This window comes from Lynx rufus, unplaced genomic scaffold (genome assembly GCF_022079265.1).
Source record: "Lynx rufus isolate CCGP_SWC_20201006 ecotype Redwood Valley unplaced genomic scaffold, mLynRuf1.p SCAF_5, whole genome shotgun sequence".
NCBI classification, from domain to species: domain Eukaryota; kingdom Metazoa; phylum Chordata; class Mammalia; order Carnivora; family Felidae; genus Lynx; species Lynx rufus.
This window is the reverse complement of record NW_025814867.1, coordinates 100294334-100350362: the sequence shown is the minus strand read 5'-3', so window position 1 is coordinate 100350362 and position 56029 is coordinate 100294334. Positions and strand designations below refer to the sequence as shown.

At 45.7% G+C, this 56029-nt stretch overlaps 2 protein-coding genes across 5 annotated transcripts; one reads left to right on the top strand and one right to left on the bottom strand.

The window, feature by feature from the left end:
• The first annotated feature begins 4418 nt into the window (after window positions 1–4418).
• Window positions 4419–36747, top strand: CUNH3orf52 (chromosome unknown C3orf52 homolog). Of its 3 annotated transcripts, none has more exons than XM_047099992.1 (6): window positions 4419–4599; window positions 10873–11002; window positions 21886–22013; window positions 28460–28530; window positions 31821–31890; window positions 36515–36747. In XM_047099992.1, the coding sequence occupies exons 1-6, from the start codon at window positions 4462–4464 to the stop codon at window positions 36560–36562; spliced, it is 585 nt and encodes a 194-aa protein (XP_046955948.1). In that variant the 5' UTR covers window positions 4419–4461; the 3' UTR covers window positions 36563–36747. The 3 variants fall into 3 exon arrangements, with proteins under 3 accessions (XP_046955948.1, XP_046955947.1, XP_046955946.1); XM_047099991.1 differs by having other exon boundaries at window positions 31712–31890; XM_047099990.1 differs by having other exon boundaries at window positions 31709–31890.
• A 6127-nt stretch (window positions 36748–42874) lies between these two features.
• Window positions 42875–55146, bottom strand: GCSAM (germinal center associated signaling and motility). Of its 2 annotated transcripts, none has more exons than XM_047100322.1 (5): window positions 55028–55146; window positions 47653–47697; window positions 46614–46660; window positions 44378–44406; window positions 42875–43243 (listed from the first exon to the last, which is right to left on the bottom strand). In XM_047100322.1, the coding sequence occupies exons 1-5, from the start codon at window positions 55054–55056 to the stop codon at window positions 42926–42928; spliced, it is 468 nt and encodes a 155-aa protein (XP_046956278.1). In that variant the 5' UTR covers window positions 55057–55146; the 3' UTR covers window positions 42875–42925. The 2 variants fall into 2 exon arrangements, with proteins under 2 accessions (XP_046956278.1, XP_046956279.1); XM_047100323.1 differs by having other exon boundaries at window positions 42875–43240.
• Window positions 55147–56029: the final 883 nt, after the last annotated feature.

Genomic DNA, 56029 nt, shown 5'->3' with positions numbered 1-56029 from the left:
TAAATAAACGTTGAAAAAAAAAATTAAAAAAAAAAAAAAAGAAGAGTATACTTGAAAAAAACACGTTGGCATAACTTTACGAAAGAACAATACCCTTTAAAAATCTACCTGTATAGAAGGGGATTTTGAAGAAATGGGAAAAACAAATCCATGTAGAATTTGGGTTCTCATTCACAAATACCTAACTTCTGTCAAGAATTGTTTGATCTAGGGGCGCCTGGGTGGCTCAGTCAGTTGAACGCCCGACTTCAGCTCAGGTCATGATCTCACAGTCTGTGAGTTCCAGCCCCACGTCAGGCTCTATGCTGACAGCTCAGAGCCTGGAGCCTGCTTCGGATTCTGTGTCTCCCTCTCTCTCTGCCCCTCCCTCACTCACACTGTCTCTCTCTATCTCTCAAAAATGAATAAATGTTAAAAAAAAAAAAAAAAGAATTGTTTAATCTAAATTTGGTTGTACCTCAAGGGAGAAACATTTCTTTCTAACTCACTCTGAATCCTTAGTTTCGAGTCAGACTGACTGACAGGATGAAAAAGTCCTCAAGAAGAGATTGGGACCCTTCTCTTCATTCTAGGTCAGCTCTCTGGAGAGTAAGAAATTTGCAGTTACCAGAAATCAGGAGTAAGTTTCAAGTAAGAATTTAAGTAGTTCAGGTAATATTGGGAGGTGCCAACAAGTGTCGGTGGTCGAGAAAATGTGACAGGATGGGGGTACCTGGGTGGCTCAGTCGGTTAAGTGTCTGACCCTTCATCTTGGCTCAGGTCATGATCCCAAGAATGTGGGATCAAGCCCCATGTTGGGCTCTGTGCTGAGCGTAGAGTCTGCTTAAGATTCTCTCTCTTTCTGGGGGCCTGGGTGACTCAGTAGGTTGGGCTCTTAATTTCAACTCAGGTCATGATCTCATGGTTTGTGAGTTTGAGTCCCACATCAGGCTCTGCACTGACAGCGTGGAACCAGCTTGGCACTCTCTTTCTCTCTCTCTCTCTGCCACTCCCCCCCCCAAATAAATAAATAAATATTTTTTAAAAAAATTCTCTCTCTTTCCCCTGTCCCTGTCCTCTGCTCATGCTCTCTTTCTCTCTAAAATAAGAAAGGAAGAAAGGAAAAAGGAAGAAAGGAAGGAAGAAAGAAAATGTGACAGGACAGGAACACAAATCAATGTCAAAAGAAAATATATTGAATCAAGAATTATTCCTGGCTGCTAAGGGTTGGAGGTGGGTGCATATTAATTATAAAGATAATTACAGAAAGTAAGGGATATTTACTGAGACCCTGCTATTTGTCAGGCCTAGGAATAAAGGCTTTATTCTAATCACTTCATTTAATCGTCTTTACTTGGTAGAAACCGTTTTATAATGAGGAAAGAAGCTCATATTAAACAACTTGCCAAAGTACACACAGTAGTGAGAGCGCGAAATCTGTTTGTCTTCAAAGCTTATATTTCCATAGGGATGCCAACTATATGCAAGAGTTAGGTTAGTGGAATTCTAGAAATGCACCCTAGTCTAGATTAGAGAATACAGAAACCCTGCTTTGCAGAACTCAGAAGGCACTAGGAGATCTGACTTAGAGTGTGTTTGTGACGGTAAACAGTAGCTTTTTGATCCTCTGGTGCGTAAAGGAGCTTATAAATATCTATTCATGGAGAAACTGGGTTTGGGAGACAGCTACAACTCATCTGACAGGGGGAGAGGGTCTTCCAGTGAAACTGATCTTCTGTAAACTACAGGGCCGTGGGGAAGGTTGTCTGGGCCCCCCCGTAAGGATGAGAGCTGGGATTTGAGACGTCTTGCTGATCCTATTTGGGGTCTCAGAGCCTGGGCCTAGCAAACCAGCACTGCTGAGAATATCAAACTAATCAACATTTATAGAGGGCACTGTGCTAAATCCAGAGCTAAGTACTGGGGATACATCGATACCTCAAGGAGCTTAAACAACAGAGGAGGGTACACAAGAGAAAAAAATGACTCATGCTTCATGGTAGCCATTCTGGCCGCTTTACTGATTCTCAGACAGGAAAAGTCCAACAGGCTTCAGTTTCAGGTCCCTGTCTTGAATGTCCCTCTTCTTTCAGCACAGCACAGCTACTGTCCTTACCACCTTTAACTCTTTGTTCAAGTTTCACTTTCTAAAAAATGAAGGACTAATTTAGTTACAGGTGTACAACATAATGATTTGATATTTGTGTAAACAATCACAATAAGTCTATAATGTCCATCCTCACACAAAGTTATCGTTCTTTGTCTCCTGATGAGAACTTTTAAGATCTACTCTCTTAGCAACTTTCTTTTTTTTTTTAATTTTTATTTCTCTTATTTATTAAAAAAAATTTTTTTTTAACATTTATTTATTTTTGAGACACACAGAGAGAGAGAGCATGAGCAGGGAAGGGGTAGAGAGAGGGGGGGACACAGAATCTGAAGTAGGCTCCAGACTCTGAGCTGTTAGCACAGAGCCCGACGCGGGGCTGGAACTCACCAACCGTGAGATCATGACCTGAGCTGAAGTCCGATGCTTAACCGACTGAGCCACCCAGGCGCCCCTCTTAGCAACTTTCATGTACGCAATACACATGCTACACTGCAGTCACCGTGCTGGACGCTGTACCCCCAGGTCCTACGTATCCCACCTTCTGGCTGGGGCCTGAGTTGATGGCCCTATTTACAATTGCACCTCCTCTTTCCCCTTCACCACTTGACACTCCAGCTCCCTTAATCTGCCTTATTTTTCTCCATAGCACACATTTCTAATATTCTAGAAATGTTGTTTAAGTTTGTTTCCCTCATTAAATAGAAGTGATCGCCATGGCAGTGATCTTGTTTTATTTAGCTGCTTCTTCAGACATACCTCAAGCATCCAGAAGAATATCTGACATATAGCAAGCACTCAGTGATGTTTGTTGAATTAAAGTGGACTGAATCTGTGCCCATTCAGCACGGTATACCACGTACTGGTAACAGAGAAGAGCGTGGAAAACTTCTGGGGGAGCACGCAAGTCAGGGAAGGTTTAGTGCTAAAAGTATGTATTAGCTAGAATTTAGAGATGGATGGGAATTGTCCATGCAGAAAGTGGGTAGGAAAAACACTGCAAGCCAAGGGAACATCATATACAAAGACGTGGGGGTGGCAATAGAATGGGATATGTGAGGGCCAGCCCGGAAGAGGAATGTGACCAGACCAGACTATCGAATGTCTGAGAAGGAAGACAAGATGTCAGTTACCGTAGGGAAAGATAGGGTGCAGGCTCCCTTTCTCTTGGCACCCCAGATTCATTTTCTTCTCTGAGCTTTAGGAGGCTGACCCCTGACTTCTGTCACCAGTTTCTGGTGGGAGTCACGGAAAGGAGAGTGGCAGGTAGGGAGAAAGGTCACAGTATTTATTCCCGTCTGTCTCCTCCTTGCTGGGCTACAGTCCTGGAAGTGGCTGCAACTTTTTTGTGACCATAGAGCCCATCGGGAGGGCCCTCCTTCAAGGCTCCAGTCCCTTTTAGGCCCATGGGTAATGATGGCTTTCTACTCTCGCTTGTCCTTGGGTGCCCTAGCACCCCTTCTTGGTTCTCTTAACCCTTGATCCTTTGTTGAAAAGCTTTTTCGAAAAATCCCAGCTGTGTGAATGCAGCCTGATTCCTGCAGAATGTGCCAGCTAGAGCGAAGAAAGCAGAAGTCAGTGCAAACCGGCAGCTGAGCAGCTGCAGTCAGCATGACCCCCTCCATCAGGCAGATGGAGTCCAGACGATCTGGTACCAGGCAACTGACAACTAGAGATCCAATACTGAGGAAGTGTCTGAACAGTAGGCAGGCTTTTGGACACAGGTCGACCTCTTCTGAAGTGAAGCTTATTTACATGCATCCTGTCCACAACTCAAACTGGTCTTAATACGTGTGCTGAGGGCAAGCCCGCTCTGAACAGAAGCTCAAGATGATCAACACACACCTTGCTTAGCAAACAAAATCCCAGGCTCCCCGAACTAGACGTTCTGCGCGAGTGCGTACAGCCTTCCCAGTTGCTTGTTGATTCGATAAATGAACTTGGGCTAGGCAGAGAACGCTGGGGCAAGCCCCGGCAGCAGACAGCTCCTGGAGGTGGAATGCTACCTTTCCTCCGTGGCACGGCGGTCCGGACCCATCCGGGCCGCAGCTGCCACCCAACGGGCCCTGGGCTCAGCTTCTGCTTCGGATCTGCGCGAACAGGGAAAGGCAGAGCCGGCAGCGCCCTGAACAAACCAGAAAAACAGCCCTCTTCTGCTCTGCTCGCGAGCCCACGTAGGCGCGGCGGCTCTACCCCGGCGGGGACCAGGGGCGCCTCCCCTTCGCCAGTGCCGCCCCGCCCCGCCCACCGCCCGAGGTCTGCCCCGCCGCGCCCGCGGGGGGCGGAGTGTGAGCTCGCCCGGAGGCCACTCTGGACTGTGCTCCCCTACGTGTGTGCGCCCTACTTCCCGCGTGTCAGCCGTCCTCTGCCTGCCCATGGAAGGGGCCGGATCCCCATCGACGGGGGAAGAGCTGGAGCTCTCGGTGCTCGGGGGGCAGCCCGACGAGCAGAAGCCTCTCAACGGAACCGTCCAGGTCATCCCTCTCTCGGTCGAGGAGCCCCGCGCAGCCCAGGTAAGGCCTGCTGGGCTCCCGGGGCGGTGTCAGAGCGCGCTCTGAGCCCGGCTGTGGGCCCGGACTCAGGCTGGCACCCTCCCAGTTGCGCGTTTCCAGCCACCTCTCCCCGCATCGCGGACGCGGAGCGCTGGTGGTGCGCGCTGCGATCTTCTGAATGGAGCGGATTCCGGAGTGCGCTCTAGCCGGAGCCGGCCGGGGTCCCTGCGACCCCTCTGGCCCCTCCGACCGCCATGGAACTTGAGGAATCCTACCCCGGAGGTATGTGGCTCCTGTCTTCAGAGAGAGAATCCCCAAGGATAGAGGTGGTTTAAAAAGGTTCGGTAACTTTAAATTCAGTGTGTGTGTGTGTGTGTGTGTGTGTGTGTGTGTGTGTGTGTGTTGTGTTTTCCAAGTAAGGAGAACTCGAGCGATAGATGGAGTCTTCTCCCTTTCTTTCATGGGCATCTCCTGGCCTTAACCTTTACTGCCTTGCCACTTCCACCCACCCTCCACCCTCCCCCTCTGCGTATCATCCCCTAGCCAGCTCACATCCCTCAGACACACACTTTTTCTTTTCCCAGACTTTGATTTCTCCTGAAGACAGGGGACAGGGGAGTGAACTTGCCCTGCTCAGTTGATGGGAAGTGGTTTCAAAGTTCTTGTCCCGAAGAACTAGACTAATGGCTCATTTGCTTGGGCCTCCTTTCAATCTCTAAAGGACCTCTTTTCTGCTCCAGCCCTAGCAGTGACAGGAACATGATTCATTCTCATCAAATACTCGTAAAATAGCAGAGGCTTTGAATTCACAGCCATCTGCCGTCTGATGAACCCTAAGACTGGCTTGAGGTTTACAGAGCGCTTGGAACTCCCCATGTATATGGCTCCAACTTGATCTTTTTTAGATCTCACTTCTCCACTCCCACGCCTCGCCTTTGACTACTCTCAGCTGTTGATTTCAGGGATAAGCAAGGAAATCAAACGGTGAAAGCATTGCTTTTGCATGGGTTCCTGGAAACACTGTCCACTCTGCTTTTAGAAGGACCTATCGATACCCCGGAGAGTGATTTGGGGGATTTTATGAATGAGAGATGAACACCACAGAAGAATGAGGGTGAAAGAAAGATGGTCTGATATCTGTGCAAGTGGCTGCCACCATGGGCTTCTGCCTCAGACCTCCATGGCAGGGTCTAGGAATGGATTTGGGAATACTTGCCACATGTTAGATAGTTCCAGGACTCCCCAGTGACTCCAGGGACTGAATCCAGAGATAGGAGTTTTGGTGACAACTTCACCACTAAAAGGTGTGCCCTGAGGCAAGGTGCAAAGGTCTGTGTTCCCAAGGGTCAAATGGTAATGTAATGTGGTTAACTGGGCTTCTCTGGGAGGCCTGGGAATGCCTTGCTGAAAACAGATGAGTAGAAGCCACACTCACGTAGGGCATCCGTATTCTATAATTGTTTATTTAGTACTTACCCAGGAGAGATTGCTCTTTCATGTTCTAATTACTTCCTCATCAGCCGGGTATACACGGAGAGCCTAGACTTCCTTGTGAATTAGCTTTGTAGGTCACCAAATAGTAAGAGCTATGGTGGTTGACAGAATGGTGTGGAGGTGAAGGGTTACCTGAGCACTCGGAGGGCATTCAAATATTTGAACAGGAAACATCAAAAAATGAGAAAATCCTCCTGTAATGTGTTAATCATTCTCTTTGGTTCTGTAGAATAAGTTAAAGTGTATTTTATTTTATTAAAAGTTTATTTATTTTGAGAGAGAGAGTGAGAGAGAGCGCATGGGGGAGGGGTGGAGAGAGAGAGGGAGAGAGAGAGAGAGAGAGGGAGAAAGAGAATCCCAAGCAGGCTCCATGCAGTCAGCACAGAGCCGACGCGGGGCTCGAACTCATGAACCATGAGAGCGTGACCTGAGCTGAAGTCGGACGCTCAACCGACTGAGCCACCCAGGCGCCCCTGAAGTGTATTTTAAATTGAAAAGTCAACTACTGTACAATCCTGTAAAGTGCTTGGGTGTGCCAGGCATCTGAGAATTTTGTGTGTAGGGTCTCCTTCAACTGTATGCTAAGATTTCCAATTTTGAAATGCAGCTTAAGCCCATGTATTTTTATTTGTTATTCTATTTTATTATTTTTTAAGCCCACGTATTTTTAGTAACCATATGCTTTGTACGTATCATGTGCCACATACTTCCCATACATAAATGCTTCTAATTACCCCCAACAAACTTAAGAGGAAGGTGTCAGTGTTCTGATTTGACAGATGAAGAAACTGGAAGACTGAGGCTCAGAGAAGTTACCACAATACTCAGGTTCACTCAGTGGTGGCTCTGAGATTTGAACTCAGGCTTTTTAGGTCTCAAACAACGCTGTTTTTATGGGTTTATTTTATTGATAATTAGGGAGAGAAAATATATATGTAATTTATACTCACTTATGTATAATTGCCTAAATTATATGTTCCTAATTTCGGTAAGTTTGGGCACTTAAGTGAAATATGAGTATTTGCGTAGCATATCTGGAATGAGGAGGGAGTTGCAGGTGGATGGGTGAAGAGGAGGGGACAGTTTTGGGACAGTTGGGAAGAAGACACCCCGTGTCTAGGGTATCTTCCTATTGGAAGGTCTGATCTGGGAGGGGATACAGAGGCAGTGGAAAGAACTTCTTTCCCCTTCTTGGAGCTTGAGGGAAAGGAATGTAAGCCGCTGAGTTTACTTTGCCTGTTGTCACTGTAAACATGGTAATATAGTTGGGTCAGAAATGAAAATGAAGTTATGGGTAATAGATGGAGATTGGTTTTCTTTTATGGCTCATCACATGGGCTCTGACCTCGGTTCCCAAATAGAAGTCCCGGAGACATTTTAAGGGACATCATCATTAATAATGCAATAAGTTGGTAGTTTTGAAGTAGGCAAGACTTCTGTGGACCGGCTAGCTAAAAATCAGCCCCATTGCTATGCATTGTTCAGAATTTAGGACAAGAATCAGCTAGATTTTTTATGTGTGGACAAGTGAATTAAATCCCACAATGAGATTACAAAGCACAGATTTTCCTACGCGCTAAGAAAAAATTTTCAGATATGTACATTATCTGCTCCTAATTGCGCCAAAGAGAAGAGAGAGGGCATGGGGGAGGGGCAGAGATAGTCTTGCCATTGTGGCAGGGCCTTATGTCATGTGTTTGGATGTGACTATCTGGGGGAATATTTAGAGGGAAGCTACAAAAATTCTTGAGCCATAAAATGCAGATCATAGAATGTAAGATGCAGTTTGCAAAAGTCTCTGGAAAGCACCCTGCAGAAAAACCTGCCTGTGGCTTCTCCTCCTGGCCTAGAATTTGGGCGTGAGAGAATGAAGATGCCAGTGAAGGAGGCAGTATGTCTTTGTGACCTGGTTTTTAGGGGAGTCTCAGCTCAGGGAGCACTCACCTGCTGTATCAGAGTCTCTTCACCCTCAGGGCACCGTGGAATCTTGGGGGTGGGAGCGGGGGTGAGGGGGAACTTCTAAAGGATACACAAGTCTTGGTTGATGCTAATGTGCAGAGAGCTGAGAAGCACTGTCATTTATTTTTGGGTTGGGAGTAGCTGACCGACTACTTTATAATGGCTTAGAGTCTGTGAAGGTTAATTTTGCAAAGGATGGTATCTCTCCCCGAGGGCTGACGGCAGGACAGTGAACTGGCTGTGTGTTGACAGCTTTGGGCTGGACACGAAGAGGCATTTTGTACCAGTGAGGGCTGTGTAATTCTGAGCTGACTTCCCCTCTGAAGTCAGAGTAGTGGGCCCTTCATACCACCAGGGTCCTAGTTTATTATCTGTAAGGGAAAACATCAGTGAAGGCAACAAGAGGCCAGAGAGATGCATTGACCCTCATTCTGTGGTTCATTTGAGACTTCAGCCCATTTCATTTTGTACTAATCTTAGGGTCCTGGCTGCTTCTTGTAGAAGGACTGAAAATGGCAGGGCATATGGGTGGCTCAGTTGGCTAAGCATCTGACTCTTGGTTTCGGCTCAGGTCACGATCTCTCATTTCATGGGTTCGATCCCCATGGCAGGCTTCGTGCTTGCAGTGCAGGGCCTGCTTGGTATTCTCTTTTCCTCTCTCTTTTCCCCTCCCCCACTGTCTCTCTGTCTTTCTCTCAAAATAAATAAACTTAGAAGAAAAAAAAAAAGGACTGAAAATGGCATGGGGTCATTCATTTTGTTCTCAGGGGCTCTGTAAGTAGGAAGATATAGTCCTGTTCCCTGAGAAGTTAAAGGTTCCTTATACTGAGACTTCTTTTCCCCCATGCCTTATTGAGCCCTTGGCTTTGGTGGCTTTGGAGCAGTTTTCAATTTTTGGCTGGCACTGTCCTTGAACTCCAGAAGCATACTTACCTCAAGAGCGTTTTCTTCTGTCCAGACATTCCCTTTATTGGTCCTTCATACCCGACCAGAGGAGCCGATGTAAAGTGCACTCAGGGACTCCACAACGTGAGCTCTACTCCAGAATTTCTCCAAGTACCTTCTTACATGTAGAACCCTCTACAACGAAGCCACACACATGTGTTACGTGCCTACTGCCCGACTGAGGCACAAGTGTGAGATGTAAGAACAAGGAAGTTCAAGAACCACCCCTCCTTCTATCTGGTTTCAGTTTACCTTGGAAGATAAGCTGGTATCTTGAACATGAAACCAGACAAAGCAGGGGCAGATGAGCTGCGTGGACAGCTCACGTTCTGGGGGGCTCTCTCCTTGGGCGACGTGGCAGGGAAGCCTCCACAAAAGGAGAGATCTGACTTGGCTCCTGAAGAGTGACGAGGCTTCAGGACAGAAGTCTCAACCCTGATAGAGCAACTGATTCAGTCCGGGAGGCTCAAAATTACAGACGGGGGCCTGCCCTCACCTCGTGGCAATCTGGTCCCCTGTGTCCAGGTACGGCCTCGGGGTGTGTAGTTTAAATTCCTGATGTGCAGCCAGCCAGGCTTGGGAACCTGTCACTGAGAAAGTCTGAACTGTAGTCCTAAAGTGAACGATTTCCTTTTCTGCTGGCCACCAGCACCGTCATGATGGGAGAGACAGTAAACAAGGTGCCTGTTCAGGAGCGAGACTCCAGAAATGCCTGCTGCTGCTTTGTGAGACGAGAACACTGAGCAACGATTGCTGTCATTTGTTGAATTGCTAATCTTTGTTTAGCAGGGGCTTCGTGCGCGCGATCTCTCGTGCACGCGATCTCTGGTTTCTACCACAGCCCTGTGCGCTACACTTGTTATTTTTACAGTTGAGGATGTCGGGGCTGGTGAGCTTCAGTAGCTTGCTGAATGAGGGCGTCGCTCTGCTTTTAAGTGTGGGAGGGGAATCCAGATGCAGAAACACACCTTTTCCCCATCGCAGTCCTTGGTCTCTGTGTGGGAATTACCCAATGGCTCAGTGGGAAGCAGAAGAGTCCTGGGACCTTGTAGGGGCAGGTGGTGGCCCTGAGTGGAAGCACCGTGGCAGCCAGGCCCACTCGTAACCTGGAGCTCTGCACGATGGCACGGGGCGGGGGGGCGTGGACAAAAGGTGCCAGCTTTGTAGGGACACACAGCGGACATCAGCCCTGGCTTCTCTCTGTACCTGCCTCTGGGAGATGGGCCAGTGGCCCCCCTCCGGGGCTGTTAGCATGCAATGAATTGGTGTTGGTGATCAATAAGCCATGACAGTGGCTGCCTCACTGCCGCTTATTTCCTGCTGTGTCTCATGTCCTTCCTTTCATTTCCCTTCGCAGGCCCTAATTACACGTTACAGGTCACAGCAGTAGCCTCTTAGCTTTTGCACACACCATTTTGCTCTGAATCTTAAGTCTACTCTTATGCTCCAAAACCTTCCACAGGTCCCCAGCTCACACCAAATTAAGTCCAAACTGCTCTGACCGCATTCAGAGCCCTCTCAGATTGCCTCCAGCCTTTCACTCTCTCTAATCTTAGCTGTTATTACTTGCCACATTCCTGTTAGCTGAGGCTCTTGGCCGGGTCCGTCACCAACCCACACGAAGGATGCTTGCTCTCTCCTGGCTTTGGAATGCCTTTCTCTGCCCATCCTTCCGAATCCTGCCTAACCTCCCCACCTCAGGGCCCCCTGGGTGTTTTCTCCCTCACTTCTGTGTGAGGTTCCATTCTGCTTCTTTGTAAACCTGACTTCGTGGAGGGGAGCCCCCTGGAGGGTAGGGTCCCGCTGCCTTCATTTCTGTATCACTGGCCCTTGGTAAGCATTCAGAAATGCTTGTTGAGACCAGTGACTGCCTCACAGTGTCCCTCTGCTTTCCAGGCTAACAAGGAGAACCCTTGGAGCTCCTGTAATAAGAAATTGATTGGAAAGTGCAAACTGTGGATGGTCATTGCCTCTGTTTTCCTAGGTCTCATTGTAGTGATCATCATAAGCTTATGTCTTACTGGAGGTAAGAGGACTTACGTAGGACTAAGTTGATGCACTTTAAGAACTTATGTAATGTTTATGACTTACACTTGTTTCTGATATGAAAGATGTGCTGATTGCTGTTTCTTTATAATATGAATTTAAAACTGGTTTGAGATTTGGTATGAGTGGCAGCTATACATGGTTCTTCGTTTGCTTTATTTCATTTTTTTTTTTTTTGTGGTTTGTTTTATAAGCTCTGAAAGAAGGGTGGAGACCAACATTTTACTTTAAACTCTGCCCACCGGATCTTGAAAATTTCTCAAGTGTTAATTTAAACACTAACTTATATTTCATTGTGTCTCTGCACCTGCTGTTTGAATATTTTTCCTTATCATTTGTTTGGTAAAATAATTATTGTACTTCATCTGATATACCTGGGACATTATTATAATGATAAATAATGAATAGCCCATTTGAAAGCAGCTTTAAAACTTCAACAGAACCATGAATGTATAAAATGTCATTAATTTATTTTGGAAATAACTGTTTATTATATTTGTATTATATGTGTTTATAAAACAAAACTTACATGGTGCTAACTATATCCTTTACATATATTATTTTAGTTATTATTTATTATGAAAATGAAAATAATCCATATTCAGTTACCCATGAAGCCCATCTATATTATTAATATTTCATTATACTTTCTTCTATCCTTTGCTCGCATTTTTAAAATAATTTGAGATAAAGATTTTTTTAATCATCTTGTGGCCTACCTTTAGGATTTTTAATGCCATGTTGAGACCATTTTGCCAATTCATTAGAAATTATTTGTGAGGGGTGCCTGGGTGGCTCAGTCAGTTGAGCATCCGACTTCAGCTTGGGTCATGATCTCATGGTTGGTGAGTTTCAGCCCCGCATCAGACTCTCTGCTGTCAGCACAGGGCTCACTTTGGATCTTCTGCCCCTCTCTCTGTCTACTCCTCCCCCACTCGTGCACTATCTCTCTCTCAAAAATCAGTAAACATTAAAAAGAAAAGAAATTATTTATGAACACTTTTTTAAAATGACTGTGTGTGATGTAGTCTTCCACACCATTTTAAAGTGTTTTTAAATAGTTGCTAATTTTTTATGATTATTGATATTAAGGTTTTCATGATGCATAAATATAGGACCCTCCAGTGGACAATCATTTCAGTTTTAAAATAGGAAAGAAGAAAATTGTTTTTATTTGTAAGTGGGGATGATTACAGGGGCAGGGAGTTGGGATACTTCTTCTGGAGTTGGGATACTCTTGTATCCTGCAACTTTGCCGAATTCATGAATCAGTTCTAGCAGTTTTTTGGTGGAATCTTTTAGGTTTTCCACATAGAGTATCATGTCATCTGCGAAGGGTGAAAGTTTGACCTCCTCCTGGCTGATTTGGATGCCTTTTATTTCTTTGTGTTGCCTGATTGCTGAGGCTAAGACTTCCAATACTATGTTGAATAACAGTGGCGAGAGTGGACATCCCTGTCTTGTTCCTGACCTTAGGGGGAAAGCTCTCAGTTTTTCCCCATTGAGGATGATACTAATGTTGGGTCATTCATATACGGCTTTTATGATGTCGAGGTATGCTCCTTCTATCCCTACTTTCTTGAGGGTTTTTATCCAGAAAGGATGCTGTATTTTGTCAAATGCTTTCTCTGCATCTGTTGAGAGGATCATATGGTTCTTGTCCTTTCTTTTATTGATGTGATGAATCATGTTAATTGTTTTGTGGATATTGAACCAGCCCTGCATCCCAGGTATAAAACCCATTTGGTCGTGGTGAATAATTTTTTTCATGTATTATTGGATCCTGTTGGCTAATATCTTGTTGAGGATTTTTGCATCCATGTTCATCGGGGAAATTGGTCTATAGTTCTCCTTTTTAGTGGGGTCTCTGTCTGGTTTTGGAATCAAGGTAATGCTGGCCTCATAGAAAGAATGTGGAAGTTTTCCTTCCATTTCTATTTTTTGGAACAGTTTCAAGAGGTGTTGGTAGAATTCCCCTGGAAAGCCATCTGGTCCTGGACTCTTGTTTTTGGGGAGATTTTTGGAGTTGGGATACTCTTGAGGGTCATCTGGTCTCCACAAGGATTTGGGTTGAGTTGGGTTCTTCTTAGTAAACCCAGTCTTGGGTGAGAGCAAGATTGAGGATCCCCTGAGTCTCTGCAGAAGGCGTCCTGGGATTTTCTTCAGGAACTCCACTTGCCCTTCACCTCATGTTCCTCTTCCCGACCTCCTCCTCTCCTGTCTCAAGGGTGTAAAGTCCCTGAAGGAATAGGAAAGCTGAAAGATATATGCCAACCTCCAGCATGTTTCTCAGGCAGGCACCATGTTTGCTTAGTTACTTATGGCACAGTTGAGGTGGGATGGGTGATCCTTGGAGGCCATGGGCTGGTTTTGAGGTAGGTGCTACACCCCTTCCATCATGCTGAGGACAGCAGTTTTGGGGTGGGCCTTCATATGCCCTCTTCCCATTAACTCCCACACGTGGATGTTGAACTGAGGTTGAGCCATGCAGCCTTGTCCCATCACAATTAGGTGGTGCTACCCTGAATGTTGGCTGATTTGTCTCTTGGCATCTGGGGCCTCTAGCAAAGGATGATGCTTCAGGTCCAGTTGGTTTAATATTCAGGATTCTAAAGCACAAGACCCAAGAGCTGTCTTCCATTCTCAAAAATCATCCAACCTCTTCAACTCACAGTCAGCGATCTGCAGAGGCAGGGATTGCATTTCCCTCCACAGTTTCTCAGGGGACACGTGAGTTCATAGGATAATATTCAGGGAGGAGCTCTATACTACGTGTAGTGCAAGCTTCATTCTCAGTGTGGTTGTAAAATCGTATTTAAAAATGTTAATGCTGTAGAGAGATTTGCGAACTTTCATATTTTTTAAATCAGAGCCCTACTTTTACTTTACTTGGCACCTCAGCCCTCAGGGGTTTGGGCCTTTGGGGAGAGTCATGATAGGTGGCGGTGGGAGTTTGCAATAGGGAAAAGGGGCAGGGACAGGGCTCCCTCCATGACGGCCCCGGCCTCACCCAGAGCGAGCTCTGTAGGTACTGCTGGGATGACAGTATTAAGAATTGGTCATTGCCTAATTGCCAAGCCCCAGCAAGGGAATCAAATTCATAGAACTTCTGGGCTCTGTGTGGAAAATACTGCCGCCTGGAAAAGCACAGTGTTAGGAGAGTCAAGGGCTGCACATATGGCTGTCTGGTTTCATTAAGAAGTGAGGTTCCTCAGGGGCCCCTGGGTAGCTCAGTTGAATGAGCGTCAGACTCTTGGTTTCAGCTCCGGTCACAATCTCGTGGTTCATGATCTCATGGTTCTGGAGATCGAGCCCCGTGTGGGGCTCTGTTGCTGACAGCACTGAGCCTGCTTGGGGATTCTCTCTCCCTCTCTCTCTGCCCCTTCCCCTGCTCTCTCTCTGTCTCTCTCAAAATAAATAAATACACATTAAAAGCTTTTTTGGAAAAAAAAAAAAGCGAGGTTCCTCCTGAGCTGCTTTTGCCATTTTTTTGCCTCCTTCTTCCCTTTCTCCTGCTCCTCAGTGTCCTGTCTCAGGGCTCCGTAGTACACAGACTGAGGCTCAGAGGCAGAGGTGTTAATGACTGTGGAGCCGGAGTGGACACAGAAGTGGACACGAAGCAGGTCCCACGATGGAAGGGGTAACTACCTGAGGAGGGCACAGTGGGGTACCCACGGAGAGGTGTCCACTGTGGAGGTGTACCTTGTCACTAACGTTGTTAAGAATGACCATCAACTATGGTCTGTTTTGTTATTGTTAATTTTCTGCAGGTTGTGTACCCTTTACTGCCTGCCCCTCGGGTGGGCTGTCCAGCCACTTTGCCTTTGCCCTGCCATTGAAGTGGTGGCAAATTCAGGGTCACGGCTCTGCTTATAGCACTGAGCCGGGGCTGCCCACACACCGTGCAGGAGAGGCTGGCACTCTGCCAGGCTTATGGTAAACAGTGAAATCTTTTTAAGTGGCCGCGTTTGGGAGCAGAGCCCAGGGAATTGTGTTGCGTCTGGAGGCTTGGTTTTGTCTTAGCTCTTGAGGGAAGAGATAATGATGGATTCTTTTCTTCTCTCTAAAGAATTGTAAGTTCCTTGATATAAATGGTAAAGGGTTGGGGGAGGATTCCCCCCCCCCCCCCCGGCTCAAAGTCATCTTCTTTCTGGATAATTTGGAGGATCATTTAAGCACCCTCCAGGGTTCTCTTTGATTTGCCCCAGCCAGGGAGGGGAGAGACCTGAGGAACACCCTACAAATGACACTCTGGGTTGGGCAAAGTATTTTAAATGTTACAAAAGCCAAACTGTGACAGGTAGGTGGACACTTGGAAATATACTTTAAAGGTGATCAGATTTAACACTATGGGGACCCTTATGTGATATCCTCTTCTTGGGATATCCTGAGTCACGGATTTCTGCCTGACTTCTTTGTTCTCTTTACATACAGGCTTTTCCGTGAGTAGGAATGCTGTGGTTCCAAGATACTAGCTCAACCCGACCTGAACAAATTATGCATTTTCTCCAAGCTTCGATGTCTTCATTTTAAAATGAAAACATTTGGGGTGCCTGGGTGGCTCAGTCGGTTAAGTGTCTGACTTTGGCTCATGACCTCACAGTTCTTGAGTTCAAGCCCTGCGTCAGGCTCTGTGAGACGGCTCAGAGCCTGGAGCCTGCTTCAGATTCTGTGTCTCCTCCCTCTCTGTCCCCTCTCCTGCTGGCTCTCTCTCTCTCTCTCTCTCTAAAAAATAAATAAACATTTAAAAAATAAATAAATAAATAAATAAGTAAACATTAAAAAAAATTTTTTTTTTAATTTTTTTTTTCAACGTTTATTTATTTTTGGGACAGAGAGAGACAGAGCATGAACGGGGGAGGGGCAGAGAGAGAGGGAGACACAGAATGGGAAACAGGCTCCAGGCTCTGAGCCATCAGCCCAGAGCCTGACGCGGGGCTCGAACTCACGGACCGGGAGATCGTGACCTGGCTGAAGTCGGACGCTTAACCGACTGCGCCACCCAGGCGCCCCTAAAAAAATTTTTTTTAATGAAAACATTAGTATTTAACTCATAAGGTTGGTTTGAGAATTACATGAGAATTACATCTACCGAGGCATAGCCGAGTGTCTGTACATGATGCTTAGTATATAGTAGCCATTCTTCCTGTTGTCCAGGCTTGATGTCTTGAAACTGTCTTTGATCCCTTCTTCTCTCCTATATCTAGGTAATTGTCAAAGATGTAAGCAGAGACTTCAGCAGAAGTGGCGTGTGTTGAATGTTTTGTTGAATGAATTGCTTTGCCTTTGAGTCGGGTATAAGAGCCACATTTTACGCTGTCGCAATGTGTCGGCAGACAAGTTGCACAGGGCAGTGCTCCCCGGTGCAGGCTGACTCATGGGAAAATCCTAGACAGACAGCATTGGCAAGTTATAAACCAGCGAGGCCTTTGGGGGCAGGAACTTAGTAGCAAATCTGTAGGCCCAGTTCCTTGAAGTTTCTTTGTGTTTTCACCTCTTTCTCTTTCCCTCAAATCTCATATGTTTCTCCACCTTCCCAACACCGACCGCTTCACTTATGCTCTCCATGGGATCCTCTCCGGCTTCTCCTAACCCATGGATCTTTAGATAGCTCCATGTCTGGCTAAGCATCTTCAGGGTTTTCTCAACCTGAGCCTCTTCAAATGTGTTGGCATTGTCTGTCTTTCAAAATTTTCTTCCCTCAGAATCTTGCTTCTTCATTTTAGGCTTTTTTTTTCTCTTTCTCTTTTTTCACTGGCAGACTTCTAGAAATAGGGGTCTGCATTTGGATCTTGCCTCCTGATTGCTCCTAACCCATTGGTTCCAGGTCGTTCTTCCCAAGGTTTCCCGTAATTGCTTGATCATGAAGCCCAGTGGTCTTTCCCTCATCTCTGCCCTGTTTGTAGCCTATTTGAGTGCGTTGTGCTCTTGTGGGTCTACAGAACCCCTGGGCCTCGTGTCTCCTGCTGTTTCTGCCTTTGGCCTCCACATGTGGTACTTGAGGCTTGTCTTCAACCTTCTTACTTTTCACACTCTGCATCCTTTCCCTTGAGGAACTCATTTACTCCCAAGGCGGCAGCCACCCCTCTTGGAGCTGACTCCTAGATCTGCATCCACACTCTTTTCCTGAATTTGAGTCATACTCTTGGCTGGAAAGATCTCCGCCTGATTGTCTCCATCATTACACGAAACTACTATTCGTTTGTGTTCCCTTCCCCCGTTAGCGCCCTCTATGGTTTCATGAGACCCTGTTTATTCCAGCTCTGCTACCATCCATTTGTGCAACTTCAGGCAAATTCTTCAACCTCCTTAGCCTCAGTTTCCACATTTGTAAGATCTAAATGATTTCTGAATCTGAGTCTATAAGTGGATCCTGATACTACTGCTTACTAGCTCAACCTGACCTGAACAAATTATGGATTTTCTCTAAGCTTCAATGTCTTCCTTTAAAAAATTTTTTTAATACTTACTCATTTTTGAGAGACAGAGCGTGAGCGGGGGAGGGGCAGAGAGAGAGGGAGACACAGAATCCGAGGCAGGCTCCAGGCTCTGAGCTGTCAGCACAGAGCCCGACGCGGGGCTTGAACTCACGGGCTGTGAGATCAAGACCTGAGCCGAAGGCAGATGCTCAACGGACTGAGCCACCCGGGCGCCCCCAGTGTCTTCATTTTAAAATGAAAACATTAGGGGCGCCCGGGTGGCTCAGTCAGTTAAGTGTCCACCTCTTGATTTCAACTCAGGTCATGATCTCGCGGTTCGTGGGATTGAACCTCACATCAGGCTCTGGGGTTGACAGGGCGGAGTCTGCTTGGGATTCTCTCTGCACCTTCCCCATTCGCATGCATGCTTTGTCTCTCTCTCTCAAAATAAATAAAAACTTTAAACAAATAAATAAAATGAAAACATTAATATTTAACTCATAGGGTCGATTTGAGAATTACATGAGAATTAAAGCTGCAAGTGTGCAGCTGAGTGTAGGTAATGGTTAGTACAGTAGCTATTCTTTCTGTTGTCCGGGCTTGACATCTTGGAACTGTTTTTTGATCTCTTCATCTCTCCTGTGTCCAGGGAGTAGTCAAATCTTTTTTTTTTTTTTTAATTTTTTTTTTAACGTTTTATTTATTTTTGAGACAGGGAGAGACAGAACACGAACAGGGGAGGGTCAGAGAGAGGGAGACACAGAATCCGAAGCAGGCTCCAGGCTCCGAGCTGTCAGCACAGAGCCCGACGCGGGGCTCGAACTCACGGACCATGAGATCATGACCCGAGCCGAAGTCGGCCGCTTAACCGACTGAGCCACCCAGGCGCCCCAAAGGGAGTAGTCAAATCTTACCCAGTCTCATCCGGTCATTCCTTGGCAGTGCCTTGATAATGCACTGGCAAGTGCCTTTATCAGTGACTGTCCACTTCCTGCAGGCTGCTGCGGTGGGTCCTTTGTATGTGTTGATTCCCATCTTTCCCATTTCCCACAATGGAGCGGTTGATATTTCTGCTGAGAAAACAGCTTCAGAGATTTACGTGACTGACTCGGGTCTCATGAGTAATAAATATTGGCCAACACCAAGATTCAAACTAAGTGTGGCTACCATTAAAGCCGGCTCCGTCTCCTCCATCTCAGGCTTTCTCCTTCCCTCCCTCCTTCCTTCCGAGTTCCACTGCCTGCAGTCAAAATCAGTCTCTCCCAATCTTGTGTTTAGTGGCCTGTCTGCCTCAGCCCTCCCAGTTCCCTTTCTTCCCATCCATCGTCAGATTTTCCTCCACTTCTTCCTGGGAGACGTTTAACAACCTCCATCATCTCCTGAAGACATCTGGCGTTTAGGGCCTCCCTCTGAAGCCTCATTTCTTATATTCCAGACAAAGCGCTGTTTTGTGTGTCTCCAGCATTCTTTGTATGTTTTGTGACTTTTTTTGAAGTTTATTTATTTATTTTGAGAGAGACAGAGACAGTGTGAGTAGGGGAGGGGCAGAGAGAGAGGGAGAGAGAGAGAGAGAGAGAGAAAATCCCAAGCAGGCTCCGCACCGTCGAGTGCACAGCCTGATGGTTCTCGAACTCACGAAACCGACCTGAGCTGAAACTGAGAGTTGGACGCTTAACGGACGGAGCCACCCAGGTGTCCTTATTTTGTGATTTTTTTTTTTTAAACACTTTTTCTCTGTCCAGATGAAGTCTCATTAGTGGCATAAAAACTCTCCTGACTGGATAAGTCCATTGTTAGTATTGTTATTTTAACAGACACAACTATTTTAGCCAGGTGTTGATACAGATTCATTATTTGGATCATATAAGTGTATGTCATTGGAGCTCCGATTAGAGACCTCTTTTGAATTTTTTTTTTTTCAACATTTATTTATTTCTGGGACAGAGAGAGACAGAGCTTGAACGGGGGAGGGGCAGAGAGAGAGGGAGACACAGAATCGGAAACAGGCTCTAGGCTCTGAGCCATCAGCCCAGAGCCTGACGCGGGGCTCGAACTCACGGACCGCGAGATCGTGACCTGGCTGAAGTCGGACGCCCAACCGACTGCGCCACCCAGGTGCCCCTAGAGACCTCTTTTGGTGTCTCTTCTTAAGAGTCTTTGAATTCAGCAGTTGTGTGAATCCTGAATTCATTTTCTGGCTTTCCCTGGTCCTTTCCAGGGCAGTGATATCTGCTATGGAAACTAACCTGGTGGTTGTGGAGATCAAAGGTACCCGTCACAGCATTATTACAGTGGAAAGTGAAAATGCTAAAAATGTGATGTAAGGAAATGGTGAGCCAATTACGAACATTATGCAGCCATTAGAATAGTCTTTGGCAGGAATTCCAGACACCAGGGGAAATGGCTTTTGTTACCCTAACAACAACAACAACTAACAACTGAATCAAGACAAATAAGGAATAGTCTTCTCATGGAGACTTAAAATATGTAATATAAAATATGGGGGGGAAGGCGCCTGGGTGGCTCTCAGTTGGTTGAGCTTCTGACTTTGGCTCAGGTCATGATCTCAAAGCTCTTGGGTTCGTGCCCCATGTCAGGCTCTGCTGAGAGCTCAGAGCCTGGAACCTGCTTCGGATTCTGTGTCTTCCTCTCTCTCTGCCCCTCCTCCTCTCACGCTGTCTCTCTTTCTCGCTCAAAAATAAATAAACATTAAAAAAATTTTTTTAAAATAAAATATGGGGGGAAGAGTTGTTGATTAAGGGGTTATTTGTAATTTTTTTCTTGTTTTGCTACAATTTCCTGTACTTGGCAAGTTTGCAGCTATGAAGACGTAACTTTATTGTCAGACAAATGAATGTAATGACTTACAACAAACAAGGGTGCAGAGATAATTCCTTATGTTGGGGGCCCTCAAGATGACGCCTAGATCCAATGATTTGCCGGGAGAACTCATGGGACTCAGCATACAGTCATAGAGATGATTACGACTTATCATGGCAAAATGGTATAAAGCAAAATCCAGAGGAAACTAGGCACAAACCTCAGGACAGACACACTTACATGCTCTAGCAATGAGCTGTAACAACGCATGTGAAGTGTTGTCTACCCCGGGAAGCTCATGAGAGGCTCCAGTGCCCAGGGTTTTTATTGGGGTTGTTCCCATAGGCAGCCTTTGCCTGGTACCTACCAAAATTCTAGATGCCCAGAAGGAAAGGAGGTGTTCAGCATAAGCCACACTGTTTGTACCAACCGTTTGAGGCATGGTGAGCCCCTCTTCAGAGGGAAAGATGGGAACCCTCCCCACATCCAGGTTCCCAGAGGCCAGTGAGGGGCCAGCGTGAGCAGGCCTTTCTCAGCTGGTCATCTCGGGCCATGTGATCTCTTTTCTGCACGTTCCTTCATTCCTCGTGCCTCCCGTTTCCTCAACTCCGTCAGGGAGTAAATATCAGGATTCTTACTTCTTCTCACCGGCCCTTCCATCATACACTGATGGCCTTTTCAGAGTCCAGTAAAAGAGGCCACTTCTGTTATGTCTGCACTTTGGGATCTGAGAGGACCGTCTGAGGCAGCGCGGACACACGTTTCTACCGCCCACGCCTTTCTCAGGGCCAGAGGGGTGGTTCCTTCGTGGGCCGGTGGTGAGGCCCACGCGGAGCCCGGGGAGCAGAGGCAGCACCATGAGTGACAGCTTCTAGCTCCTGGCGCCTGGCTTTGTGTGTTTTTCCTTTGGCTTTAACTGCTTCAAAATCAATTAGCTCACCGTCATTAGAGTGCAGGCAGCCACACGTTTGGCCAGGATGCAAGGCCCTGGGGCTCTGAGTACACTTTGGCTTCCCTCCTACAAACAGAATGCGTCGACCTTTCTCTTGGGTGGGACAGACTGCAGAGTGATGGCTTCGTGCCCACCTTTTGTCGTCCTGGGTGATGTCAAGACCCGGCTCATGTCTAGTCCCCGTGCTGTTCTGGTCCGTGATGTGATGTCCCTTTCTCAGCATGGTCCTTGACAGCCCAGAATGGAGGGGACTCACTGAAGTTCCTTGCTGCCAATCCCTGTCCCCCATCACCCACCATTTACCCCGCAGACCCCCTTCCAGCACCTGCCTGGACACCCACATACATAGCTAAGGCTGCAGGTTCAGTTTAACAAAGGAATTCATTTTCTTCCCACTCACCCCCACCGGCTTTGCCCCGTTTGTATTCGATGGAATCTGGGACCTCTTCTGCTGTAAAACACACAAACAAAATTTTTGTCATAATGGAGGCAAGTCCCCTCCATTTGAGATTTTGATATTACCAAGAAGACACAGCACTTCTGCTTGTGCCTGCTTACGGTGTTTGGGCTTTATCCTTAATGAATGCTCCTGGCTTTCTGCAGCGGCCAGTGGAACAATTTATTATGTTAAGCTTGTGTTTACTTTTGCTTTTTAATTCCCGCCCTCTTTAGCAACTTATATCGATGAAGATGAAAACGAAATACTTGAATTATCATCAAATAAAACATTCTTGGTCGAGCTAAAGATTCCAGAGGACTGTGTTACCGAGGAGGAGTTGCCTCACCAGCTCAGGAAAAGGGTAATTATATCTTAAGCATTATTTACAGAGTCCTTAGCATTAGAATGTGGGTTCTTGGAGAAAAGCTGGCATTGGGGTCTCAAGTAAGTAGCTTCAGGCTTGGATTCTTTGTCTGGGTTTTGGCAGAAACTGATGCTTAGAAATGGGTTTTCTGGGGCGCCTGGGTGGCGCAGTCGGTTAAGCGTCCGACTTCAGCCAGGTCACGATCTCGCGGTCCGTGAGTTCGAGCCCCGCGTCGGGCTCTGGGCTGATGGCTCGGAGCCTGGAGCCTGTTTCCGATTCTGTGTCTCCCTCTCTCTCTGCCCCTCCCCCGTTCATGCTCTGTCTCTCTCTGTCCCAAAAATAAATAAACGTTGAAAAAAAAAAATTTAAAAAAAAAAAGAAATGGGTTTTCTGTAGTGTAAAGCCCGACAGAAGAGCTCTGGTCTCCAGCTAAATGCGTCCTGGAGGACAGTGTTCCATTTCCTCACTCTGGTCTTACATTTGATTCAACCTGTAGTGTCACTGAGGGTCTGTGATGTGCTAGACAGCTTGCCAAGTGTCAGAGCCATAAGGTCTGTGCCCTCAGTGGGGGCTCACAGTCCAAGAAGAGGAAGCAATTCAATAGTTCTAAAACAGGGCGATATGTTCTATTGTGGAGATGCATATAGAATATTTTAAAGGCACAAAGGAGGGGCCTCTAAACTACCTGAGATGAGGATGAAGGCTTAGAAGGCCTCTTGGAAGAGGTGATACTCGGGATGAGTCTTGAAATATGAGGCAGGAGTGTTCTAGATAAAAGAGTGGAGAACACTGCGTGTGGTGGGGATTTGCAGAGGCGAGGTGTGGTTTTCCTACTCTTTGGCAAGGCACCGGAAAAAAAATTTTTTCTTCCCTCAAAGTATCCAAAATTTATTTTGTTTTGTATCTATTCACAGATCTTACAAATTGAATTCCTATGTACGTATTGATTTTCAGTGTCTTTTGAAACCGTAACAGAAGTAGGATTTTTTTTAACTTGTTTGATTTTTGATTTTTTTAAATTTACATCCAAGTTAGGTAGCATCTAGTGCAACAATGATTTCAGGAGTAGATTCCTTAGTGCCCCTTACCCATTTATCCCATCCCCCCTCCCACAACCCCTCCAGTAACCCTCAGTTGGTTTTCCATATGTATAAGTCCCTTCTGTTTTGCCCCATCCCTGTTTTTATATTATTTTTGTTTCCCTTCCCTTATGTTCATCTGTCTTGGCTCTTAAAGTCCTCATATGAGTGAAGTCCTATGATTTTTGTCTTTCTCTAATTTCACTTAGCATAATAGCCTCCAGTTCCATCTACATAGTTGCAAATGGCAAGATTCCATTCTTTTTGATTGCCGAGTAATACTCCATTGTATATATGTATGTGTGTGTGTGTGTGTGTGTGTGTGTGTATATATATATATATGCACACCACATCTTTATCCATTCATCCATCGATGGACATGTGGACTCGTCCCATACTTTGGCTATTGTTGATAGTGCTGCTATAAACACAGGGGTACATGTGTCCCTTTGAAACAGCACACCTTTATCCCGTGGATAAATGCCTAGTAGTGCAATTGCTGGGTCGTAGGGTAGTTCTGTTTTTAGATTTTTGAGGAACCTCCATACTGTTTTCCAGAGTGGCTGCACCAGCTTGCATTCCCAGGCACTGAAAATTTTCAACATTCGCTGACATGGTCAACCTTTCATTTGAGCCCTTGTATGTGGTGATGGAGAAACACTGGAGGGTTGGTTGGGTTCACAGCCAGACCCAGGAAAGTATAGGCTAAGAGAGTGTAAGCAAGACCAGCCTGGCATGCATTACATGCTTATCTGCAGTTGATAGGTTGAATGGTGTGAGTCACCCTCCTTTGGTTTCCCTTTGATTCCTAGGAAGGCTCCCACAGGAGGAGATTCCTTCTCGGTCACCCCGGAGTTCGTTTCTGGGTACTGAGGTGCATGATATTTGATTGCGCCTTTGGTCACAGGAGTTTGTGCTCTGGGATGATTATCTGGGCTTCTCTTCTTCCTTCTTTCCCTTGTTTAAATCTTACCTGCAAGCCCCCTTCCCTCCTTTTCTTCCACCTGATTCCAGAGCAAGTGGCTGTGTGAATAGCCTCCTGCCTTTTTCCTCTTGATTGTTTTTTTCATCAAGGGGTTTTGCATTTGCCGAGCAGAAATGAAATGATTCAGCATCTGCACATGTCACGTGTTACAGACTGAATTCTTGATGTCAAAGGGAAATGGATGTTAATCATTCACCTTAGAGCCATATCTCTGGCACAGAGCCGGACATGAGCAGATTCTGCAGGTATTTTTAGCTCATCACTGTGTAGTGCCAGAAAAACAGGGACTGGCGTGATCCCTGGGGCAAGTTTACAGGCCAGTTTGAGCTGGTTCCTTCTGGGATCAGTGGAAATCATTATACATTCCCTGTATACCCACAGGTGCATATGAGATGCGTATAAACAACTCCGTAAAACATTTAAAAAAGCTTTTTTTAATGTTTAATTTTGAGAGAGAGAGAGAGAGAGCGTGAGCAGGGGAAGGACAGAGAGAGGGAAACAATGTGAAGCAGGCCCCAGGCTCTGACCTGTCAGCACAACAGCAGGGCTCAAACTCAAGAACCAGAAGATCATGACCTGAGCCGAAGTCAGACGCTTAACCTACTGAGCCACCCAGGCACCATCTCTGTAAAACGTTTTTTTAAAAAAAGAGCTATCTGGTTTGCAAGATGATACAAGTTAAGGCACAGCGAAGTGAAAAAGCTACTGCCTTCTGGTGTCCCAACCAAATATGTCCAGGAACAAAAGTGAGCAATTTATAGATATTAGTCTTTTTTTTTTTTTTTTTTTTTTTGAGAAAGAGAGAGGGCACACCAGCCGGGGAGGAAGAGAAAGAATCTTAAGCAGGTTCCATGCACCCAGCACCGGGGAGCCCGATATGGGGTTCATTGTGGGGTTTGACATGGGGCTCGATCTCACAACCATGAGATGATGACCTGAACTGAAATCAAGAGTTGGACACTTACCTGGCTGAGCCACCCAGCTGCCCCATGAGATATTAGTCTTACTGTTAGGTCAAGAATTCCTTTCTTTCATTCACTCAGGCCAACTTCTGGAAGTTTCCGGATACGGAAGGTAAATGAGAATGAACAGTGGAACACCATGTCCTTGCTTTTGCTTTATTGTCTTGCTTCTCTAAACAGTTTTCCTAGCCTCTCGCTTATCCTACTGCCAGAGTTTTCTTCTCTTCCAGGTGGGGCCCTGATTCTTCTTAAGCCAGCCTGTTAGGTGCACGTCGTGTTAACCCTGGCCTGTGTGCTCGATGCAGGAGTTAACAGTAACAGGAGTTCTCCAGTAACACAGGGAAGCTGTCTCCCTGGTCCCGAGTTAGCGACTCTGCCCAACTCTGGTAGCTCACTGGGCGCCTCGCTCAGGGTGCACCCAGCCTCGTAGGCACAGCGTGGGACACCAGAGCAAGGGGTGAGAGGTCCCTCATTTCACTTCTTTGGGCCAAAGTAATGTGGTTAACGGCTCCTGGATATGTGAACATGTCCTAATGACAGCAGGGGACTGTGTCACCAAAAAGAATCAGAATCATAGAGCGGACACTAAAAGGGATCTGATACACCATTTCAGCTCTTAACATAAAATTTTAGCTTAAAATTTTTTTCTGAGAGGGGCCCCTGAGTGGCTCAGTCGGTTAAGTGTCTGATTCTTGGTTTTGGCTCAGGTCATGGTCTCACGGTTGTGAGTTCAAGCCCTGCATGGGGCTATGCACTGACGGCAAGGAGCCCTACTTGGGATTCTCTCTCTCCCTGCCTCTCTGCCCCTCCCCTCTCTTTCTCAAAAATAAACATTTAAAAGTAAATAAATAAAGGGCACTTGGGTGGCTCAGTTTGTTGAGCATCCATCTGCACAGCTCAGGTCATGATCTCACAGTTGGTGAGTTCGAGCCCCACGTTGGGCTCCATGCTGACAGCTCAGAGCCTGGAGCCTGCTTCGGATTCTGTCTCCCTCTCTCTCTGCCCCTCCTCCACTCATTCTCTCTCTCTCTCTCTCTCTCTCTCTCTGTAAAAAATGAATAAATATTTTAAAAAATAAACAAAAATAAATGAATAAATAAATAAATGACATTTTTTCTGAGAGTCTACTATATGCAAAATACTACTAGGCCCTAAGGATTAAAAAGGAAGAGGAGAGAGGAAACAGAGAAGGCTGGAAGGACATAATCTCTTCCATAATACGTGTGTGTGTTTGTGTGTATGTAAGGAAGTGCGTGGAAAGAACACCATCGCTAGCATTTCCCCCCCTTCTCCTCCTCCTCTTCCTCCTCCTTCTCCTCCTCCTCTTCCTCCTTCCTGTTGTTGTGCGCAACCCTGTGAGAGCCGCCTTCTTCTTGCATGGGCCTGTTGGCAGCTTTCTTTTCTCTGAGGCTCAGCAACTGTAAGATGACCTAGTCATTTTTTTCTGAAGTTCTTATCACTTTATGGTTCTTTCCTCCTTGGTATTCAGGACACTTTCCTTCTTGCTTCATCCTCACTGGGTAGTGTGGTAACATGTGAGGAGGAGGGGATTTAGTGTCTATAACACCTAGGACTGGATTCTTTGTGAGCAGAGTGGCCTTGGGCAGGTTTCATGACCTTTCCGAAAGCTGTGTCCTTTATTAACGAAAGGGGAAGAGGTAGTAATGCCTCTTATGTCAGGTTCTTGTAAAGAGCACGGCAAAAGTGACAAGATTGGAGGCATACAAACTGTAGGTGCTCTGATCCCCCCTGCTCCACCTTCAGGAGATTGAATTGGCACCAGGTGAATTCAGTGGGCACGTTTGTGAAAATGTAAGCGCCTGGAGATTCTGTTGGGAAGTAGGTGGGAGACAAAACGAGCAGAGCTCCTCTCAGGGCACTGCTTTTAGGCTAGGATTCCTATATCTGAAATGTGAGGAAAAGGCTAATCAAAGGCTTGGAGAAAGTATTTGTAATGTAACACCAGCTAGCGTTTAGACTGTAACACCAAACATTCCAGATACAGAAGTTGCAGATACCGCCAAGGAACAGGCAACCCAAGAGAAAGACAGGAAACCGATAATAATTCAAAGGTGAGAAATCCCAGAGTTCGTAAACACACACGAAAAGATTCTCAAATCCCACTAGTAAAAATGCATATGGAAAACCATTCTGTACCCCTTAGATTGGCAATAATTAAACCCCCCCCCCAAAACCTGGTAACGCTAAGTGCCAGCAAGGCCGCGGGAAATGTAACACACTTGCTGGGATGGAGAGCAGTGTGGCAACATTTAGGTGGGCTGGAGACGCATCCCCTCTTGGACCCAGTGATTCCATTGCTCTGCACAGACTCAAGGGAAACTTTTACACGTACAAGAAGAGAGGCGCAGAAATGTTCAAGGGTGATTGCTTGGGCATGGTTTGTGATAAGAGGAGATTCGTGCCAACAGTGCACGTGGCCATCATAGGGGAATGGAAGGGTTGGTGTGACCATTCAGTGACCATTCAGTCAGTGGTGACTCCGCAGGAGTTAGGAGTTAGCGTGAATGACCTCCGTCTCTACGTACCATCATGGGGAGTTATCAAATGTAATTTGGAGTGGAAAAAAGAAGAACGTGTAGACTATGGCACCTTTTATTTGCATAAAAACACAAAGTAATTATGAATTGTTATGTTACGCAAGGAACTATTACATTTGGAAAAACATGGCGTGAAAAGGATACGCGCCGACTTGCGGACAATGATTCGTACTGGGGAAGGGAGGGAGGAAAAATAGTGTGTAGGAGGCGGTTTAGCTTTGTTTTGTTTTTGAAATAAAGGGCTGAACTAAGTACAGGAAAATGTGAAGTCACGAAGCCTGGGTATTGGGAACACAGCTGCCATTTTTTGTGTGCGATTGCAGTATTTCATGCATAAAACGAGGACTCTGTATCTTTGCAATTAGAGGCCAGCTCCATTTGGTCCCATTACCCAGGGGAAGGTGCTATTCCTGTGGCTTCCGTGGCTGTTTCTCCTCACAGTAAAGCTCTGCGGAAAGGAGAGAAGAAGCCCTTGTCCAGTGGTGTGCCAGGCCCCGGGTGGCCTGTTCTGCCACCTTCCCAGCCCCTGCCGTGTTGTCTCCTGCCCGGGGTCTTGGGGTTTGTTGGGCTCTGGCTGCAGACCGCTCCCAGCGTGAAGGCTACAGGGGTCAGCACAACACGTAAGAGATGTTGAAAATCCCAGCCTGGTCACTTGCTCCTTTTAAATGAGTGTTAGCTTGAGTTTCAGTTGGGGTAGGCCCACACCTTCCTGTTTCTCGGTCTGGGGCCTCTGGATAAGTGAATTCCTACCTAGTGTGGAATCTCTGTCTATGAGAGTTTTGCTTTGTCAGGTGATACAGACGCAATATGATCCATCTGTAACGCGTGTGGTTGTTTTCCTTGTTCCTGTTTTTTTTAGCTCACAGATGTGTACAGTTCATCCCCGTCTCTGAGTCGTTACTTTACTTCAGTGGAAATTACGGACTTCAGGTAAGAATGTGAAGCATGCCACGTTGCTCTTTCTCTGGAAAGCAACCCCCATCACCATTTGTCTAGAAGGACTTCCTGAGTGTCAAAGCACAAAAGGAACTGATGATGGGATGTGATGGCTTTGGCTTTGGAAGGGTCTTTGGAAACCTACTAGCTCAACTCCCTGATTTTACAAAGGAGCAAAGTGAAGCCCTGATTAATTAATTACAAAGGAGCAAAGTGAAGCCCTGACAGGGTCACATGGAAGAGAGGAGAAGCCACTCCCAGGTAAGCCATTCCTGCAGATGCTCCAATAAGCTAGGGGTAGGAATAGAAATAGATCTCAGATAGTGACCTGATGTAAATGGTATAATCCAGATACTAGCTTTTGCTTTTGAGGAACACTAGGAATACAGGAGTCCATGCTCCTTATACAATATTAAAAATATAGAGACATCTCATACAGGGAAAGTCTACCGTTTCCTTCCACCCCACCTACTACCCCTGGATATTGCATGTTCTAGTCAATTCCTTACACATGGTATGTTCTGCTCCCTTCTACTGAATGGGCTGCCATCAACAGTTTGGTGTGATTTCTTCTATTCATGTACTTACCATATATACTTTATATATTATACATGTATAGTAAATACATGCATATATATAGTTTTTCTTTATATATCTCTTAATCCTAAATATTTTTGTCTCTATCTATAGAACCTAGATAAAAGGTGTATGTGTGTAGGGGTGTCATCTGATTATTTTTTTGTATTGTTAGGAGAAGATTTACATGACAAAGCTTTCTTATCCACTATTCTTAAGATATCTCTGGAATGTGACCATCACAGATAGTATTATCTTAAAAAAGAGATAGTATTATATTGGGATTCCTGCTTCTCAAACTATAAATTTCCCAGACCATAATCTTAGTACGGGGGGGAAGCATTAGTACAGGGGGGAAGCTACCGAGGTGATAGCACAACGAGATAGGGCCAAAAGGGACCTGAAGTCTGAAACTGCACACAGTGGCGGGTTGCCTTGACAACTCCATCCCTCTTTCTTCATGGACCCCCCACTGTGCATATCACCTTATGGTTACATCTTTGACATTGCTCGTTTTAATCACAAATTTACTGGTATTAAAATGCCGGTAAAAAAGCCCAGCACATTTTCCTCTATATACTAGCCCTGACTTGCAATTTAAAGACAGAGCTGAGAAAGGAAAGACACTCAGCCTGAAGGGTCTTTCTGAGAATCCAGCCCCCATATTATGGGTTTAGAGGAGGTGGGGCTACATAATGGGTTGGGGTAGACATTGGGGGGAAGAAAACAAAAACATTAGAAGGTTGAATCAAATGTGGCTAGAAATCTGAAGATTAAATGTTAGAGAATTTGTTTTTACGAGTTATTTGAAAGAAAAATCTAAGACTTGAGGATTTTGGGTAGAGGAGCTCTGTACGGGAAGCACTTTTGTTGCATTTTAAGAGGTCCAGGCAGCGTTTTAACAGTGTTGGGATGAGTAAGAAACAAAAGCCATTGTCCCCCAAAAGGTGCTGCCGCTAGCGGGCAGGAGACAGCCAGAGACCCCTGGCAGCCAGGTTTGTGTCTACACGGGATAGTGACCTCAGTCCTGCCCCAGCCCAACAGGAACCTGCGAAAATGGCCTTTGGTTCGTCAGTTGTCAGGCGCACTCTAATAGTGGGCAGCTGAGGCGAAGCCCACATGGCTCTGTTTTTCCTGAAAATCCCTCCTTTCCCCTCAAGATCTAGCCTTAATGTAAACTCCCCCAGTGGGTGACCTGATGTGGTGGGACTAGGTTGGGCTAGCCAGACTGGGTTAGGCAGGGCAACCCTCTCTTTCAAAAACTTCTGGTCTAGTCTTCTGAAAGTCAGCCTGTGATCCTTTCCATAAGCCAGCCTGAGACCTTGCCCACCTGTGGGAGTGCAGGGTGGCTGTATGCCTTGATGTGCAGCTTGATGTGCTATCAATGGTCAACCTTGATGTTGACCATCGACAGCAATAACTGGCAGGTGGAGCACGGGGAACAAGTAATGACACCTGCACACTTGTGTCTCTGGCTGAGAGCCTGAACGTGCATTTTGCAGCCCGTCCGTAGCAGCACACGTAAACCGAGAGGTTCTCCACAGTCTTGATGGTATTTTGTTCATCCGAACTGCGGAGTTTGGCACACTGCTTGGCTGTCACGGGTTATAAACCGGCAGCCACATGAATACGAGAATAGTGGCCTATGTGACCTCTGGCCACAAGAGGGGGCTCATTCCCCGTCCTTAGCAGGACCGGCGTTCTGATCCAGGCTCCCGGGAGCGGCAGGCAGGTCAGTCAAAAACTGCCCTAGGGTGAGAGTCTCAGATGTGGCCACCTCTTAATTATTTTATTGCAGGCTCTTAATCGGGGCCTTCTTGAACCAAAGTATGCGGATAACTTTGAAAAACCTGTATGTTGAGGTAGCATTTAACCAGCCAGGGTAAGCTACTAATTAACCGAAGATAGCCCTATGATTATTTTCATTTTGGGACTGGAAAAATGTTCTAGGAAGATGAAGACCCCTTTTCCTTAGGTCCCTTTCCTGAGAGTTGCAAAGCTGAGAGCCTCGGGAGGTGGAAATTGGACAGAAAACAGGTCTCACTTTGGAGCTGTGATATGCTGCCGCTACACAGGGCAGCCAGTGGGAATTCGGGAATTCTGGAGCCAGCTGGTGGCAGGGAGCTTTGCGTCCTACCTCAGACATTTTGTAGGTTAAGGAATGAACTGGTTAAACCAAACAGCTGTGACAGTCACTTGGGGCAGGGAGAGGGTGGAGCGTGAGGATGTGGAGAAGGGAATACAAGAGGAGAACAGGGCTTCCCTGCCTCAGGGGATACAAGGCTGGTATTGGGGCAGAGGATGGGCCAGCCCTTGGATCTTCCTTGACAGTAGCTGGATGGCGACTCTCCCTTCAAGGGCCTCTCCCAGGGGTCTCCTAGAGGATGGGTTTTAGGTGGAAGGAAGAGGTTAGGGTCATCTCAACTTTCTGCGGTGAGATTACAGAAGAGGGTTCTTCTAGAACAGTATGCCCTTTGCCTTTTTGTACTGGAGGAACATGAGGAACTAGAAAGAGGGTCGTGCTAAAGTCAGCTTCTTGGGTTGCAGTGTGATGCTGTTGATCTGTGTTGCTGTGTCTGTTTGGCATGCCTTTCAGCAGTGAAAATGCCACCGTAGCCTACCACCTGCAATTTGGGGTTCCTTCAGAAGATGACAGTTTTATGAAGTATATGATGAGTAAAGAGTTGGTGCTGGGCATTTTACTACAGGATCTCCATGATCAGAGAGTGTCCGGTTGTGAGACTTTGGGGCTTGATCCAGCATCCCTCTTGCTCTACGGTAAGTTGAAGAAGTCAGGAAGGCAGAGTTGTGACCTTCAGTAAGTGAACCAGATGGAGGGTAGCTGGTTTGGTTTGATTTCTGCGCAAGTGATGTTCACGCTCCATGGAGGAGGTTACACGGTCCTGCCTCCATGAGCAGACAGAGTAGGTGGGAAAAAATAATTAAATTGTAAAGATGAGGCTAAATGTTTCCCTGTTGTAGCTCACCCACATTTGGAGTCCCATATCCCACTTTGCAACATCATTGGTGAGCTTCATGAAAATGCCACGGTTTCACAAGAGAAGTATTGAATTTGGAACGAATGATACCGCTAAATCATTGAAAGATTATCTCAGTATGAGAAACCGATCTCCTTTTTCTGTTGAAGGCCACTGAGTCTATTACATTAACAGAGGGGCATGAAAGGGCAAATCAGTCTCTTTGGAAAGTTAATCAACTTACTCATCTACTTTTGAAACCAAGAGTGGAATGAGAACATTGGTATGTTACTTTCATCAGCACGGAAAACACCCTGCTTGTCAGAACCTGAGAATTTTTAAGACTTTGCACAAAACCCGGTGAAAAGGAAGGTGGGGAGGAGAAGTAACCACAAGCCTTGGAGACGCGCCTCCATTGCGTCTGCACTGGGAGCTTCGGCCTGACCTCTGGTCTCACTTCCCACCCTGATCCCTCGCTTGGAGGGGCCCGGGCCCTTGTTAGTTAGCCCATAATGCCGACCATCTTGTATATTTCATCATCTGCGATCCGCCGGAAATACATTCTGCACACCGGTAGTAGTAAATGCCAGTTAAATGAGTGAAAAAGGCAAATTAGGAGATGTAGTTAGCACCAGGCACGGTGCCAGCCAGCCTAGAATCAGAAGAGCAGGACAGATTGGCAAGTACTCCTGTTCCTACATAGTATGAGAAGGGGTGTTTATTCTACTGGCATTTCTTGATGACGGGAAGTGAAAGTAGGCTAATCCTTGTTTAAGACGGTGTAGAGTTATATAAAGCAGTTCTTAAAGCTTGCTTTTTCCCAAATAAGTAGAATGAATGATATTCAGAGGGCCAAATTTAAGCTCACTGAGAATGAATTGCTTCCTCACAGAGCAGTTTTACTTACCTGAATAAGTAAAGTGTGTCTGTGGGCCAGACAGAGAGCATCCAAGTGTAGGGTGAAGAGGTTATGCACCCCTCAACAGGAATTTTAGAAAGAGAGAGAGAGAGAAGGGAGGAAGGAAAGAAGGGAGGCAAGGAAGGAAGGAAGGGAGGAAACCCTTCAACCCCCTGCTGTATGAAGAGGTGAGAGAAGGGAGGTGCAGCTGCCTGAGATGCATCTGGTGGCCGTTACTGTGTCATGAGTGATCTCGATTTTCCGAGCCCCCTCTGTACTTTGGTGGTTACCAGCTCTTTCCAAAGGTAGGCAGGGAAAGTAGAAGAGGAGGGTGAGAAAAAATTGAGAGGGTTATAAGGGTGGGAGGGCCACTCAGAGGGCAGTGGCTTGTGAGCCTGGGGAGAGCTTGGGAAGAATTTGAGCTCAGACAGATGGCCTTGGAGACATATCCCCGGGGCCAGACGGCGGCAGGTGCCCGAAGGATGCAGCCAGGAGTAAGCAGGAGATTGTATCATTGTTCCTCTCAGACCTTTCTGCTGGGGGTGAGGGGTTTCTATGACCCCGCGTCCACTTTCTAAAGCGTGCATGTGCCGTGTTTGAGCCATTTGATACCCTCAGGAGTGTATCAGTCCAACGGGAGACAACACAGTGACCACTTGGGAAGAGTGAGGAAGGAAGAAGAGAGACCCCGAAAAGGCAGGCAGGCTAAGGGAGGGGACGAGCTCAGTCAGGGATAGGTGGGCTGAGCAGAGGCCCCTGGGAGGGACCCAGTGAGACCCCATGTGTTCTTAGGCCAGTTTTCCATGTTCACCACACTGTGGGTCTGAGGGTTACCCCACCCGCCCCCGTGATCCTCTGGGCAACCAGTTTCCCACAGAGATGCTGTTCCAATTCTGCAAAGAGCAATGATTCTTCTTTTTTTTTTTTAAGTTTATTTATTTTGAGAGAGAGAGTGAGAGAGAGAGAATCCCAAGTAGGCTCTGCACAGTGTGGAGCCTGATGGGGGGGGCTCGAACTCATGGATTGTGAGATCATGACCTGAGCTGAAGCCAGGATTTAACTGACTGGGCCACCCAGCCACTCCAAAGAACAATGATTCTTAAAATTCTTTTTCCAGGGGCGCCTGGACGGCTCAGTTGGTTAAGTGTCTGACTTCTTGATTTTGGCTCAGGTCACGATCTCACAGTTCGTGAGTTCAAGCCCTGCACTGTCAGTGCAGAGCCTACTTGGAATTCTCTCTCTTTCCCTCTCTCTCTGCCCCTTCCCCAGTCTCTCTCTCTCTCTCTCTCTCTCTCAAAATATGTAAACTTAAAAAAATATTTTCCCACGTAATAAGAGCTTTTAGGATTGATTCCCTTAGCAACTTTCAAAGGTACCACACAGCAGTGTTAACTCTAGCCCTCATGCTGTACATTCCACCCCCAGAACTTATTTATCTTACAATTGGAAGTTTGTGCCTTTTGACCACCTTCACCCGGCCCCCTCCCTCTGCAACCCATCTGGTCTCTTTTGCTATGAGTTTGTTTTTCCTACATTCCACGTGTAAGTGAGATCGTGCAACATTTTGCCTTTCTCCGTCTGACTTTGGTCACATAGCATGCCGCCCTCAAGGGTAAGGGAACTGCTTTACTAGATCTCACCTCCCCCTTCCGCTATTTTTGAGCTCCTTCACTTTATGGGTGTTTGGGGGCCTGGGGATGGGGCGGGGGTCAGTCTGTTTTACAAATGTAAAATGGCAGCACGAGTTATTTTAGACATCTTGACCTGGGGTAGTTATTTTGTACTGTTTTCACATATGTGAAGGACTCAGCTAGACTAAATGAAGGCAAAAGCCAGATTTGTGTGAGAGAAAAGAGGAAAACGCTGCAGGCAGTGAGAAGAGTGAATCCTGTTTGCACATTTTGGGGGTAAACTGATGAGCTGGCTGCCGGCAGAGGAGCCAACGTGTGAGTTCCGGTTTTGACAGGACTGCTTGGTATCTAGGAAAATCACTTAGGTTGTGTATTGATTTTCCCGGAATCTTGGAAAGTTTAGCCAAGAGGCACTAATTCTCAAGTGGGGGCAGTTTTGCCCCTCCACCGCCCCCTCGGGGTAGCTGGTAATGTCTGCCGATGTTTTTAGTTGTCACGACTGGGTGCGTATGTGAGATACTAGCATCTAGCATCTAGATACCAGCATCTGACCATCTTACAAGGCACAGGGCCCCTCTCTACTGTGGTAGAGGTTTTTCCCCTGTGAGGGAAAAAAACAAAAAAACCAAAACCTCAAGGCAACCTGGCTGGACGCATGCGTGACAACATCCCTCATGACCCTATAGCATGAGACCACTCAATCAGTCTGCATGTTTGTGTGTGACCATATAGGGAGACAAAGAAATAGAAAATGTATATAAAAAACTACGCTACCTGCCATTCGGGGCTCAGTGCTTCGGGTACGAACCCAGCTAAGCAGCGCCGGCATGGGTGAAGTTGCTTCCTGGAAAGAAAAGCCTCAGTGTCACGACTCTCTGTGCGAGAATCCTGCTACACTACTACAAAGATTTGTCCAGCCCCAGATGTCAACTGTGAGGACCCTGTGGCAGTGCACGGACCCTCCGTGTGATGGTCCTCAGGTCCTTGCATGGGCATCTCCACCTTGGTCAGGCCAGGTCCACGCCATTTCCCTCATCAGACTTGCTCACAGTCTATTGTATACCATTTAACACACTGAAAATTTAGAGGCTAGTAGATATCTATTAGCTAGAGGCTAATAGATTATGAAAACGGACATCATTTAAATGTCCTCAGCACCCAAAAGGCTTCAACAAAATGTTATCGTGAATCATACCCAAATGAGCAACGGGTTATCTGTGTTTTGAAAAGCATTCTAGGGCACGTGGGTGGCTCAATCAGTTGAGGTTCCACTCTTGATTTTGGCTCAGGTCGTGATCTCCTGGTTGGTGAGTTCGAGCCCTGCAACCGGCTCATGCCGATGGTGTGGAGCCTGCTTGGGATTCTCTCTCTCTCTCTCTCTCTCTGCCCCTCCCCAGCTTGGGGGCTATCTCTCTCTCTCTCAAAATCAAATAAAAATAAAAATTTAAGAAAAAAAAAACGAGGGGCGCCTGGGTGGCGCAGTCGGTTAAGCGTCCGACTTCAGCCAGGTCACGATCTCGCGGTCCGTGAGTTCGAGCCCCGCGTCAGGCTCTGGGCTGATGGCTCAGAGCCTGGAGCCTGTTTCCGGTTCTGTGTCTCCCTCTCTCTCTGCCCCTCCCCCATTCATGCTCTGTCTCTCTCTGTCCCAAAAATAAAATAAACGTTGAAAAAAAAAAATTAAAAAAAAAAAAAGAAAAAAAAAAACGAAAGAAAAGCATTCAGAGATACATGTGTGTATTGACCGAAGAGAAAACTTCCTCTGTTAGGGATTTATAGGCATTTCAAGTTTACACAGAGTTTATTTTCGAACCCAGTGAAATAAAATGAAAGCATAAATCTGTACAATAATCATGATTTAAAAAAATTAATGACTTCCGTTTGTATTTTCTTTTCAGAATGAAGCGGTGGATACCAGTCTGTATCTGAAAGCAGTGCTCCACTGAGTTTGGGGATGAGAGAATTCATGTCATTTTCCAGAAGGGATCCTGTGAATTAACGTGGAAGGACTGGCAATGGTCTCTCCCCCCCATTCTGCGTTTATGAGGTCTGGCTCCGTCTCCAGCAAAACAGCACCTGCGAGCTACTGCGGCTGGGTTCAGCCTTGACAGAGGCAGGAAGCCCACAGTGGGGTTGGGGGTGGGGTGGGGGGGTAACGGGGTAGGTGGGCGGAGCTTGCCACGTGGGGCTACTGCTATTCTTGGAGCACTAGTTGCCCCCACCCACATGTGGACACTTTCTCTTTAGTGCAAAGGTGACCTTTGAGGCAGGATCTCCTCAGCCTGTGCTGGTGGAAAGAGAACACAGTAGGTAGGCAAGGGTGAGGGACAACTGAGCCCCTCGCTCTCTGAAATCCCCTCCCATTCCCCCACTCCCGATGTGATATTTGATCTACCTCCAAGCAAGACTGTGAGGAAGGCACTGGACAAGACCAGAGCGGCAGAGTTCTGTGTCTATTTCCGTGACCTGCAGATCTTGGCAAACTGGTCTTGGCCACATTATCCGCTATCGCTGTGTTATGTATAGCTACGGAAATACCACGAGTGTTTATTTCCCATCTTCTTATTGCTCCCGTGACTCCTGAACCCCACTTTTGGAAAGTGGGTCCCTATAAGCTTGGGGGTTTGAACACACAGCTATCATTTGGGATAGTTTTGCCAATTTACAGTTTGTCACACTTCCATCCGAGAAACATTAAGGCTGCCTAGCCCTGTGCTGTAGATACTACGCCTGGGATTTTTATTATCCAATGTTACTGGCCTTCCTATAAAACTCCGTGTCTTCAGGCAATGATGGTTTATGTTATTGAAGATGGTTTGAAGCAATTTCCAACTCTCTGTTGGAAAGAAACTGTTGGAGGCTTAATGCCAACTTGTTTGCAGGCTGAGGGGAGCATTAGTGACTGTGTTGATCATCTGTGGGTACAGAATTGCCTAGCACGAGGAAGCACAGTATTTGTTTTGTGGGGAAAATTGATTTGCTGGAAACTTTCCAAGAGAGAGTGTTGTGATCATATAATAAGAGTCTTAGCCCCGGTGTCTCAGTTAAATTGGCTGTGGGTGGACATCAGTATGAGGGGCTATTGTATATGGGGTTGTGTCCAAATGTGCGTGTCAGGCCAGGTTTGCCTTGGTCTTTTTGAGATCCAGGACTCTGGAAAATGTGAATTTGCTTTCTTATTTAACTAGAGGGTGCATTTATTGTAAACTTGGTGTGCCATTTTGAGGATAGTTCCTTAAACTAGCAAAATAGGTGAATTTCCCTTCTTCCTCTTTATTTTTTACATGTCAAATGTAAATCTTAGTGTGTTTGTACTTTGTAGAATGTAATGAGTAACTTTAATGGAGAAGGATTTAAAAATATTTACAATAAATTATTTTTGCGTGGTCATTGTCACATTACTATTGCTTCGTAGCTGTTGACTCTCCAGGGCCATGAGTTCGGCTGGCATTTTCTTGCAGTTAATGGTGTTGGAACTGATTTTTTTCATTTCCCTGAGGGCAGCTTCCCCTTCTGAGTAAGACTGAGCTGGATGGGGTGGGGTGGGCTGGGTCCTGCGTGCCAGTGAGAGCGGGGAGGGGCCCTCTCTCTACCTTCCAGTTCCTCCCAGGGCTCTCCCAGTAGGACCAGGTGTCTCAAGGGCCTGGGGCCAGAAGGAAGGACCTGTTCCTGTGTGGAGACAGGATGGTGTGGTTTTCCCTTCTCCTGAGATGCAAGTACCTTTTCTTGGGTTTTGACCCCTTGTGAATCACACAGAAGACTTTCCATAGGTGTGGCTCTTTGGTTCATGTGCTGTGGAAAGAGTTGAACTTTGTGACTAAAGCATGTTGAAGTGTCTGGAAAAAAAATGGCACTCACGTATACACTATTCTGCAATTGGAGATGAGTTTATGGGTCGCCACACATCTTAACGGTGAGCACAATGCCTGGTGCATGATAAAGTTTCAACAACTATCTGTGAAACAATTGAAAGATTTAAGAAGAGAAACTGGGGCGCCTGGGTGGCTCAGTCGGTTAAGCGGCCGACTTGGGCTCAGGTCATGATCTCTCAGTCCGTGAGTTCGAGCCCCGTGTCGGGCTCTGTGTTGACAGCTCGGAGCCTGGAGCCCCTTTCAGATTCTGTGTCTCCCTCTCTCTGACCCTCCCCCGTTCATGCTCTCTCTCTGTCTCAAAAATAAATAAACATTAAAAAACATTAAAAAAAAAAAAAAAGAGAAACCGATCTTTTCTGGAAGTCACTTAGGGACAGGAAAGAGACAGCCAGATCAGTGGGATGTGCCGCTTCTCCTATTCCCAAGAAAAATTCTACCCATGTGTCCAATTCTTTTTTGCCTCTCAATTTAACTTAGTTCTGTATATTTTTTTTTAATGTGCTTTGCAAACAATTACAAGAGAGACCGATTACAAGAAAAGAAGCTGCTGGTCTTGTTAGGCATTGAGACTCTGCACAGACCAAGTGGGAAACAGCAGGAAAAAAACAGCCTGGTGTGAAAAATAAAGACAAACTGTAGGGTTGTGGGCAGTCAGAGAAACGAGTGGTCAGCATACACCAGTGGGGTTTGAATAAATAGATTTGCTTTCCTTTACACGTGTTTGTGTCTTCTGAGGATGAGGTTCACGTTTTGTCTTTTCTCTTTTAGATGTGGGCTCTGCGTGGACTCCTGCTCCATCCAGAGTCTGGTCAGTGCTGAGAAAAACGAGAGAAGTCTCTCTGAGCCTTCCCTTCTCTGCTCCCGTTACTGTTTCATTGCTTTAAAATAACTAATTCATGCTGTCACCGCGCTGATGGCAGTGGTGTCCTCAGACATCCTTTCACCTTTCGGTTATCGTTAGAGACCATGTATTCTTAGCCTCAGAAGGTAGTCCCCTCATCGTCTATTTAGGAAACCGAGGTCTGGAGAGAGCGAAGAGTGAGCTTAGAGTTCCACCATTTTGGGGGGCAAAGTCCAGCCCATGGGGCAACTGCACACCATCAGTGGCCTCCGACTTTGGCAGGCACCCCAAGGTCCTGCTCAGTTCAGGCTTGGCTGATGTCTGGGAAGCCACAAAGAGCACAGGCGGTGAGGGGGAAGGGATGGGTTGACAGGTGTCACCATCAGACTGTAGAAGACTCTCTGGGATGGTAAAGACCACTCAGTGCTTCCCCAAGTGCCTTGCAAAAAGCACCCTCTGTCTAAAAGGGGGAAGAACTTATACTGACCCATTTAACAGATGGCAGAACTGAGGTATGCTCAGATCAAATGACTTTCAAGTTGCTTTCTGAACACAAGAGGCTGGCTTGAAAAAGAGCAGAGTCAGAGAAATGTGAGCAGAATCTCCTTCTCTCTGAAGGCTCCTGCGGTAACCTGGGGACTCATCTGTCCTGTTCTACCTATGCCCTTCCATTCCTGCGAGTATTCGAAGCACCCATCACCTGCGGTTGTCCTAAAAATGTCAGTGTTTGCATTTATTGTCAACGGTAGATTTTCCTGACCCTGCCCTTTTCTTGTACCTCTCTTCTGTTCTGAATAAGAATTTACTCACGGGTTAAGGGATTATTTATAGATGCTACTCTGAACATAAAACGGAAACCACCAAACCTGCAGTGGCTGTATAAAATGTGCCTCTGTGTACTGGCCATGTACAGGTGTGAGACCGGCGAGGGGGAAGGGAGTTTTCTGATTATATCTGTGCTCCCTCAAGGAGCAGTTTAGATCTTCAACCTCAGTATCTTATCCAGAACACAGGAATTCTTTCCCTGATGGATGACCTCTACAACCTAAATTGTGTAACATACTGTGTGTGTGTGTGTGTGTGTGTGTGTGTGTGCATTTTCAGGAAAAAGGGCTTCACAACTTTCATCAGAAATCCTGAAATCCATGGAAAACAGGATCAGCATTATATACAGACATAGTAGGGATTCCAAAGCCCTCCCAAAGGGCTCTCCTGCTCAAAAATAATTCCCTTTTGTAATCCCTCTAAATGTCACCATAAGAACAAATTTCTTTGGTTAAGCATTTATGCTTAATGTATTGCTGATAAAAGGTATATGCTATTTGGGACAAATAATACTTTCACGGATAAGACTCAAATTTGTATAACTTCCATTGTACTAAAAAGTTATAAACGGGTCAACTTCAGTAAAGGTCCAAAGTCCAAATGAAAAATTCCAGTATAAAACCCAGCGATTGTGTTTCTCTCTCCCTGGAGGAGAGCTGGGTGACCCTGATCATCAAGCACATCATCACATGATTTTTCTCAGACATCGTGAAGTTTTTTTGTTTCTCTTTGCTCTTTGAGATAATTTATTCAGGGTCTGTGGTAAATCAACTACATACATTAGATGCAGCCCTCCTGTTGATGGGTGTTAAAGCTGAGCCTTCAAGTTACATGCTCAAGGTCCTAGAGGGAGAAGGAGGTAGAACCAGGATTTGAATCATTGATTATCTGACTTTAATGTCCACACTCTTTCCCCTAAGTGAACCCTGGCCAAGGGTCAAAGTTAGAGTTCCATGTGAGAGAACTTTGCTGAAAACAGGAAGTCAGCAGAGGACAAGATGCCCAGATGTGATTGGCTCTTAGCTGAAGCCCACCAACTGGCTGAAGTCTCAGCAAACCTGTGTTGGCACATCCAGCCTCATGGGACCAGATTTATTATCCTCATTGGCATTTAGCACATTTTAAATAGCACTTATTTAACCTTGGTTAGTTTTGGGGTCCAAACAGTGATTAAACACATAACGTATCCACTACCTTGTCAACAAACTTCTTGCTGTTTTAACATCCCTAAAATTAGGACAATGGCCGTGGCTTAAAACAGGAAGTTGAGAACACAGGTGTGAATATAGAAATAGGCTTATTTGCTAATTATTCTTGGTCTCATATAAATTGTGGTTTAATATTTTCATGCCAGTTTACTGGTATCAGCTCTTATGAGTTACAAAACCCAAACACGTTTGTGTTGAGTTTCTCTCCAAATATGATCATTTAGGCCTGGGGTCTGCAAACTTTTTTTTTTTTTTCCTGAACAGGGCAAAAAAATAAATATTTTTGGCTTTGCAGGACCTCAGTGTGTGTCAACAACGACTCAAGTCTTCTGTGTTTGAGCAGCCATAGACAGTATGAACATGTATAAACATGGCCGGGTTCCAATAACAATTTACTTATTAAAAAAAAAAAAGGCACTAGGTCAGGTTTGGCCTGTGGGCCACAGTGTACTGACCCCTGTTTTAGGGAGTAGGCAGAATTCTAGGAACAATGAGAAAAAAATTAGGAAAAATAATCAGAACATACAGAGAAAGGCTCATTGGAGAAGGGGTATGTGTGTGGGGGTGTTATTTTTCCCATGTAGACATTTTATTATTATTTTATACATGACATATGAATTAATCCACATATACACCATACAGTTAAATAGAGTCTCTTCTGTGTAGTATGTTGGAAGAGTGTGGAATCGGGAGCCAGGAAATCGGACTCTGGATAAAGTTCTGTCAGTAACTTGCAAAGTTACATTGGCCTACTTACCCTCTCTGAGCAAAAAAGGGATGGTGGCATTAGAGTGTCTCCATAGGTCTTTCTACTCTACCATGCTCTAATGCTATGATTTTCTTATTAAGATATTTCCAGGGAGAAATACAAGGTTTAAAATATGGATTAAAATTATACTAAAAATTATATAAAAACCTGGTCTAGAACTTACTGATTCAACCCATGTAACCGACAAAGCCATGAGGGCCAACAAGTCAAAGGACACTATGCAAAGACCATCGCTGAGTGGTATGGAGTGAGAGGAACGCACCCAGCCTCCCCCTCCTCCCCCCGCCCCCTGAAGGCTCCAGGTGAAGAGTTGGGCCCACGTGTGGAATGAGTAGACCCCCCTGGCGTGCTTAGTATGATGGGTAATGCTTCCTTGTGACTTCAGGAGGTAATTATGTAGACATTTTATGAGAAGAACCTGGACACAGGAGCAGACTCTTTGTGATGCTCCCAGCTGTAGAAGACCAAGAAGCCCCTCCCACCACTGAGCAAAGCAGCCAATTCCCAAAGCCATTTGGAATCAAAGATGGCCACTCCCTTCTCAAAGAGTGGTGTTTAGGATAAGTGGTTGGTCTTTGTAGGATGAATATTGAGTAGGATCTAAGGATCCCTGTGGTTTGTAAACCACATTCTGCAGAGATCCCTGTAGAAAGGGGTGGCGTGTGTGTGTGTGTGTGTATGTGTGTGTGCCCGTGCGTGTGCCCCTTAAGGGCTCTGTGCCCCATGCCTGCTTCAACCAGATCTCTATACCCCCAGCTTTTATTTACTGGTAATTAGACAAGTTCTGGTCTATTTCATTTTAAACAAGAAACCCGAATCTCAGAAGGTAACATAGGCGGATGTGGCTGACGCAGGGAGTGGAAGGAGATTTTACCAGGAGTGAGAAGTTCGTATTCATTTTCTGGGGAGGACAAATGCCTTGGGGAGGAAGGCACATGGAGAAGTGCATACGACGTCTCGGTTCTTCTCAAGAACTCCCTGGGTCTCTTGGTGTTGGGGGAAATGTTCTCATAGTATGCCCCAGAGATCCCTGATGACCTTCTTCCGAGGACGCTGTGATTGATGAGGGTGTAGGAGAGCTCTTCTAAGGAGCTCTGGTCAGCATTATCCTGCTGGTGAAAGAAGAGCCTCATCAACAGTGGGTTTCTTGCCATTCCCTTTATACTCTAGGCTCAACCCAGACCTGACCTTGGGCAAAGTCTGTCTTCCATGACCATTTCTCCCCCCATCTCTTAGATGTTTTTCCTAAATGGCTGTCCCCACTCCAACCCCTAGCCCAAGCCACCAGAGAGCTCATGCTTTCTGGAGTATTCGGCCTACTCAGGCATGTCTTCTCTGCTCCATGTTCCAGAGTGACCCCTGACCACTCCGTGTAATTCCCGAATCTCAGGCCCTGAAGGCAGCCTATTCATACATAACAGAACAATCTGAGGATACCTTCACTTGGCTGGGTTATGATATTTAACCACTCATTCTAGAGACTTTGGCATTATTTTTTTTTTTAAATTTTTTTTTTCCAATGTTTATTTATTTTTAAGACAGAGAGAGACAGAGCATGAATGGGGGAGGGGCAGAGAGAGAGGGAGACACAGAATTGGAAACAGGCTCCAGGCTCTGAGCCGTCAGCCCAGAGCCTGACGCGGGGCTCGAACTCCCGGACCGCGAGATCGTGACCTGGCTGAAGTCGGACGCTTAACCGACTGCGCCACCCAGGCGCCCCGAGACTTTGGCATTATTAAAAAGGGAAACCACTCAAGAGAGGTTCCTAGTCAGCGGCATCTCAGGAGATAAAAAGCAAAGCAGCAAATCTAAGAGGGAGAGCCTGGATCTGGGATGGAGGCTTCGTTTTGAATCATGTCTTTGCCCCTCTTGTCAGTTGTCTGGCTTCGGGAGAATATCACTCAATCTCTCAGTTTTCTCATTTGTAAAACAGAGGAAATCATAGTGCCAATCTTAGAGGGTTGCTGTAACAGTCACGTGGACACTACAGGCAAAGCCCTCAGCACACTGGTGCCAACAAAGGACCCCGTATATATTAGTTCCTTTCAATAAGACGTATAACAACAGTGGTGGCGGCTGCTGCTGCCCTCGGGCCCTGTACAGGGTCCTGGGCTAGCAAGCATTGGCACCTAAAGTTTTTCTTTCATATCGAGCTTTGAAGGGGTCTTGGAGGCCAACTTCTGCCATCTGGGGTGTCCGCATTTTCGCCATCATCTCAGAAAAAGGTTCAGAGATGTTTGCATTACCTGGATGGGAGCAGATGACATTTCTGTATCTGGAGAAAGAAAATACACTCAATGAATTTCAGGTCACGGGGAGATTTGAGGACAGAGGATGGGGAGTGGCAGGGCAAACACTCGGATATAAGCAGCCAGAGAGCCACATGATAGCCCATCAGGCTATCCTGACCTGCAGCACACCCCTGGGGAGTGACGGCACTATCTAAACAAGATACAGCAGAGCCGTGCTGGGGCTGAGAGGCTGCATGGAGGGAAACACGTTCGGTGGGGCATTGGGAAGGAAATCACAATTCCCTCCATCCCTCATACAAAATTCATCACAGACCCGCCCTGTACCAGGTACTGTGGAGACAAAGAAAAATCAGAAACATTTCCTGTCCTCAAGGGGCTCACAGGCTAGCATAGGGGACAGACCAGGGCCTCAGAGGATCCACAATGCAAAGGAAGGCTGTGGTGTCTACGCAGGTGAGGGGATGGCTGTCATGCGGGGGCTGGTGCTCAAGAAAAGCTTGACAGAAGGAAACTCTCTCTCTCTCTTTCTTTTTTTTTTTTTTCTTTCTTTTTTTTATTTGAAGAGGCAGGGAAAGAGCATGAGTGGGGGAGAGGGCAGAGGGAGAGAGAGAATCTTAAGCAGGTTCTATGCCTACATAGGGACCCTACTAACGGCTTGACTTGGGGCTTGACTTGGGCTTGATCCCACGACCGAGGCATCATGACCTGAGCTGAAATCAAGAGTTGGATGCTCAACGAAGAGAGCCACCCAGGTGCCCCTTCAGAAGCAAACTCTTAAATTGAACCTTCCCATTCCTGAATTTGCTAGCAGATACAAACAAAAGCAGGCCTGTTTATCAAAAACCAGTTTATTTAAAACCAACTGGCTATGGCCCCTCAGTAAAGAGGCAAATGGACTTGCTCCCCCTTCACAAACACATCAGCTCGATCAGCAAACGTGAGCTTTCCCACGGAAGCTGCATGGTGCCATCCTACACAGAAGGTGGGTAAGCCCTTGCAGGCCACTTGATTTATTATTATGGATTTGCATTTCCTCAGGACTGACATCCCGGATGCTCCTATCTCCATAAATTCCCATGGCCATCTAGGACGTCCCTGATTATCACTACAAAAAATGTCTCCGAGGGGCGCCTGTGTGGCTCAGTCGGTTGAGCGTCTGGCTTCAGCTCAGGTCATGATCTCAGGGTTCATGGGTTCGAGCCCCGCGTCAGGCTCTGTGCTAACAACTCAGAGCCTGGAGCCTGCTTCGGATTATCTCTCTCTCTCTCTCTCTCTCTCTGCTCCTCCCCCACTCACGCTCTCTCTCTCTCTCTCTGTCTCTCAAAAATAAAAAAGTAAACATAAAAAAAATTAAAAAAAAAAAAAAAGAAAGAAAAGCCTGCAAGTTTTGGCATTAGAGGTCTTATTTCTACCGGGTTTGGCTCTGATGGAGATTGGGGTTTCCAGGAACCCATGATTCCCCTGGAGATGCTAGGGATGGGAGGGCCATATTATTCCTTTTTCATACTTTACAAAACTAATTGATAAGACTCAGAGTGAATGAATTAGGCTCCGCTCTTTCAACCCAGGAAGGCAAAGTCAAAACTCCTTCAGTTTTCTTCTTTAGAAATCCAGTGGCCTGTCCTCATGCCTACGCTTTCTCTCTTTCTCACACGTGATGCTATTCGCTACCCTCTCCTTCTCGAATTCCTTCTTCTTGGCTTCAGTCCTGTTCTGTCTCCAGAGACCGTTGCCTCACCTCCTAAGTGATCTTCCAGCATCTGTTCTTGCCACTCCCTAACACAATTAGTTCTCTGCACAGCCACCCAGGCGATGTCTTTTAAGGCTAACACCATCACACCCACCCTTCTTTAAAATAGTCCTGCGGTTCTCAAGACAAAAGCCCCAGTCCTAAGCTTGACCACAAGGCCGTGCCCCTCCTGAGTGCTCTCTGTGCCCGCACTGGCCTCCTTGCAGTCTCTTGGAAGCACCTGGCACCTCTAGCTCTCCAGTTATTGTTCCCAGTTAACCCCTTCAGCTTCCAGAACTCAGGGAGATATGGAGTCACCAGCTCCTGATTCAATGAGCTCACAGTCTAGTGGAGACGGAGACCAGCAACTGGACAAATGACTCAGACCGATGTGGAAGGTATTACACTGGAAATAATGCCCAGGGAGCTTTGGAAGCGTGGAGAAAGGGCAGTTGGAAATGTAAGTCTATCAAAAGTAGGAAAGAGAAAGCAATGACTTACTCTCCTTATCGGAATCCGGCTTTGCTTCAAAACCGTGTGTTTTTTTCCTGAAAAAAGAAAAGGAAAGAAAATTGGTTCAGTGTTCAGCAACTCTCCAAGGAAATTACACTCAACTCTAAAACCTTATCTTTGAGTCTTTCATTTGTTAAAGGTATACCCCCTTCAGCATGGAGGCAAACGAAGATAGATAAAAAGAAAAAGGAAGGATAAGATCAAGGAGAAATCTACACCTTTGTGTGTGTGTGTCTTTCTCCTCCCTTCTCCTTTTTCTAAGGCTGGGGTGGAATTGGTTTATAAATGGAGAACCATGATGATGTTATAGGTAACTATTTGGAGGATGTTTTCTTCTAACAAAATCTCAATTTCTTTTATATCATGTGAGATAAGGAGCCAAGGTTATTTCCAGTCCCAACCCCAAGCTCAGTCTGTGATCTCCAAGCAAACAAGCAAAAAAACAGCTCCCATATGAACACAGAGGTAACTGCTCTGTAGAGATGACGCCCCCACCCCAGAAAAACACAGTATAAATGTAATGGACGCTCCTTATCATCTTCAGAGATGATGACATATACTCCAAGGAGCATGACTGTGTGTTCTGCTTTGCTTAGATGGCCTAGTTAACGTCCTTATCAGTCATTTAGGGACCCTAAACTATTTTTAGGGTCTCTTTCACTCTCAAAGCTTTCTCAGTGCAGAGGATGAATTATATGACCACCCTGGCTGTAAGGGACAGAAATGTATGCTTCTGTACATGGGGATTCTGGGGCTAGCAGTGGGATTCAAGGGTCTTTCTCTGCATTGTAGCCCGTTTAATTCTTGCTTCTGAGGCTTTCCTGTTTGAGGAGCACTTATCAAGACTATTGTTCCTGTTTCTCACCAAACTCAAACTGTCACTTCCCTGACTGACTCTCAGATGACTGTGTCCAGGTAGTGACAGGCTTCCACTGTGGCCACAGTGGGCAGTTACAGGTGATTTAAAGCAAATACCACATTGAAACCACACTTAAGGAAATAACTCATGAAATAATTCTCCACTCACCACGGAAGGCAGAGACAACCTTCAGCAATGTAGCAGTCCCAGCATCTAAAATAACCGTGAGATGACACAAATCACAATGTTGGTTTCTGCAGCTTTGTTAGGTGACTCTCTTCCCTTTGCCATTTCTGTGAAAAACCTTTTTTCTTACCCCAAGACAGTATTTATTGTAGATGACTTGGACACATTTAGCATGCTAGAATGACTCCTTCCTTCCAGGACATTAACTGACCTTTTGAAATATGAAGATGATGCTTATCAACTCCTAATCAGGGAAGGGACTTTCAGCTGTATTCCCAGCAAAGGGAAAGGGCTTGCTCATGACTGATTTTAATGATTTGCTTGGACTCTTGTGATGAAGGACATGTGAGTTATCTCTAGGAAATCAAGGTATAAGTACATGGACATTTTAGAGATTTCTTTCAGGTATAGGTTATATAATATTTATAAAGAGTTCTACAGCACTCTGAATTTCTCCGATTTATACCATATTATAATTGTTCTTTTGAAAAAAAAAAACACCTCAAAACAACACAGGCCCAAAATGGTGTCACTTAGACTGAATTCTCAAACTGGTGCTTGATACATAAGTTTTCTTGGGGGGGGGCACAATTGATTGAGGGGCAGAGAGAGAAAGAATCCCAGGAGGGGGAGGAGGAGAGAGAGAGAGAGGAGAGTGGGGAGAGAGAGAGGGAGAGAAATTGGGCTCACTCGAAGTGGAGATCGTGTTTTACTCAAAGTGGGTCTTGGGCTCACCCGATGTGGGACTTGAACTCACAGACTGTGAGATCATGACCTGAGCCAAGTCAGATGCTTAATGACTGAGCCACACAGGTGCCCTTTAATATATAATTTAATTGCAGTTTCAACCTCCTCCAGAAATGTAGTCTTAACCCGTCAGCCAGGAGTTCTTTAATCTATGCCAATGAGTCTGTCACTTGGGCCCTCTCCATCCCCGTAAAAAAGTGAGATAATCTGCCTGATAAAGACACGTTGTTTTTCCCCTTGGAAAGTGGCCTCGCCTGGAATAATTCTTTTTTTTTTTTTTTTTTTTTTTTTTTTTTTTTTTTTTTTTTTTTTTTTTAGAGGTAGAGAGAAAGAACGTGCTTAAGGCAGGGGAGAGGGAGGGATGAAGGGAGAGGGAGACAGAATCTTAGGCAGGCTCAATGCCCAGGGCGGAGCCCCACATGAGGCTCGTCATGAGCTGATCCAAAATCGTAAGTTGGATGCTTAACCAGCTGAGCCACTCAGGCACCCCAAGAAATAGTTCTTTTCTTTTGCTAATAACTTTTTTAATGTTTTATTATTATGTTTATTTTGAGAGAGATACAGCATGAGAGGGGAAGGGGTAGAGAGAGAGGGGGACAGAGGATCTGAAGCAGGTTCCATGATGACAGGCAGAGAGCCCGACTCGGGGCTTAAACTCACAAACCAGGAGATCATGACCTGAGATGAAGTCAAAAGCTTAACCAACTGAGCCACCGAGGTACCCCGCTAATAACTTCTTTAAAATTTAGTTTTCTTCACTTTATTATTCTTTTTTAATATTTACTAATTTATTTGAGAGAAAGAGAGAGGGAAAGAGAAAATCCTAAGCCGGCTCCACGCGGTCAGCACAGAGCCTGACTCAGGGCTCGATCCCACAAATCGTGAGATCATGACCCGAGTCGAAATCAAGAGTCAGTCACTTAACTGACTGAGCTGCCCAGGTGGTCCTAATTCCCATCCTTCTTCTATAAAAACCTTCCATTTTGTGTAACTCCTTGGAGAGCCTCTCGACTTGCTAGATGAAGTGTTGCCTGACTAATGAATTGTTTAATAAAGACGACTAGGTTTTCAAATTTACTTGGTTAAATTTTGTTAACAGTTCATTTGTTGACATCCTACACTAGAACATTAGTGTCATAGAGCTGGGGACCATATTTATTTGCCAGCACATGCCACAGTATGGAGCACACAGTAAATCTATTTTCCATAAGTATTTCATAAAGGAATGAGTAGCCAAGAACAGAGCATCTCTAACTGGCTCAGATCCTCAAATCTACCTCCTTGATTCAAGGCATAGGTAAATCAACAGGACTTGTGATCTATTTTATGGCAGGAAGGCCCAGGATCTTTTTGTGGTCAGATACCCAGCCTGAAGTCTAAGTATCATTCTGGGCATCTTTCTGAATTTGAGTCATAGTCAGCTACCTACATAGTTAAATGTGAGGGTCCTTTATAAAGTACTGCGTGTACCAGTAACACTATGTAAAGTGTAAAATGTCACTCAGAGATATCATCCCTAGTGATCTTCCCAAGGAGTTCCCTTGGAAAGGGCAGGAGAGGAGAAGCTGTGGCCGTCAGCACGGCTGAGTGTTCTGACAACCCCTCGGGTCTATGTACCATCAGAATTTGGGGGCTGAAAGGCGTTGGCTGTAGTTATTCCTCCCCTTTGGGCTACTTTCGGCCATTTGTTTATATCTCCTGTTTCTGTGGCTAAAGAAACGCTAGAAGGAAACCAAGGAATCTCACCAATTGCTAAGAAATCTGGTTCACGGAGCAGATTTGGAAGATGAGAAAAGACACTCAAGTTTGAGTTACTCAGTCAGTGTCTCTGGAAACCTTGAGCCAGTTTCTTCATCGGTAAGATGAAGATACTTCCCCTGCTTACCTCATGGAATCGTAAGGGTTAAATAAAGTTAAATGCAGGCAAAAGTTATTTTTAAACTGGTTATTTCCCCCACTCAACTTTTCTGTAACATATTCTTGCCCTTCGGCTTGGATGCTTTGGTCTGGGATGGGTTCAGAGAACCTCCCTGAAGGAGGCCAGATGCATCTCTATGACACCAGGCTATGTGCCAGCAATTCCAGGCTCCTGTCTCTGGCCCCCTGGTCCACCCAGTCTCTCCCTTGTTATAATGGCCATGGCCCTTCTGGTCTGTTTCATTCTTTGGACTGTGTGCTTTAACATATGTCCAATGATATCCCCCAAATATGTGACCCTGAGCTTGCACTGAAGAAATGTATGCTGCTGGGGGCGGGGGGAGTCTTTGGGCGTCTAACTCCTAACAGAAGCTTTGGCTCAGTGGTAGCTTTTTAACTGATATTCTTTCAAAAGCTTCTCCTGAAACCATAGGAAAAGTGCAGATAACTCTATGGGCCACAAAACAACTGGTTTTGCCACCCTTTGGGATTCTTGGACCCCGAGACACTAGTTTCATATTTGAGTGATTGCCTGACACTCAAAGGGAGTAGTCAGAAGAGTCTTGGTTTAACAGCATCAGGATAATTGCAAGTGTCTCTCTCCACAAACCTTTCAACAATCGTGATGATGTGGGAGATGTGGTCATCTCAGAAATGGAAACTTTGAGCTTCAAATGGAATGGCCAAGATGGAGCTTGAGCACAAAGGGACTTGAGTTAAACGAACAGAGACAGCAGGAAATAGCGATCTTATTTCTAGTTGCTGGGGATCACACTAGGTTCCTAGTACATCTCCTCTCCAAAGGTTCGAAGTGTTTTTGTCTTGTCTTCACATTTACTGTTATTACAACTGATGCTGGGTCTAAGTAAGGTGCTCCGTGTGGAGTATGTGAAGTTCAGGACCTGACAGACTTCACTCTTCATGGGCAAAGGCCGGGAGATTTCTTGGATTTGTTCTCACCTGGACGTTCTCTGTTTGAAGGTATGATTTTCCAGACCAGGTTATCTTATGAGTATTCTGTTGCCCCCTAAAACCCAATCTATCAGGAATGAGCTAAGTACTTCCTTTCCAGGCTTCCCACTTTAATTCACAAGTTTTCCAACCGCCATTTGTGTGTAGCCCCAGAATCGCCTCAGCTTCTGCTTGTTGCCCTCAGATCTGTTCACAGCCCCTCCTCAATGTACATGTCAGCCTTTTATTTGATGTTTTCTCCATTGCCATGGCAACAGCCCACCAACATTCTCCAACAACCTCCATACACAACCAGTCCTAAATCATTTGTTCCCACATGGCCAGGATTCCTTATGGTGACCATGAGAGTATTAGTATATAGAGAAGTCTATCTGCTGGGCACAACATTCAGGACTGTATACAGGGATGGGGAAGGGTACTGGCTTTGTCTCATGTAAATCATCATCTTTTACAGCACCAAGGCAGAGAACAGGGGACAAGAGGAGAAAAAAGGATTAAATAAAGAAAAATCTATTCATTCTTTGGGTTAGGTTTCTTCTGTATAACCATTTTTTTCCATTTGTGGAGAATTGAGAGTATAGAGAAAAAGAAACTAAAAAATACTACTTATGTTTGTTTATCACTTTCTCTCAACCTCTCTCTCTACACACACACACACACACACACACACACACACTTACTACATGTATGTAACACATACATTGTATATATTTCATTTAATCTCAGACTAAATCCATGAGGTAGATATAATGATTCTATTTTTTTTTAACCAATGAGAAAACTAAGGTTGAAAATGTTAAGCAACTTGTCCGAGGACCACCAGTCAGTAAGACTCTGAGCTCCTCTCATAGAGAACTAGGTTCTCTCACTCTGCTCAGTGAGGGTGGGGGTGGGATTTCCATGGCTTTTGTAACAAATCCAGTCTGGAGAACCATGATGAGGGTGTGCTGATTGGATGGTGAAGTTGAAAAATCACATCCCAGTAAATATAAATATAAGACTTTAAAAAATTATATTAAGGGAGACATTTTATTTATTTTTATTTTTTTAAGATTTTTGATTTTAAGATGGGGTGAGTGGATGCGCAGAAAGTGAGAGACAAAATCCCGACATAGGGCTTTACCCTGTGAACCATGAGATCATGACCTGAGCCTAAATCAAGACTCCTGGATGCTTAACTGACTGAGCCACCCGGACACCTCTAAGGGAGATATTTTAAATTAGCATGGAAATGAAGATGCTGAGGCAACTGATTAACTACTTGGGAAAAAAATGTGTGTGTGTGTGTGTGTGTGTGTGTGTGTGTGTGTGTATTTGACACCATATAGTGAATGTATGGGGCTGCATGTAAAGCAATAAAACAAACAAAAAATTATACTGTGGATTTGTCTTAAGAAGGGGAAAGAATTTTAAGCATAAATTGGTAGAAAACAAGGAGATTTCTAGATTTAATTCAGTTATGTTTAAGAAATAGTAAGCAAACAGGGGTGCCTGGTGGCTCAGTCAGTTAAACATGTGACTTTGGCTAAGGTCCTGATCTCATGGTTTGTGAGTTTGAGCCCCACATTGGGCTCTGTGATGTCAGCACAGAGCCTGCTTCAGATCCTCTGTCTCCCTCTCTCTTTGCCCCTCCCCCCATGCTTTCTCTCTCAAAATGAATAAACATTTAAAAAAATAGTAAGCAAACGTAAAATATCTGCATGGCATGAGATATACAGAAAAAATATTTTTTGTAATAAGAGAAAAGGGCTAATTTCTTCAAAGTACAAATAGCTTGTATTAGCAATAAAACAAAGTAGACCATACCTATCAAAATAACACCAGCATTCTTCACAGAACTAGAATAAATAATCCTAAAATGTGTATGGAACCAGAAAAGACCCCGAATAGCCAAAGCAATATTGAAAAAGAAAACCAAAGAGGGAGGGATCATAATCCCAGACTTCAAGCTCTATTACAAAGCTGTAATCATCAAGACAGTATGGTCCTGGCACAAAAATAGATGCCCAGATCAATAGAACAGAATAAAGAATCCAGAAATGGACCCATAAACGTATGGCCAACTAATCTTTGACAAAGCAGGAAAGAATATCCAATGGAATAAAGACAGTCTCTTCAGCAAGTGGTGTTGGGAAAACTGGACAGTGACATGTAGATAAATGAACCTGGGCCATTTTCTTACACCATACACAAAAATAAACTCAAAATGGATGAAAGACCTAAATGTAGGACAGGAAGCCATCAAAATCCTCGAGGAGAAAGCGGCAAAAACCTTTTTGATCTTGGCTGCAGCAACTTCTTATTCAACACATCTCCAGAGGCAAGGGAAACAAAAGCAAAGATGAACTACTGGGACCTCATCAAAATAAAAGGCTTCTGCACAGAGAAGGAAACAATAAGCAAAACTAAAAGGCAGCCAATGGAAGGGGAGAAGATATTTGCAAAGGACCTATCAGATAAAGGGTTAGTATCCAAAATCTATAAAGAACTTCTCAAACTCAACACTCAAAAAAACAAATAATCCAGCAAAGAAATGGGCAAAAGACATAAATAGACATTTCTCCAAAGAAGACCTCCAAATGGCCAAACGACACATGAAAAAAATGCTCAACATCACTCATCATCAGGGGAAAACAAATTAAAAACACAATGAGATACCACCTCACACCTGTCAGAATGGCTAACATTAACAACTCAGGCAACGACAGATGTTGGCCAGGGTGCAGAAAAAGAGGAACACTTTTGCACTGCTGGTGGGAATGCAAATTGGTGCCGCCACTCTGGAAAAAAGTATGGAGGTTCCTCAAAAACCTAAAAATAGAACTACCCTACAACCCAGCAATTGCACTACTAGGCATTTATCCAAGGGATACAGGTGTGCTGTTTCAAAGGGACACATGCACCCCCATATTATAGCAGCACTATCAACAATAGCCAAAGTGTGGAAAGAGCCCAAATGTCCATCGATGGATGAATAGATGAAGAAGATGTGGTAGATATATACAATGGAGTATTAATCGGCAATGAAAAAGAATGAAATCTTGCCATTTGCAACTAGGTGGATGGAACTGGAGGGTATTATGCTAAGTGAAATTAGTCAGTCAGAGAAAGACATAAATCATATGACTTCACTCGTATGAGGAATTTAAGAGACAAAACAGATGAACATAAGGGAAGGGAAAGAAAAATAATATAAAAACAGGGAGGGGGACAAAACAGAAGAGACTCATAAATATGGAGAACAAACTGAGGGTTACTGGAGGGGCTGTGGGAGGGGGGATGGGCTAAATGGGTAAGGGGCATTAAGGAATCTACTCCTGAAATCATTGTTGCACTATATGCTAACTATCTTGGATATAAATTAAAAAAAAAAAAAAAAAGTGGTGTCTTTGAGCTCCCTGCAGGTGTTGAGAGCTCAGGAGAACATCCCCTCCCAGCCCTCAGAAAGTTGTTCCATTTCTGAAGTCATGGTTGACTGCCCTGACTTCCCTTGATAAAGTCCTTCTGCCTTTCAGCTGTTCTCCACCAGCTGCTCGCACTGATTCTGGGGAGAAGGCCAAACCCATAAGGAATTGAACTTAGTGTCTGACACCTAGAGGCGCTTCATGTTTCTCAGTTCTTTACCCAGTTCCCTCCCCTCACCCAAAAACCTCTTTTTCTCTTTCTGGCTGCGTTCCTCTGCCCCATCTCTCCTGCTTTCCCTTGGGGAGTCTGGACTCACCTGTTTTTCCTCAGCAGAGAGTTCCCCATTTTCTCAGGTCTCCTGGTGACTTTCCCTCAGCCAACCTGCAGCTCTAGCGAGGGCAGCTCCCTGACTTACAGGCTGCTGTGGAGCTCGGCCACCAGTGCAGAGAGCTGAGAGCTGAAATGAGAAGTGTTCCTCCCTGCAGCAGGGAGGAGGACCCCAGGAGGAGGAGAGTCTGAGGTGCACACATGAACAACTTCCTAAAATGTCAGAGATGGCAAAGGTGAGCAAATTATGCCACCCTAAGGTACGCCTCTTCAGTGTGTTGATTATTTTTTCCCCCAAAGTTTATTTATTTATTGTGAGAGAATGGGAGAGAGCATGAGCAGGGGAGAAGCAGAGAGAGAATCCCACGGAGGCTCTTGGCCCAGAGCATGGTGGGGGACTCGGACTTACAAACCGAGAGATCATGGCCTGAGCCGAAACCGAGTCCGATGCTTACACCACTGAGCCACCCAGGTACCCCTGGCATATTAGTTATTTTAAGCTGGTTATGACATGGGAAACAAAGGCAAAAGGATATGCAGATAAATTTAAATTTCCTTAGAACCTGCAGCCCATCGACCAACACTTGAGGCAGGCAGAAGATCATATTTCTCCAGGAACTCCTACTGCCATAATGTTAAGGCTTTGCTAGAGGGAAAAACAACCTTAGCTTGACTGACAAAAGCGAGGCCTCCAGTATCGCTTGAGTCTTCTTCAGCATACGAAAATCCTTTGGAAACTTCCCCTTGCCTTTACCTTCCCCAGCTCCAAAGTATATAATCAGTCCCCCCTCACAATCCTGGGGCAGATCTTCCTGCCCGTGGGTCTTTTCCCCACGTTTTAAGAAAATCACCTTTATGCACCAAAGATGTCTTAAGAATCCTTTCTTGGCTGTTGGCTCTGGACCCACACCCCCTGCAACTCCAAAATCACATCAGTTATTTTTAAGAAGCTTCAGACACAGAGACACCTGGGTGGCTCAGTCGGTGAAGC

Bases quoted from the DNA above. Each gene is read 5' to 3' on its own strand.
- CUNH3orf52 (XM_047099990.1), top strand. From the start codon at position 4,462: ATGGAAGGGGCCGGATCCCCATCGACGGGGGAAGAGCTGGAGCTCTCG. The intron at 4,600-10,872 runs GTAAGGCCTGCT...TCTGCTTTCCAG, and splicing joins AGGAGCCCCGCGCAGCCCAG to GCTAACAAGGAGAACCCTTG. The intron at 28,531-31,708 runs GTAAGAATGTGA...CATGCCTTTCAG, and splicing joins GTGGAAATTACGGACTTCAG to CAGTGAAAATGCCACCGTAG.
- GCSAM (XM_047100322.1), bottom strand. From the start codon at position 55,056: ATGGGGAACTCTCTGCTGAGGAAAAACAG. The intron at 46,661-47,652 runs GTGAGTGGAGAA...TTCTTTTTTCAG, and splicing joins GGTTGTCTCTGCCTTCCGTG to GAAAAAAACACACGGTTTTG. The intron at 43,244-44,377 runs GTAATGCAAACA...TTCTTTCACCAG, and splicing joins TGTCATCTGCTCCCATCCAG to CAGGATAATGCTGACCAGAG.